Source organism: Nicotiana tabacum, chromosome 23 (genome assembly GCF_000715075.1).
Source record: "Nicotiana tabacum cultivar K326 chromosome 23, ASM71507v2, whole genome shotgun sequence".
Classification (NCBI taxonomy): domain Eukaryota; kingdom Viridiplantae; phylum Streptophyta; class Magnoliopsida; order Solanales; family Solanaceae; genus Nicotiana; species Nicotiana tabacum.
The window spans coordinates 133,176,063-133,248,151 of NC_134102.1; the positions used below are offsets into that span (position 1 = coordinate 133,176,063).

At 39.0% G+C, this 72,089-nt stretch overlaps 3 protein-coding genes and 1 long non-coding RNA gene across 25 annotated transcripts; 1 reads left to right on the forward strand and 3 right to left on the reverse strand.

Moving 5' to 3' along the window:
* Window positions 1–3,934: 3,934 nt before the first annotated feature.
* LOC142177394 (serine/threonine-protein phosphatase 7 long form homolog) lies at window positions 3,935–4,423 on the reverse strand. The gene has a single exon (XM_075245880.1). The coding sequence runs from the start codon at window positions 4,421–4,423 to the stop codon at window positions 3,935–3,937; it is 489 nt and encodes a 162-aa protein (XP_075101981.1).
* A 3,550-nt stretch (window positions 4,424–7,973) lies between these two features.
* LOC142177395 (uncharacterized) lies at window positions 7,974–8,342 on the reverse strand. The gene has a single exon (XM_075245881.1). The coding sequence runs from the start codon at window positions 8,340–8,342 to the stop codon at window positions 7,974–7,976; it is 369 nt and encodes a 122-aa protein (XP_075101982.1).
* Window positions 8,343–10,247: 1,905 nt separating this feature from the next.
* Window positions 10,248–23,468, reverse strand: LOC107772243 (uncharacterized). Of its 8 annotated transcripts, none has more exons than XR_012706181.1 (10): window positions 23,451–23,465; window positions 20,214–20,317; window positions 20,018–20,081; window positions 19,686–19,780; window positions 19,455–19,586; window positions 19,181–19,362; window positions 13,407–13,544; window positions 11,084–11,204; window positions 10,718–10,989; window positions 10,248–10,629 (listed from the first exon to the last, which is right to left on the reverse strand). It is a non-coding gene; the product is annotated as an uncharacterized LOC107772243 (long non-coding RNA). The 8 variants fall into 8 exon arrangements; XR_012706179.1 differs by lacking the exon at window positions 23,451–23,465 and adding an exon at window positions 22,644–23,430 and having other exon boundaries at window positions 19,954–20,081; XR_012706178.1 differs by lacking the exon at window positions 23,451–23,465 and adding an exon at window positions 22,644–23,429.
* Window positions 23,469–25,350: 1,882 nt separating this feature from the next.
* Window positions 25,351–30,354, forward strand: LOC107772241 (uncharacterized). Of its 15 annotated transcripts, none has more exons than XR_001645019.2 (6): window positions 25,351–27,877; window positions 27,992–28,084; window positions 28,166–28,267; window positions 28,375–28,464; window positions 28,855–28,939; window positions 30,107–30,354. XR_001645019.2 is itself a non-coding variant. In XM_075246653.1 (6 exons), exons 4-6 carry the CDS (start codon window positions 28,378–28,380, stop codon window positions 29,605–29,607), a joined length of 291 nt encoding a protein of 96 aa, XP_075102754.1. In that variant the 5' UTR covers window positions 25,351–27,877; window positions 27,992–28,084; window positions 28,166–28,267; window positions 28,375–28,377; the 3' UTR covers window positions 29,608–29,970. The 15 variants fall into 15 exon arrangements, 5 of the variants coding, with proteins under 5 accessions (XP_075102754.1, XP_075102756.1, XP_075102755.1 ...); XM_075246653.1 differs by lacking the exon at window positions 30,107–30,354 and adding an exon at window positions 29,489–29,970; XM_075246655.1 differs by lacking the exon at window positions 30,107–30,354 and adding an exon at window positions 29,489–29,970 and having other exon boundaries at window positions 25,351–25,629.
* Window positions 30,355–72,089: the final 41,735 nt, after the last annotated feature.

Consider the following 72,089-nt stretch of genomic DNA (forward strand, 5'->3'; position numbering starts at 1 on the left):
CCTGAGATGTGGCAGGAGCAAGTGGAATCAATCCAGGCTGAGCTAAGGTGTTGAACATGCTTAGAAACTGTGCTAGAGTCCCTTGGAGGGCTGGTGCAGCAACAGGTATCTCAGGTGTCTACCTTCCAGCTTGAGCTACTAGGGGCTCCTCTGTAGCAGCTCGTGCGGTTGCTCTGGCTGCACCACGTGGACGTCCTCGGCCTCTACCCCGGCCTCAGCCCTGGCCTCTTGCGGCTTTAGCAGGGGGTGCGGGTGCCTGTTCATCAGATCCGCTTGTACGTGTCCTTACCATCTGTGAGAGAATAGAATACAGAAACTTAGAATCTCTGAAGTCAACAATTTTCGCACGACAAGGAATCAAAGTAGTGAAATTTTTCCTAACAGTTCCATAGCCTCCCGAAGATAAGTACAGACGTCTCCGTACCGATCCACGAGACTTTAATAAACCGATTTGTGACTCACGACACCTACGAACCTAGATCTCTGATACCAACTTGTCATGACCCAATTTCCCCTCCGTGTGACGTGGTGACGGTACCTAGTCTCTACAACTAGGTAAGCCTAACATTTTGCGGAATATTAAAGTAAAAATATAAATTTAACCAATTATTCAAAAATACACAACAAATCCTAAAACCCGAAACATCGTGAATCACAAACTACAGAAGGAAAAATCTAGTGTCTCTATACATAAGAATCTAACAAGGAAGAATACAGAAGATAATGGACATGAGAAAGAGTAGAAAGGGGCTCCGAGGTCTGCGAACGCGGAAGATATACCTTGAAGTCTCCAAAGCTGTCCCGGCTCACTGATAGTGCGGCTAATAAGGTGCACCTAGATCTACACACGAAAAACATATGCAGAGAGTAGCATGAGTATACCACAATTGGTACACAGTAAGTGCCAAGCCTAACCTCGATCGAGTAGTGACGAGGTCGGGTCAGGTCCCTACTGGTAAATATATAATAAAATAATATAAAGTGTAATACCGCAATAAAATAAAGGCTGAAATTTAACAACAATGAAATCATAGAAGGTAACAGCTCAGCACACAAAAACACAACAGGGGATCTCCCGAGATACCGTCTCGTAGTCTCAAATATAAATGAGCAGGGGGATCTCCCGAAATACTATTCCGTAGTCCCAAAGTAAATGTGCAGGGGGATCTCCCGGAATACCATTCCGTAGTCCCAAAGTAAATGTGCAGGGGATCTCCCGGAATACCATTTTATAGTCCTAAAGTAAATGTGCAGTACATGGGTATCTCCCGGAATACCGTTCCGTAGTCCCAAAGTAAATATGCAGCGTGAATGATAGAAATACAACTACATCACGAAATTCTTACAGTTTAGACTAAGTACCAGTCAGGGAAGAAGCGGGAAATTCACTAAGCATGCTGCACATAATTCACATAAACAATTAAGACACGTAAACACGTTGTATTAGACTAAACATGATAGCTATACATATTGGAATAATTCAATTAAGAATGAAAATAGATTAGTACTCATTAAAATGGTATAACTCAAAGTAACAGGAAAACATGTTGTTGCTCGGTAAGAAAATCGGGTTTTACCAAAACTAGCTCGTGTACGTACTCGTCATTTCACGTACACGGCGCTCACATATCGCAATAGTTCCAAATCTTAAGGGGTTTTCCCCCACACAAAGTTAGGCAAGCCACTTACCTCGAGTCAAGCTTAATTAATCGGTCACAATGCCTTTCTCACGAATATCCGGCTCTGAATGGCCCAAATCTAGCCAAAAGAAATTACGTATCATAAATACAACAATAATAGACTCATCCAATTAACGAAATCAATATTTAACGATAATTCCGAAATTTAACTCAAAAATCACCCGTGGGGCCCACTTCTCGAAATCAGGTAAAATTCATAAAATATTAAAGCTCATTCACTCACGAGTCTAACCATATCAAATTTACTAAAATCCGACACCAAAAGCTCGGTCAAAACCCCAAAATTCGGCCTAAGAACTTTTCTCAATTTTCACCCCAAATCCGAATTTAAACGATGAATTCAAGCATAGATTAGTGGAATATAACCATAAGGGAGTTAAGAATCATTACCAAAAAACTTCCTCCAAAAATCTCTCCAAATTCCGCCTTCTACCAAGCTCTCAATCAAATTTGTGAAGTGAACTTCAAACCCTCGAATCTGCCCCTTTTCTGCCCAGTTATTCCGCATCTGCGGACCTTGGGTCGTACCTGCAACGCCGCACCTGCGGAATTTCCTTCGCAGGTGTGGAAACGACTTAAGAGGGCTGGGTCCGCTTCTGCGGAAAAAGGGCCGCACATGCGAGTGCGCGCCTGCAGACTATTGTCCGCTTCTGCAATCTCCTCCACGCCTGCGGGTCATTTAGCGCATCTGCGGGCATCGCAGATGCGGCATTTCCCTTCGCACCTGCGAACCTTGACCACACATCCCAAATACGCTTCTGCGCTTGCCTCTCCACACGTGAGATCATGCACCTGTGGTCTCTCCACCGCAGGTGCGAAAATGACAGATGCCTGAAGACTTCAGCAGTGACACAAATCCAACTTTTGATCCGTTAAGCACTCAAAACTCACCCGAGGCCCCCGGGACCTCAACCAAACCTACCAATCAATCCTATAACACTATACGAACTTAGTTGAGCCTTCAAACCACATCGAACAAAACCAAAAATCATGAATTAAGCACAGATTCAAACCTAAGAACTTAGAATTGTTTCAAATTCTACAAACGACGCCGAACCACGTCAAATCTAGTCCGAATTACCTCAAATTTTACACACAGGTCACAAATGATACTACGAACCTACAACCACTTTCAGAAATCTATTCTGAGCTCGATATCAAAATTTCCACTATCGACCGAAACCGCCAAAAAATTTGATTTTTCGCCAATTCAAGCCTAAATAAGCTACGGACCTCCAAAACACAATCCGAACACACCCCTAAATCCAAAATCACCTAACGGAGCTAACGGAACAGACGAAATTCCATTTCAGAACCGTCTTCACATAGTTACGACTACAATCCAAATTCTAAGACTTAAGCTCTCATTTAGGGACTAAGTGTCCCAAAATACTCCGAAACTCAAAACCAAATCATCCTGGCAATTCACAATAGCAGAAATAGATATGGGGAAAGCAGTTAATATGGGTTCGAGGCTCTAACTCTCAAAACGACCGGCCGGGTCGTTACAGTGAGTAAACGCAACATATATAAAGCCAGGCCAAGTAAACTTAAGTATACATGTACCTGTGTGCTTTCAAGCAAATCCAACAAATCCCTGTATAGGGGAGATGATGTCGAGCTTTGACCTCGCATCCGTAGCCTCGTATATCAACCCACCTCCTAGCTAAAGGGAGAAACGGTGGAGGTGCTACATCTGGAGCGATGGGTGTTAGAGGTGGTTGGAACTGCAAGAACCGCTCCCAGGCCCAAACCTAATATACATCGTGGACGTAAAATTTAAGTTATTATTTTACTATGTATGTTATAATCATGAAAAGAATTGACTATGTTTTCACATGCAACGGCGGCAAAAATCCGGCAACGTCTCTCTGGGTGCCCATACTCGCCCAGCACATCTGTCTATACAGGTAACCTAGAACAGCTGCACCCCAGTTGTAACTAGGTAAATCATCTAGCCGCTCAAGATGATGAAGAAATCTCAAGCTGACTAGGTTTCCCGAAGTGTTCGCGAACAATACACCACCAAACATCAGCAACATCAACAATCTCGTGTACCGGTCGATAACCTCTGCCAGTGAATCATCTGCAATGTCCACATCCATCGCCTCCATATGCCGCCGGATGGGCGTCAATTGCAAATGAGTGGCACCACTCAATGCAGTCTCCTCCGCCGGTGAATCATCCGTAATTTCCGCATCTATCGCCTCCAGATGCTGCCGGACGGTCGTCAACTACAAACGACTGGCCCCGTTCAATGCAGTCTCCTCCGCTTTTTGGAAACCGGTGATTCGCTGCAACATCTGCAGGTATTGCAATCCCGTATATTCTCTAAGAGCATGCAAGTATGCTACAGGTAGTCCATCAACTGGCAGACCAAAAAGAACCTCCACGTCCTCAAGCGTGATGGTAGCCTCGCCTATGGGTAGATGAAACGTGTGCGTCTCTGGTCGCCACCGCTCTATCATAGCCGTTATCAACGCCCAGTTGAACTGCAACCGACCGATCTCTATTATCCTGTAGAAACCAGTATCCTGAAAGCGTCTAACTATATAGGGATGGAGTGGGTGGGCCCTAATGAACTCCCACATATCGTCTATATGTCTAGCGCAGAATGTCTGGGACAAACACTGCCCATCCCATACGTATGAAGACCTATGCTCGGCCTGTAGCAACAGTAGCTCTAGCGATGCAGGTCCGGGATGCACATGCGGAACCTCCATGACGATGATTGTAAATTGAACAATATTAATTAAAGTACTTTTGTTTTTAATTGCTTAACATCTTTAAATATATTGCAATATCTTTAATATTAAAATTTATTCGATATTTTTAATATATTGTTAATTAGGTTGATACATTTTCTATATTATAATTTTATATGTTAATTCATTATTTTATATGTTGGTTTATCATTTTATATGTTAGTTTATTATTTTATATGTTACTTTATTATTTTATATGTTAGTTTAACTATTTTATATGTTTTTTTATATTTTATATGTTACTTTATTATTTTATATGTTAGTTTGACTATTTTATATGTTTGTTTATTATTTTATATGTTAGTTTCTTATTTTATATGTTTGTTTCTTATTTTATATGTTAGTTTGTTATTTTATATGTTTGTTTTCTTATTTTATATGTTGGTTTATCATTTTATATGTTATTTTATTATTTTATATGTTGGTTTATCATTTTATATATTAGTTTATTATTTTATATGTTAGTTTATTATTTTATATGTTAGTTAATTATTATTGTTATTTTTTAATGTTATTTTCTTACGTTTGTTGACTAGAATTCGAGAGAGTTTGTGTTTGAACTATTATCTTTTTTCAGATATTTTTGGGTTTAACAGATAATTAAATGATTAATTTCAATAACTACAAAGATACTACGCTAAAGGGCACTACATTTTACTACGCTAAAGGGCACTACATTGCAACGGGCACTACATTAAAATTACGGGCACAACATAACACTACAGGGAACTAAACAACATTAAAGTCACATATTAATATATGTACAACAATAACATTTAAATAAGATTAATTATTCCTAAAATAACAATTTATCTATTTTACTAATCTTTTAGCACATAACTAATCTAATCCGAATAAAAAATAATAAATTGATTTAATCACAAAACAATCACGAAAATACATATACCACAATAAAGAATAATTAATTATCATTTTGTATAACACAACTAAAAACATTAATTATTCATAAAATAACAATTCTCTATTTTACTCATTTGTTTAGCACACTAATAATATAATCTGGATAAAAAATAATAAATTAATTAAATAGCAAAACAATCACGAAATAACATAGAACACAGTAAAAAATAACTAATAGGCATTTTTTATACATGAGTTTTAACAAAAAATAAGTCGGAATACCTCGATTTTAATTTTTTGGAAAGTTGAAGATTTGATGATTTGGAGCCGAAACGAGCAACCCACTACGCGATAACGCCTTAGATATGATGTTAGCTTGCTACAATACTGAGAATCTACACTTTTTGTGGGATCGGTGGGCTCCAACTGAGTTTGTTTTCTTTAAAAATGGAGGGGTGGGGACCGCTGTAAAGGGGAAATTGGGGGGGGGGGGGGGGTTACTGGTTGGTGTGGTGGGGAAGAAGAAGGGCATGCTTTTTTATATAGGTATAGCGCTCATTTATATCACCCTATACTATAGCGCGGTATATACTATAGCGCGATTATTCACCGTGCTATACTTTAACGGACAAACGTGTTGTTAAGGTATAGCGCGGTGAATAACCGCGCTATATATATTATGGTGCCCAGTCTTTGTTTTTACCTATTTTGGTTGCTTGAGTCCAAAAATACCACACTTTTGTTCCGGGCTCTAGAGTATTCATCGGCTGTGATCATAAGAATGGTCAGGTTTTCGGATTTCCTCAACTGAGCTTTGCAGAAAGCTGTAAGGAGATTTGAACTGAAACTAGAAATGGTGGCTACATTTTGTTTGGTTATAGGGGCAGAAAAATAATCCGGATATAAAATTAGAGATTATTTTATCCAGCGTTTGAATAGGATTTTATTTTTGAAAACAGAACAAAGACCCATTTGTCCATAAAATTGTCCTTTTTTCCGTCTGATTTTAGGGAATTCATTGGATCGTGAAGTTGCTTCACACCTAGCCATATCGAGAGAATGAAAATGAACTTGTCCCTAAAAAAAGAGAAAAGATCTAGACTGGGAGAGGATGGTCATTTAGAAAGATGCCTTAACAAGTTGGTCATCTGTCAGGACGAGAATGTGAGTTCTTCTTATTATCAGTGAGTCGTTGCCCCTCATACTCTTCTTTCCGATTTTGGCTTGTTCTACTTATCTGCCGTAACCCCAATCTTCCTTCATACGAAGGCATTGTAACATATACATCAAATTAAGATCAAATAAAAGATTCTACTCATCTTCAAAATATTGTTTGGTTATACATTTAACTGAAATTTTGAAGATGAGTTTTAAATTTCAAAAAGTGGTATTTAGATGCAATCTGAAATGCTATCTTCTAAATTCATGATGATGTCTAAAGACCACCAGTTAGATGCATTGAAATAAGACAAATAAGTCATTTCCAGAATCATACAAAATCTAATTTCCTACATCATCAGAATCTACACATAAAAGCAAGGGGAACTCTAAGGAATCGTTTGGTTTGAAGACAAGTTATGCTACAGTTCGTTATACTGAGATTAATTATATTGAGATTAGTTATTCTTATATTATTTCTTATTGATTGTTTGGTATGTTGTATTCATCCTGAGATTATCAATTTTATTGTTTTATCCTGGAAGAACTTATCCTGAGATTATTATTCCACAATCTGACAGGTATAAATTATTCTGGTATTATTTTTAATCCTGGGATAACTTATCCCAGGATTAGTAACCAAACAAGAGATAAGGCAATACTAAATTTTTATCCTGAAATTTTGTTTATCCATCATACCAAACGACCCCTAAGGAGAATCAAAAGATAATTAAAGTCCTTGAAAACTTGAGGAGGATGTACAACATGCAATAACAGAACAAAGAAACAACCTGTTTGTTGCTAGAAAAAAAACGAAATTCCAAAACTCCAACTAACTGAAATCAAAAAGATTTATAGACTTGTTTCTTTGCTTTCAATGGTTATCATTGAGGTATCACCTTGTTCATCATCTCCTTCTGGTTCACTGGAGGAATCTCCCCATGCAGCAAAAGCTTGTTTCACAATATTGTTATTAATATCTTTTCTCTTGAATCTTCTGTCAGGAACCGGGTTTCTCTTGGCTGCTTTGTCTGTGTTATGCTTGTAATGATATTGCTTGTGCAAAGGACAACCTTTGATGAAATGTCCGAGCTTTCCACATTTATGACACAAGTCATAGCCTTTTGATCTGCTGGAGCTACCCCTTTTTGGAATGCCTCCATTTCTGCACACCATTTTCTGGAATCATTTTTGTTAGATAGGCCATGTCAGCATCTTCACCACTTGACTCATTATTGTCAGCCTTGAGGAACATGTTCTTATCCCTCTTAGGTTCTCTTCTTTCATGGTCCTTCTTTTTCTTCATTTCATACGTCTTCAGATTTCCAATGAGTTCATCAATGGTCAATTTTTGCAGATCCTTTGCCTTTGTGATAGTATTGACCTTGCTTTCCCAAGAACTAGGTAGTATACTAAGTATTTTCCTGACAAGTTTGTTCCTTGAAATGATTTCTCCCAAAGAGTGAAGCTCATTGATGATGGAGGTGAATCAAGTGTGCATATCCTGAATGGACTCATCATCCTTCATCCTGAAGAATTCATACTCAGTGGTGAGTATGTCAATCTTCGTCTGCTTGACTTGAGTTGTTCCTTCGTGCGCTATTTGGAGAGCTTCCCAGATCTCCTTGGCTGATTGACATGCAAAGATCATGTTGTATTCGTCTGGTCTAATACTACAGACAAGGATCTTTTTTGCTCGAAAGTTCTTCTCTATAGCTTTGCGGTCAGCATCATTATACTCCTTCCTTGTCTTGGGAGCTATCACTGCTGGTTCATCAATGCTCTTCATAGGGACGAAGGGTCCATTGTAGATAACATCCCAGAGCTCTAAATCTTCAGCCATGATAAAATCACGCATCCTTGTATTCCACTATTCGTAGTATTGTCCATTGAACTTTGGTGACCTATAGGTAGATTGACCTTCTTCAAAATTTGGTGGAGCAGTCATGAGGATCCTTTATACATGTTAGCCTGATAGAAAGAACCTGCTATGATACCAATTGATAGAAACCTAGGAGTCCACCAAACTGTATAGAGAACCTGATTCTCTATCAGTTCCCACACAACAGACACAAATAAAGATAAGTAAATGACACGTCAAAGCTTTACGTGGAAAACTCCCAGCTCACGGGATTAAAAACCACGACCTACACTTGTAGGATTTCAACTTCACTACTGAGCAAACTTCAGATACAAAATTTTGTAACCTAGGAATTAAACTCTTAATCCCCCACTCACTTGTAATAACTCTATTACAAAGCTCACAACTCGCCCAACTCTAGCCAAGACACAAACATAAGGTTTATGATTTTACAACAGATTTCCTACACAATGCTTCCAGCTAAGCTAAGTAGGAATTACAAGTGGATTGCTCTAACAAAGGTACAACACCACGAAGGACATATAGTAATGCAGTACCTGAAACTGGTCCTTGTTCTGTTGTTGTTCGTTCTTGAAAGCCGGAAGTCACTTGCAGATGGGAGCACACTGAGAGAGAAGCTTGATAATTTTCCTAAGTGTTCAAGTGACTTGTTTTCCCTTGCATCATGTTGATAATATACAAGTGATAAAACTTGGATGATGCAAGCAATTATCCGGTACAAGGTATTTCCCATAAAGTGACTGTTGCACTATTTGCACCGTTGCGTGTGTGCAGAGGAACAGTTGCAGCGACTTTACAACTTTGGGGAGTTGACTGGTATAGTCAGCAAGAGAATTGATGTCCATCTGTTCCCTCTGTCGTTTCTTTGACTCTGATTGTTGGAACTTGTGCCCGACTTGAGACTTGTTATTTTTGAGCACTTTGAGGATGTATAATAGGTTCCCCATCTAGTTCTTATTATTAAGTTTGTTAGATCATTAAAACATAACAGAGCACATAACCTATTAGAATTCAACATAGTGTAGTATCTTGTATTTAGTTTTCAATTTATTTTTCTTTATCTTTTCTAAGTTAATGAACAATAATTTAGTAATAGTACATAGAACTTAGAAGGGGGGATAAGATATTCCATTAGCAAGAAGTCAATCATCTTCTTTATCCTTATATCTAAGTTTATAAGCATTATCATTTTCTTGACATGCATAAAAATAAGTAATTCACCAAATATTTTCCCAAAATAGTAATAAAAAACTCTAAAAACCCTTCTGCTTACAAAGATCACTTCAGCAAAGTAGCAAACATCTATCGATTCAACGACAGTGATTGAGACTCTGCATGGATTGCTTAATAGACCTTTAATCTTGATCTTATTTGACTAAGTTTTTTATATTTTTGAACATCCTTTCGGTCTCTGACTCATATTCATGAAATTTTCGAGGAGTTAGCGCGCCAAATTTTGTCGTTATTAGCTGACATATCTGTGTTAAAGATAGCGGTGCCCCCATTGCGCTCAAATCCTGAGTCTGCCTTTGTACACCAGAACTATGATAACCACATAAATGACATGTTTAGAGCCACAAGTTTTTCCAGTCTTCATGTTTTTCTTACTCCATTCCGTTTTAAATTGTCACATAAATTGAAGCAAAGCGAGTAGCAGATTAACTAATCATAACAGCACAGGGAAAGCATGTCTTGATGTCTGTGGCATTGTAGTACGTGCCGCAGGGGGATTTACCAAAACGGACTCAGCGGATACCTTCACCGACTATTTTTTAGTTTGAGCGGTTGGATGAGCGGCTATTTGGGATAATTCTTCTAAGGAAAACTAAGAGAAACTACAGCAATACAAAGATAAAGTAGCATAAAAACAGACCCCAAGGCTGGAAGACGAAAGGCATTAAATGCAAATAAATTGAGTTTTTCGTCCATTCAAGCCAAAGCAAAACACATGAATGCTGCAAGAATACGAATCCTTAGAGCACAAAACAAAAAATTTAAATTCCAATGGTACCCTTGCAGTTGGTAAGCATGTTTATCATGAGGTGACTAGTTTTCATTTATAAGAAGGCAGAAGTAGAAATGTATAAATATAATAATGGAGAAATTTGTCAAAAAGTTATCCCTTTCCACTATACGCCATCTCTGTCATATAAAGATGGAAAATAGGTCATGAACAGGTTAATCCTTTAAGACATCACTAATACCACATTGGGTCCTCACATTTTCCGTCGTCAGAGATCTGAACCTCAATCATACACAACATCTGTCATATGAAGATGGAAAGTATGTTAAGAAAAGGTTAAGTCATATGAAGATGGAAAGTATGAAGATGAAAAGTATGTCAAAGTCACCTCAGCATAACGTCCTAGTGAAAACCAATATGTACCCAATATTGGAACAACCTCATATCGAATTTTAGTATTAGACAGTATTCAAGCTTTTCCAAACCCCTAGCCTCTTCGATCCGCTTAGTATAACCACCAGTGCCGCCATATTCCTCTTCAATACGCTTTCCAAACTTCAATATGCTTTCTACTCCTTTTAGACTGATGGTGCAAATTGCATGACCACAGAGAAGCCAAGATAATCACATAGAGGATCTATGCAGCAATCCACCAAGTCTCTAAAGCCAAAAGCACGAGGAAAAAAAACACCAGAGTTAGTAAAATAATCAGTATACAAGAGGGATGATTTACCGAGAAAAAGAGGTTACATACTTGGTGTACGCAATGTCACTGGTACCGTTAATAGCAATTGAAAGTGCAGCAGCAGCAATACCCATTTTTTTAGTTGTACCAGTGTGCGTAGAGGTTCTATTAATCCAACATCAAATACAGCCTGCTCAAACATTACAAACAACTATTTAGATAAATGGCTATGTAGAGAAGGTTTCATCAACTAAAAAGTCGATCACTAAAAGATTTTTTTTTTTTTTTACAACTCTATTTCCATTTCTATTTCTAACTATTAGACCAACTATTTCACTCTCATATTCACCTAATTGAGAGTTCTTTGGTTTTTACATCCCTAATGTATGCACTGCTTTTTACTCATACCCTTATCCTTTTATTTTTTATGAATTACCCCTTGATCAATTCATTTCTTTTAGGGAGGAATATCAGTTTTACTCCCTGTGTTAATTTGGGGTAGCACATTTAACCTTTAAGTAAACAAAATGAGTGCTTATATTCGTTTTTCTAACAGAGACTAACAGTCCAAACAAAATGTTTACTACTGCGAACAGCTTTTGGGTATTACAGCTAGAACACTTTTAAAAAGACCTAATTATACGAAGAGGAAACAATTAGAGCTCTTTCTATGGTTATCTTCCCTCACAACCATATACAAGCCCTCCTCTCTTCTTCCATTACGATCCGAGTTAATTCTGATCCATTGATGATTGTATCCTAACGCCATGCTTAACTCTACCAGTTCTTTCTTCTAGCTAAGCAGTATTCACTGTATCAGCTCAATGACATCCACTCGGCAGTTAAAAATGGAAAGGTTTTATGGCTAATAAGAGTTTCACTAGACAATGCCTTGACTTAATCCAAACTAGAGCAGAAAAAGAAAGAGTTCTAACAAAAAAAAAACAAATCTTTCAGCATAGAAATAATCAATCTTTATAACCAAAAAAATAGCAAAGCTTGGAAATGGACACTTTAAAAATGAAAACTTGTAGAACACTGACACGAACAGGCAATGAATTTCAGCAACAATTAAACAATCAGTTAGTGAAGATTCTAAGAAACAAATTACCCACATGTCAGATAAATATAACCCCAAAATTAAAGCAATTTAAAAACAATGAATAGCCCAAATTCAAGGACAACCAATTCAAAAACAAGCTTAACTTTCCTCTTGAGATTTCATCGGATTAGCTGCATTTGATTCGAAGAGAGATAAAGATAGATCTAGAGCGAGAGAGGGCACACTCTTCTAAGATTAGCAAAAGGAAAGTGGTGTTTTATTGTGAAATTAACGTGATCATCTTGCTTGCCACGTGAATCTGTACACTTTTAAAACAAAATAACTTGCTATGTACAACCAATCCGGAAAAGTAGCATCCTAAGCTAAAAGTAGTGTAGCTGTAATACCCAAACTGCCATTCTCAGTAGTAAACATTTTGTTTGGACTGTTAGTCTCCGTTAGCAAAAGGACTATACGCACTCATTTAGGCAATAACACGAACAAAACCTGCTACGTCCCCCTTCTTTTTAAAATCATGAAAGATCTTATTTTTCAAGAGCAAAACAGAAATTAAATAATTTTTATTTTAAAAAGGAGTTTTTTATGAAGATAGAATAGATTTTAGGGGTCGTTTGGCTCATAGGATAAGGTGGGATATCCATGTATATAAATTGGGATTAAATTTGTCCCATGTTTGATTGTAGGGATTAGCTAATCAGGGGATAAATTTTATGCTAAAAAGGTGGGATTAGCCAATCCCATCGGATATCCCACCATTGTACCAAACGACCCCGTAGAGTGAAACTTGAAGAAGGTAGGAAAACATCTCAAATGTTATTGCGATTATCCCTTGGAACATCTCAACAACAGTTGGTATTATAAAGATTAAGGATAAATTAAATTTGATTGAATAAGTGATCCATTACTTTATCACCGGTATCACGAAGTTCAGAAATTCTAACACCAACCACAAGGATTCATGATTTTAGTTTTAACACATTCATCCACAGTTCCAGTTTAAGGTTAAAATTTCAATTTCATTCCTCCGGGCAACTTCTTTCTTTCTCTACCTTTATTTTATAATTGACAAAAAAAAGTTCCTATTTTGCACCTTGAAAACTGAACTCGTTCACAATTTTGCAAATATATGAATGTATTAAGGGGTAAATCGTAAAATAAAAAAGGATTAGTAGTGAATCAAAAAGTAACTGATAGGTCAAGGATATAAAATGCAAAGAACTCCCTATTTGACCACCCAACATTTGTAAAATTTGCACCTTAGAAGACATGCAGACAATGTATGCAAGAGCTGAATATATTTAGTTATCCTTTTAAATCCAGACGACATACATTTGCCCGTTGCGTGCTCCCAATAGTAATGTATGCTATAGATGCGCAGACCATCTCCTCCTCTATTCCACTCTTTAGCAAGTCCAACAGGCAATCAAGGACGTTACGTTTAGCAATGCTCCGGGCTCCGATCAACATCTTACAAAATTCAGATCTACACTTGGTTAGTAGGAAAAAATACATGTCCCACACAGTCTAATTTGCAAATAAGAGGAATGCCCATTGAGAGCAAATGCTCTCTATGCGAAGAGCAACCGGAGGACACAAACCACCAATTTCTACATTGAAAAATTACTGCTCAATTGTGGGATATGTTTTTCATCATTTTGAGCTCAAAATGGACAATGCCTAGAGATATCTAGGAAAGTAAGGCCCCATTTTGAAGTTTACAAGCACAATTTTTGAGTGTTGAAGATGCTTTTCAACCTAAATCTAGACAACTCCAAGTTTTTCTTCTTTCTTTTCTTTCTTCTTTTAATCAAGAAAAAGTTTCTTATTACCAGCTTACATACATAGAAATTTTGTCCCAAGATCTAAAAAGGCCAAGTTAGTGAATATCAGTTATAAAAAACTAAAAAACAATGTAGGCAAAAAAATGAATGCAGCCTAGATGGCCAGCACTGGAGCTGGGAGGTGGACTTGCCCATGACTTGAAGATGACAAATAACCTATTTTTACACCTTCAGTCGAACAATCTTACTGTAAGAAGACTTTTTAAAAATATTGTGGTGGACATCTTTACCAAATGGGTGGGTTCTTCGGAGGCTATTAGAAATTAGGCGGTAAACAAATCAAATTTGACGTTGAATCAGGAACATGCTAAATTATAATCTCACTACATGTTGTTTAAGATGTTTCTACCTTTCAATCACTTTATTTATTTTAGTTTGTTCCTTTTTTCATTGGTTAGTTCATCAAAGTGTTTTGGTTCAACCACGAAAGTTCCTTATACCCACGTACCTCTCTCTGGTGCTCATCTCCCAGCTTGCTAATACGTATAACTGTACGGATGGCAGGGGGGATTACGGAACGTAAGTGTTCTCTAAAACATCAATTGACGTATATATCATATACAATCGTAAGTTAGATAGGAAAAGGTAGGTTAAATGAGGAAAATAAAAATATTCCAATCAATTGAAGAGATCAAGTAGCATCGGAAGAACATCAGCCTGAAAGAAGGCCTTAATCATATCACTACGGCTCACACCAGGATGAGGAATGAATTTTAATCTAGAGCAATATCCATTGGAGGTCATATCTACACCACCAGAAAGGTAATTAACGCTGGAATGACGCACAGCGATCTTTTCTCACTAATGCTCTGATACCATGTGAGAAGGCACGGGAGAAAATATGTTATTGATATTGGATGATAAATACAATACAAGAGGTCCCTATTTATAGCTATACACTACAAGGAGATATTACTCCTCTTCCAATGTGGGACAAGACTACACTATACATATCTATAAACTAACACTCCCCCTCAAGCCGGTGCATACACATCATATGTACCGAGCTTGTTACACATGTAACTAATACGAGAACCAGTAAGAGACTTAGTGAAAATATCTGCTAGTTGATCATTCGACTTTACAAACTTTGTAACAATATCTCCTGAAAGTATTTTTTCTCTGACAAAGTGGCAGTCGATCTCAATGTGTTTAGTCCTCTCATGAAACACCGGATTTGACGCAATATGAAGAGCAGCTTGGTTATCACACACTAGTTCCATCTTGCCGATTTCTACGAACTTCAACTCCTTGAGCAACTGCTTGACCCAAACTAACTCACACGTCGCCATAGCCATGGCCCGATATTCGGCTTCGGCGCTAGATCGAGCAACTACATTATGTTTCTTGCTCTTCCATGAGACCAAATTACCTCCTACTAAAACATAATATCCAGACGTAGAACGTCTATCAAAAGGTGATTCTGCCCAATCAGCATCTGTGTACCCAACAATCTGCTCGTGGCCTCGATCCTCGAATAGTAATCCTTTGCCTGGAGCTGACTTTATATATCGAAGAATGTGAACAACTACATCCCGGTGACTATCACAGGGAGAATCCATAAACTGACTTACAACACCCACCGGAAAAGAAATGCCAGGTCTAGTCACTGTGAGGTAATTCAATTTGCCAACCAACCTCCTATATCTCGTAGGGTCTCTAAGAGGCTCCCCCTGTCCAGGCAGAAGCTTAGCATTCAAATCTATAGGAGAGTCAATAGGTCTGCAACCCATCATTCCAGTTTCCTCAAGAATGTCTAAGGCATACTTCCGCTGTGAAATAACAATACCTGAGCTAGACTAAGCGACCTCAATACCTAGAAAATACTTCAATCTGCCCAGATCCTTAGTCTGGAAGTGCTGGAAGAGATGTTGCTTCAGATTAGTAATACCATCCTGATCATTACCATTAATAACAATATCATCAACATAAACCACTAGATAAATACACAGATTAGGAGCAGAATGCCGATAAAACACAAAGTGATCAGCCTCACTACGAGTCATGCCGAACTCCTAAATAATTGTGCTGAACTTACCAAACCAAGCTCGAGGGGACTGTTTCAAACCATATAGCGACCTACGCAATCTACACACACAACCATTAAACTCCACCTGAGCAACAAAATCAGGTGGTTGCTCCATATAAACTTCTTCCTCAAGATCACCGTGGAGAAAAGCATTCTTAATGTCTAACTGATAAAGAGGCCAATGACGTACAGTAACCATGGACAAAAATAGACGAACAGATGCTACTTTAGCCACGGGAGAGAAAGTATCACTATAATCAAGCCCAAAAATCTGAGTATATCCTTTTGCAACAAGACGAGCCTTAAGCCGATCAACTTGGCCATCCGGGCCGACTTTGACTGCATAAACCCAACGACAACCAACCGTAGACTTACTTGCAGGAAGAGTAACAAGCTCCCAAGTGCCACTTGCATGTAAAGCAGACATCTCGTAAATCATAGCATGTCGCCATCCTGGATGAGATAGTGCCTCACCTATAGACTTAGGGATAGAAACATTGAACAAAGAAGATATAAAAGCATAATGAGGTGACGATAAACGATGATAACTTAAACCGACATAGTAGGGATTAGGATTAAGTGTGGATCATACACCTTTGCGGAGTTCAATTGGTTGACTAAGAGGAGACAAGTCCGCAATAGGTGCAGAATCTGATGCGGGTCGTGAATCACCTGGGCCTGATGCTGGATGTACACGCAATGATAAGTCAAGAGTGGTGGAGCTGCAGAAGGTTGAACTGGATTATGTGAAGGAACTAGATCTATAGGTGGTGGAGCTACAACCAGAGTTGTAGGTGGTGGAACTAGAGCTATAGGTGGTGGAGCTGGATTGACTGAATCTCCAAAAGATGAAACTGGTAGTACCTTAGAAATATCTAAGTGATGACCTGAACCTGTGAAATATGATTGGGTTTCAAAGAAGGTAACATCAGCGGACATAAGGTACCGCTGGAGGTCAGGAGAGTAACATCGATACCCTTTTTTGTTCTCGAGAAATCCAAAAATATGCACTTAAGAGCACGAGGAGCTAACTTATCCGTTCCTGGAGTAAGGTTATGGACAAAACAAGTGCTTCCAAAGATACGGGGTGGAAGAGAGAACAAAGGTAAGTTGGGAAACATGAAAGAGAATAGAACTTGGTTCTGGATAGCTGAAGATGGCACACGATTAATAAGATAGCAAGATGTAAGAACTGCATCCCCCCAAAAATGCAACGGAGCATGAGATTGTATGAGTAAGGTACGAGCAGTTTCAATAAGATGTCTATTCTTTCTTTCAGCTACCCCATTTTGTTGAGATGTGTACGGACAGGATGTTTGATGAATAATCCCATGAGATTTCATAAACTGCTGAAATGGGAAAGATAAATACTCTCGGGCATTATCACTACGAAATGTGCGAATAGAAATCCCAAATTGATTTTGAATTTCAGCGTGGAAGGTCTGGAAAATAGAAAACAGCTCAGATTGATTTTTTATCAAAAATATCCAAGTGCACCTGGAATAATCATCAATGAAACTGACAAAGTAGCGGAATCCCAAGGTGGAACTGACCCGACTAGGACCCCAAACATCTGAATGGACTAAAGTAAAAGGTGACTCTGCTCGATTATCAGGATGCCGAGGGAAATGGGAGCGGGTATGCTTACCGAACTAACATGACTCACACTCTAGAGCTGACAAGTGAGATAAACCAGATTCCATTTTCTGAAGTTTTGACAAACTGGGATGTCCCAACCGTTTATGTAATAAATCTGGTGAATCAGTAACAGGACAAGTTGTAGAAGGAAGACAAGATGTGAGTCCATGTGATTTAGCAAGGATAATGTAATAAAGTCCGTTTGATTCATGCTAGGTACCAATAATCCGTCCCGTACTGCGTTCCTGTATAAAAACATAGTCATCAAGAAATAAAACAGCGCATTTAAGTGATTTGGCTAAGCGACTAACAACTATGAGATTAAAAGGACTATTGGGAACATAAAGGACTGAATCTAAAGGTAAGGAAAGAAGTGGGCTTGCTTGACCTATTGCAATTGCCATGGTTTGAGACCCATTGGGCATTGTGACTTTTGGAAGAGATTGAGAATACGAAATAGTAGTGAAAAAAGATTCGTTACCAGAAATATGATCTGATGCACCTGAATCAATGACCCAAGACTCAGAGGATGAAGAATGGGAGAAACAAGTCACGCTATAACCTGTTTGAACAACAGAAGCTATCTCAGAAGATATCTTCATACATGCTTTATACTGAAGGAACTCAATATACTCTGCTAAAGAAATCATCCGACTATTCAAAGCATCGGTTCCCATGTCGCTACAATTTGTAGTAGTAGGGTTAACTTCAAATAGTGAAAATAAGTAACTCTTGTGAGAAAACTGAGAAATAGCTTGAAAAACACTGTTTACAGTAGGAAAACTGAATATTGTTCTGTGCCGAAACCACTGTTCACGCCGGAAACACTGTAGCTCGCCGAAAAATTCCAAAGTTGTTGGAATTTGTTGTAACCAGGATGGATAGACTCGGAATTCCTTTGTGAGCAAGCTGTCCTGAAGAAATGTTTTCAAAAAATGGCAGGAAAGTTCACTGTTCACGGCGGAAAAATATAAAAATGGTCGGAATTTGATTTGAACTAGATGGGTAGGCTTAGAATTTTGAGGAGAGCACATTGTCCCGAAGAAGCTTCGTGAAAAAATGCCCGAAAAGTGGTCGGAACCCTCGCCGGAAAAGTTGTTGCCGGCGCGTTGAGGAGCGTGGCGGCTTTTCTATCGGATATAATTTTAGGGGTTGGTCATCGGAGGATGATCTACCTCGTGGTGGTGTTGGTTTTAGCACAACACCGATAAAAATGACTTTCACTTAGACAAGCCTTAGGTTACTGGAAAAAATGCACGAAGACTAAGTTCTTTCTTCCCGGTTAACGCTGGAATGACGCACAACGATTGTTTCTCACTAATGATCTGATACCATGTGAGAAGGCACGGGAGAAAATATGTTATTGATATTGGATGATAAATACAATACAAGATGTCCCTATTTATAGCTATACACTACAAGGAGATATTACTCCTCTTCCAATGTGGGACAAGACTACACTATACATATCTATAAACTAACAGTTACGACGAGTTGGGAATGCTGGTTTCACCTGACAATTGAATTGTAATCAGTAATGTTTAGCATCAAATAGTTGCAGATGCAAAAAAAAAAATCAACAATAATTAATCGACCTTCTCAAAAGGCGGTTTTGGCCTGCCTCCACAAAATTTTGATATAGTCCACGTGGTTTTTCTCAGCATTGAAATCTCGTTAATGTTGTTCAAAATTTCCATAAAATCATCCAAAGCCCCACACTCAATTAGAGCATAATCACGACCTACAACGGATTGAGCAACCTTTCCCAGTTTCTCCACTGCCCATATTTGGAAGGAAAAAATAATCAGTCTGCTAATAAACATAGCTTCAGTCTATACAGCATAGGGGTCTACCAATTTTAAAACATACCTGCTCACAAACATTACCATATGGAAAATGCAGAAGCTTTAGAAGAGCTTCCACCAGCTTATTCTCAATCACCAAATCAGTTAGCTCCAACAATTGAGGAATACTGTCTATGACAGCCTTAGCAGCTTTAGACTGTGACCACAAAACCATAAGAATAAAGCAAATGTGAAGCTACAACCACAAGACACTAAATAAGAGGCACAAAAAGGTGATCAACACATCACTATCTACCTTGAGCTCTGATGAATCCTCTCTCCCTAGAATTTCCTTAAGTAGAGGAACAAGTTCACCAGAGTCTCGAGCATCTTCTAGAGCAGTAATTATACCTGTGAAAAAAAATTTGAACGTAAGTGATATGCGTCATAGTCATAGTCATACCGTAATGGAACAATTTTTGGCGTTGTTTGATCGCCAACAACTTCATCGAATCAGAATCAAAATTCTTAAGAGCATAAATTATTGATCGAACATTTAACTGTAAAACCAACAAATCAGTTACCATTCAAAACCACATCCAGACTATCATTGGAATCAAAATACAATCAGCTTGCTAATCAACACACCTTCAGTCTATACAACATGAGGGGTCTAAAACACACCGGATCTGACCGCTTAGGGTCAATCTACCTGGTTTCAAAGAACACAAAAGACTAAAATACGGATCCAGTATTCTAAGTTTTACCCATCAAAAATCTAAATGGGCATGCACAATGTACTGATTAAATAAGAAGAAACATAACAATATACAAAAAAAACCACCCCATCGTAATCCGCCTCGGGATCTTTAGACAGTTTCCGAAGACGCTTCGCAGCACCACGTGTTACCATAGGCATCTTAGTAAAAATCCTTTAAAAAGTGAAAACTGCAAGAAGTAAAATAGGTAGTATTATTGGGAAGGGAAGGGAAGGGAAGGGAGGAAGATAATTGAATCAATGTAACCCTAAAACTGAAATATAGAAGCAAAGAGTTAACAGTAGTATCGGAAAATACCTAAAACGGAGAAAACAACTACAAACACAACACTAACACCAATGGCAGGGATAAACTGATTAAAATGTCAAAAACAACAACTATAAACACAACACTAAAACCAAAAGGGCTTGCAACGATGAATTATACAATTAAAATTCGACATTTGACGTTAACTTAGAGATTCGTCAAAGGAAAACTGGTAAGGCGTGGGTCCTCCGACTGTTAAGGCAGCGATTCAGAGCAGAAGAGCAGAGAAGAAAGGGAAGAAGAAGAAGATCATACCTGGAACTTAGCGTTGAAGAAGAAAGAAGATCTTCTGAAAAACCCTTTGAAAGCAGCGAAAGAAAAGAGTGCAAAGTAGCAGGCATTTGGATGATTTTTATTTTATTTAAAAAAAAATAGTTTTTGAGTTAAGTTGAAAAAAAGGTACTATGAAATTTGAAATTATGTTTTGACATATGTTTTACTTAACAAAAATATTACAATTTTATTAGTTTGAAAAAAGAATTTCTGAAAACTTATAAATTTTCATGACAAATACTTTTTTTTTAAAAAAACAATCCGGGAAAAAGGAAAAAGATTTCACCTTCCTCATTCCTATCCAAGTTAGTTTGAATAAATAGAGATCCTTTTCTTCTCTATGAATTAATGTAACCCTAAAACTGAAAGATAGAAGAAAAGAGTTAACAGTAGTACCGGAAAACACCTAAATAGAGCAAACAACTACAAACACAACACTAACACCACTGGCAAGGATGGGCTGATTAAAATGTCAAAAGCAACAACTATAAACACAACACTAAAACCAAAAGGACTTGCAACGATGAATTATACAATTAAAATTAGACGTTTGATGTTAACTCAGAGATTGGTCAAAGGAAATCAGTTAAGGCATGGGTCCTCCGACTGTTAAGGCAACGATTCAGAAATGCTATTTTTCTTCAACATAATCAAAAACCGGCACCGAGATTTATTAATTTAGTGAAGAACTATATTTTCCTCTCCATCAAAATATTCTTTTCCAATCAAAATAAAACTTACATTATAACTAGAATCAAAATAGAGTCTATATTATAATGCTCAAAACATTGACCTTATTTTGGAGGAAGTAGTTCCCGATAGAATAAATGCAAGCGTTGACAACGAATTGCTTCGACGAGTGAGTCCATCACTCTAACTAGAGTGCTATTGACTAAATAAATTCAGTGGATGAACTCAATGGAATGTTTTCATTAGAAAATTTGTTTGACATGGAAAATACTTTAACAAAGCTAATTTACATCACTGTTTCTTCTTCATCTAATTTTTTAAAATATTGATTAGACTTACCAAAGGTAATAAGTTGACTATATAATTTAAAGAACCCATAACAATCAGAGTAAAGAAACTGAACTAGAGCACCTAATAGTAAGAAAAAGAATTCAACCAACTCATCACCTCATACGAAAAACCACAAAGACATCCTACAAAATTTTCATGAACCTTCAAAAAAGTCTCCAGATGAATTGTATAATGCAAATCGCAAAGGATTAAACTATCGCATAGACGAAACTCTACAAGAAAAAATATATATACTGACATCGCTGTCTTTCTTGTGTGTGAGTGCGTGCTTTGTTTTTTCGGTATTGATGGAAAGTACATGAAGAGGCAGTGACGATGGTGTTTCTATATCTGGGCTAACCAATTCGGGCATTGAGCGATTAACCAACCTGTATCTTGGCGTGGCAAGCCGGTATGACCGGTGTTTGCAGCCTTTGCGTGGTTGGCTTCTCTTTGCCTTATCATTACTAAGATTTGAGCCCCATTTGCTTGAAAGAAAAAAAAAGCAGAATCTATTCCATGACTGAATGTTGGGATATGTTGAACCAAATTATAAATTATATTGCAGTCCTAATACGAGCAACAAATACCTATTTTTGGTGAAATTTCAGTTTTGGGGTGTCTCACATTCTCTGATGTCGGGATGATTTTACAAGCAACCAAACAACCCCTCTTTTGTATAAATTGCTCCTCCTTGACCTATGAGCCCCAATTTAAAACCCAATAATCTCACTTTTATCACTCACACCAGTATTCAAAACAACCAATTGCAGAAAACAACTAATGAAACAAAAAATTGTAGAACCCTTTTTTCAATTTCTGATTCAATCGGGGAAAAAAAGCACGAAGAAGAAAAAAGAAACAGAACAGATTAAAGAGAAAGAAATTAAACTTACTCTTGATTAGGCGGATAATCTAATGGTATACTTTGTGTGGAGTCGCTTGGAGAGAGATGAATTTTCGACACCAACCTTCTGAGTTCTTTGCAACCTTCTGAATTTTGATGAAGTTTAGCAGCGCCATGGCCTACTTTTTAGTTTCGCCTCTTAGGGATGAAGTTTAGGCATTTTGTGAAAGTATTTTGGAGGGATGTTAGGGTGAAAGTGAATTTGGAGGGATTACCGTGAAATTTGTTGGAGCATTTTTTTTTACTTTGGTTTTCATCAGTTTGGTGCTCCTATCCCGCTGAAATCAAGCACTATTAGAGACCAGATATTAACTTTTGTATAGACCAGAATAAGTGTGGTCATGTATTTAGAAGATTAAATTGCGTGTTAAAGACCAATAAAAATTCTCATCCCTGTAAGTACACTTTTAGGCTAAATGCTAGTCCCTAATAAGGTTTTTTCTTGTAGTGTAAAATGTCAAAAGCAACAACTATAAACACAACACTAAAACCAAAAGGACTAGCAACGGTGAATTATACAATTAAAATTCTTAAGTCAAATCGGTGTTTGACGTTAACTTAGAGATTCGTCAAAGGACACTGTTAAGGCATGAGTCCTTCGACTCTACACTAAAGTCCCCTTTGATTAAAGGATTCACCGATGGATCTAATGGATTGATTGCGAAATAAGGTGGATGTCGTTTCAAATTGTGGAGAGCAGAGAAAAGCAATTAGGGAAGAAGCAACAACAGAAAAAGAAGAAAGAAGAAAAAATGGCGATTCAGAGAGCAGAAAAGAAGAGTTTAGAAGATCATACCTGGAACTTAGCCTTGTGACTTGATCGCAGTCATGGGTTTATATTCTATTTGGAATTCACTTACTTCGATTATCCAGTTAGCCAACCGACCCGATAATTCATGCTTATGAAGGACATTCTTCAAAGAAAACGTTGTCACGATGGCAATGGGATGACATTGAAAATAAGGCCTAAGCTTTCGAGAACCGATCACGAGAGCTAGTCCAACTTTTCAAGGTGCGGATAACGTGTCTCCGCCTCCGATAAAATTTTACTAATATAATAAACAGAAAATTACGTACCTTCTTCCTCCCGGACCAGAACAACACTTACTGCTACTTCCGAGGCTGCTTGATAAATTAACAATTGCTCACCTTCCAACGTTTTTGACAGCAACGAAGCGCTAGAAATGTACCTTTTTAGGGTTTTCAATGCTTGCTGGCATTCCGGAGTCCACACAAAATTGTTCTTCTTTTTCAAAAGCAAAAATAAATGATGGTATTTCTCCGAAGACCTTGAGATGAACCTACTTAGAGGTGCCAACCTGCCGGTCAACCTTTGCTCTTCTTTCACACTTGTTAATTGATATGGTATATCCTTGATGGCTTTGATCTTATCGGGGTTTACTTAGATTCCTCTTTGAGAGACCAAAAACCCCAGGAACTTACTGGAACCAACTCCGAAAGCGCATTTCTCCGGGTTGAGTTTCATGTTGTATTTCCTTAAAATGTCAAATGTCTCTTGGAGATGATTCAAATGATCTCCTGCATTAAGAGGCTTAACCAACATATCGTTAATATAAACCTGCATTGTCTTACTAATTTGTTATTCAAACATTTTATTAGCGAGCCTCTGGTGAGTGGCTCCGGCATTCTTAAGCCCGAAAGGCATCACATTATAGCAGCATGTGCCAAATTTTGTGATAAATGAGTCTTTTCTTGATCTTCCGAGTGCATCCGAATTTGATTATACCTGGATTATGCATCAAGAAAACTCGTTAATTCATGCCCGACCGTAGCATCAATCATTTGATCAATATTTGACAACGGGAAAGAATCCCTGGGGCATGCCTTATTCAAATCTTTACAATCTATACACATTCTAAATTTATTATTCTTTTTAGGCACTAATACTACGCTTAGCTAACCAATCGAAGTAATTTACCTCCCAAATTGAACCTATATTTAGTAACGGGGTTATTTTTTCTTTGACAAACCTATTTCTGACCTCTGCTATCGGTCGCTTCTTCTACCTTACTGGCGGGAAGTTAAGATCCAAACTCAGCTTGTGGACATCCACTTCAAATGAATACCTGTCATGTTTGAATGTGACCATGAAAAACAATCGAGATTAGCTTTTATAAAATCAATAATTTTTAACCTGAGTTCGAGGCTCAATCCCATTCCTAAGTGGAATTTTCTTCCTAAAAACTTTGTGAACAAGGACACTTGTTCGAGTTCTTCAACAGTTGATTTGGTCGCATCCATTTTCTCCGTTACTTGAAAAGACCTCGGTACCTAATAAAAATTCGATGACCCCTCTTCTCCATTGTCTTCAATCGGGGTGGAAGAGGTCACCAAGTACTGTAGTTGCTATTTGCTTATTTCTTTCCCCTTGCTACTGTACACGGTATCTGCATTCATCTCTTTCGCAGTCGGCTGACTACTATAAAAAAGGCCTTTGGCGGCAATTATTTAGCATCAATAAGACAATCATCGCTAATGAATTATTTAGACGAAAATATTAGCGGCATATGATCATTAGCTAGTAAAAGATATCCTTTTACCGACAATAAAGAAAATTTGCAACAAAAAATCATTAATTAAAAATAATTTTTTATTATTTTAGCTTTCCCTCTGTACAAAAAAAGATAAAATCTTTCCCTCTAATTTTTTTGGACAAAATATTACATTCCCTCCAATTAGAAAATAATAAGAAAACATATTTTCTTTAATCAAAAGGGAACTGAACGACGGTCTCCAGAAAACACATTCCTAATTCCCTTAATCTTACATGCTTGCAATCGATTTTACAATTGATTTTGGGTTGATGTTGCTCGATAATGCTCAATCTTCGCTGTCAATCTTCTCCTTTTCATCCGTCTCCAACTTCTCTTTTCGTGTAGGTTTCAAGATTGTTGCAAAAATCATTCTTCTCCTTCACATTCTTGTCTTTATCGGCAAAATATTTTGCTTACCAGGTACCAATTTGTGATTTTTGATATCCAACTATGGCGTTTTTGGGATTTGTGAAAGTATAGGTTTTTATGTGCTTGCTAAGTCGTTTGTGATATCTGGCTGCTGTTAGATTGATAGTCGATTGATTGAATTGATTCCTCTGTTTCTCTATTATTTTTGAATTGGTTCCTCTGTATGTTTTCTAAGGCTACTACTATGTTTGTGATTGTTCAGAAATTTTCTAAGTGTCGTTGATGCATATTGATGTTTTAGTTGAATACCATTAGTCGAGATATGAATTCAACTATGTTCAAAAATTTTGCCCGAGTATGATATATATATATATATATACTGCTTTTTATTCTATTGTTCGTTGATGGTTTAGTGTGTTATTACTGGTTTTTACCTTATTACAAAGTAGAGTTTTAGCGGCTAAAAGGTTCGCAAAATATTTTACCTTATTAATGCATTGATAAAATAACCTGACAGGCGGCCATCGTTTTAAACTTTCCTTGCTCCTGCTTTGCATACTACTTGCTGATATAGTTAGACTTTGTTTAAAACCTCTTTAAGTTAGTGATAAAAATTCTTTGGCATGTTTTAATAAAAAAATTGATTTGGCATTTTTAACTAAATAAGCTACATGCAACTACACTTTTTTCTAAGGAAATGATCTTAAAAAAACAACAGAAACACGTCAATTATTAAGAGGGAATGCAAAAAATGAAATAAAATTTTTAAAGGGAAAAAGAAGAAAAAGTTAAAGAGAAAAGACCAAAGCTTGCATTTTCCCTAATAATTGTTGCATTCATTTCCTCTCATTAAGAACCATTTTACTTTTCCCACTTTCTCCGTATATATCACTTCTAATCTTCATTGCAACTAAAACTTGATAGAGAATGGAAGTTGCTGAGACACCAAAAGGTTCTCTCTTTTTGTCTCTCTTTAAGTGTAGGTGTTGTAAACTCTATTAATATCAACTTTATGTATGTTGTAGCTCTAGATTTGTTAATGTATGTAGGGGCGTTCTTTGAGTGGGGAGACTAATCATGTTTTCTTCTCTCATATTTTCACTACTTTGGCCAGTTTTTCTTGATTCTTATTGAGTTTTGATTACATGCATTTTTTGATACTGTAACTTACATACTGGGAAGTCAACTGACGAAAATTTCTTTTGCTCGTTAGCTTGATAATTTATGGGCAAGACAAAGGTTTGATTTAATAATTGATACTTTAGTTTCCTGTTATGCCTTCCTTTTGGGATCAAAACTTGACATCTGGTACGACTGATTTAGTCTATGGTGTGTTATGTTATGGATTGGGGCCAACTTCTTTTAGGAGGCCTAAGTGTTATACATTATTTTTACGGTTTGCGGCTTCTCAAGAAGGCTATCCATCATTTTCACTGTTTTCTGTATGAAAATCTTTGTAATTGATGTATTTCTTTGTGCTTACTATTATAATTTTTTACTTTTAATAGATAAACTAACTTATATTCCGTTTAGCTTTAGAACTAGTTAAACTGATGCTTAATGAACAAAAGAGTTATAAACAAATTTGTAAAAATGGCGTATATATCTGGAGAGTCAACAAATAGGAGTAGTAAGTTTTAAATTTTTTAAAATATATGATATATGGTTCTTCTATAAATTACAAGTTTAATAATTCTATTCTTAAAAAGTTTATGAACCAATATGTGAATACCATAGAAGAAGTATAATTTATATGTTTAATAATTCTATAAATAGATGATGACCATCTAGGTAATTCAGAGCCAAGAAAGGTTTGTGGTCCTACTTTACTAAAAGATATTTGAAAACTTCCTCCAGGGACGATAGTTGATGTGCCGTTTAATAATCGTAACCAAGCAGTCGGGGAAAAGGCCGAAAGCTAGCATCTAGGAATTATTGCGAGAACTTCAAAACTAACACCTCTACATGCAAATGATTGAAGAAAATTTGACAATGAGGAAAAGAAGAAATTGGTGGATTTTGTGAGGAATTATTATAGCAAGCTCAATCTTTTATACATGATGTTTTCTTCTAAATGTTCGCTTTATTTTATTAGAAGAAGTTCTCTATCCCAAAACGAGGAGAAGCTTATGTCTTAAAGTCACTAGGAAAGAAATGAAAAGATTACAAGTGCAATTTAAAAAGTGAGTATATGCGAAAATATAAGACTAGAGATGCTTTGCTGAAAAATAGACCAAGTCGCATACCGAGGGATCAATGGAGTAGTCTTGTCTCTTATTGGCTTTCGGATAAAGCTAAGGTATCAACAGATCTTTAAAATACCTCTAGTTGATTATTTTTAGTGTCTTAACTCTAGTTATGCTCAATTTGTATTTATAATTTATGAGACATCGTGTTAATATTTTAATGACAGAGGTGTACCCAAGCAAATAGAAACAATGGAGCCAATCAAATGATGTCTCACACAGGAGTATCCAAAAGTATTGCCACCTTGATGGATGAGTAGGTAAACCTGTAAAAATTACTAGCTATAATATTTTAAAATCCTTTTTTTCACGCATATCTGACATCAATTTTAATCTGTAAGGCTGTAAATGGGATAGAGCCTACACGAGCACAAATTTTCATATTAACTCATAAAAAACGTAAGAATGATAGACCACTGGATGATGATTCTGCCAAGGCAATCGTAAGATTTTTTTTATTTAATTTCTAAATTGTGAAATAGTTAGGGGAAAAAACTTAAAAGCGAATAGATGAATTCCAAATTGGATTTATTGTGTATTCTATGGTCAGGAAATGATAAATGAAAGGATGAGCAATAGTGAGAGCTCTACTGACCAACCTCCTCGCAGTGTCGCTTCGGAAGGTGATATGTATTCCCAGGTATTTGAAAATGACAAAAGTGGGTATGTTCATAGTTTAGGACTTGGTCCAACTCCTTCTGTTCTATGGGGTAGTAGATCTTTCTTAGAAAATATTGTTGCGGAGGATTCGTCTAATGAGGTTGTACAAAGGTTAGAACTAGAGATAACCGAGTTAAAGTATAAACACAATGAAGAAATGAATCCGATGAAACAAAATCAAGAGAAGATGCAATCAGAATTACTCCAAATGAGACAATTCATGCGCAAATATGCTTGTAATGAATCGACGCCTCAAAATATCAATGGCACCTCAAGTGAACAAATAACTCGATTTCATTAGTTTTAGACATTCTTAATGAAATTTTAATAATATAAAAGTATTTTTATCTAATGTGTTAATATTTATCAGGTCCTCGACGCCAACAACGGCCATGAACGAGTACCACAAACATCAAGGATACCTAGTGTTGCTGAAAATACTTCACTTTCTCACGGTACTACTCATCTTTATCCTTTAGCGCGCTACTGTTTGAGTTTTTTCACCGTAGATCATTAAGAAATCTTCTTTCATGATCTTAGTATATCTTCGCCCGAACGTTTTCTTCTTCCTTTAAAGATTTCATCTATTCATTTGTTAAATATTATTACATATCTTTCAAACTTCTTACATCTCTTTCCTTCGGAAGATTGCAACAGCTCAATCATATAACTTTGGTAATTCAGTATAAATAGAACATGACTAAAGTTTCTTGCTGCACACATAGGGTGCATTCCATTATGGTTGAACAGTGGTATCTAATAAAAAATCCAGTTGATTTTTTGTATGTGTCTAACAATAAGCAATACATAGTTTTCCATTACTTACTCCCTGATGTTATCTTTTGTATAAAGAATACAGTGTAGTCTTGTTGAAGAGCTCTAAAGCAGTGACTAGGTTCCCTGTGGTGGCATTGAGCTGTGTTTGCAGAGTCCATATATGGAATTTGTTGAGGATATTGACCTTGATATTGATTATTAGATACCATCATCATATTTTGCTGTAGGAATTGCTGTTGTTGCATCAGCTGTTGTTGTTGTTGCTTTTGCTGAGACATTATTGCCATTTGTACGTTCGTTGGAGGTGCTATGTTGTTTGACATGGCAAAGGGGTCATGTTGATTGAATGAGTTATGTGCAAGGATTTCATACCCGTATGCACTATAGCCAGCATTTTGCAGCTGTATTTGCCTCCTAGCTACATCATCTTCATATAAGCTGTCAAGTAATAACTTGTTGAATCCTCCAGCCAATTTTTTATCTAGTGTGACTTGGCTCGTATTATTGCTCGATGCAGTAACAAGAGCCAGTTCCCATCCTGTTGGATAGTTTGAGCAGGTTTTGAGATCAAAAATTGAACTGTTATTGTACATTAAAAAAAACTTTGGCTTGAGGCAGTGTTTATTGAGGTTTATAGAAGAACTGCAGCTTCTTTTGAAGTGAAATTCCGCCAAGTCTTGCATAAAGTTTATATGTTTTTTGCTGTTTACATTGGTGTGATCATCTCTGTCTTGTATTCCTCTTATATTTAGTGATGACTAGTAGAAGAAGAAGATTTGCTTGCTTATGCGTACATCTATAGTGCTCATATATTTCATCTATTGACAGTTATTTTATAATTTCAGGTCATACAGTCTGATGATCGATAATTTAGCGAGTCGAAGATTTCAATATGACGAAGAGTTTCAAAAATTATTTGAAGACTATTATTCATTGGGATTAGTCATATAATGACATTAGCTATTTACTTCAAACAATAAAAATTTATTTTTTAAGTTACCGTGATATTAATATTTTAGATTAGTACTTCCTTTTGTTTGTTAATTAATGAAATACATTATGTTTTTATGAATTAATATTAATATTTTTTGTATTTGGAACATTTTTTGAACGAATGTAGTAGCTATTATTAATGGTGGCTAAACTATTCCCGTTATAGCTTGTCAATTTTAGCGCCAATTTAACAGGATATACCGGTTATAAAAATGGATGACTTTAAGTGCGAATTTAAGATGTTTCCATGGGGGATATTATAGCCATTATAATTGCTGCTAAAGATGACTTTTAGCGGCAATTTAATTGAATTTACTAGCCGTTAAAATGGATGCTAAAAGGGCATACTAATACGTTTTCAGAAGGGATATTATAGCCATTCTAATCGCCACAAAACAATTACCGCTAAAGGTATGGACTTTTAGCGATAATTTGTTTTTTGAATTTAGCGGCTATAAAAATTGACACTAAAAGAGCATTAGTAGCCGTTTTATCTTGGATTTAGCAGCCATCATAATTGTCGCAAATAATTGCTGGTAAAGCAAATGATATTTAGCGGCAATAAGTCATACCTTTTACGAGCTTTTGTGATAAATGCCGCTAAATGCTTTACCGACCCCGACTTCAGCGGCTAAACAACAGCGGCCTGTAAATGATAAGCGACTATTGTTATTGTCGCTAATGCCCTTTTTAGTAATTGTCGCTATCAGCAATTGATGATAAGTTGAAGGAACAACCTTCATCTCATGCGTCCAAGTCCTTCCAAGGATCACGTTGTATCCCATGTAACCATCTACCACTTCGAACAGAGTGGTCTTTGTTACGCCTTGGACATGTGTAGACAGCAGAATCTCTCCCCGGGTTGTTACACTTGTTAAGTTGAACACAACCTTGCTTTGTTGCCGGAACTATATTTCCGGTTAACCATGCTTGCTCCAAAACTCTCCATTGTATGGTATTGGCTGAACTTTCTAGATCAACCAACACACATTTAATTTTAAAATCTAAAACATTAAGAGATATTACCAGAGCATCATTGTGCGGTAGAAGAAGTCCATCAACATCCTCTTCTGTGAAGGTGATGTCATCCTCCACAGCTTCTCGGATCCTCTTGCCATGAATTATCGATATCTTCGTCTTCTTTGCTGCTGAATACGTTACCCTATTTACTTTGTTACCACCAAAAATCATGTTAATCGTCAAGCGAGGTAACCCTGCAACCGATTTTTGTGGTTCAACATCATCTCTATTTTTTCCATAATTATTCTTTGCCCGATTACTTAGAAATTCTATGAGGTGACCATTCTTCAACAATGCTGCCACCTCTTCCAGAAGGTGTCAGCAATTCCCCGTCCTGTGACCATGAGTTCGATGAAACTCACACCATAGATTAGGACCCCTTTGGCTAGGATCTGATCGGATTAGTTTTGGAAACCTAGCCTCCTTAATATTCCTCATAGCCGACGCCAACTCTACTAAGTTGATGTTAAAATTGTAGTCGGGTAACCGGGGGTATGATGAATCTCCTGACCCCGTAGATTCCTTCTCCTGTAAAGCTCTATTATTCCTACCACGATCAGCTCTTCTATCAACAACAGACCTATCTGATGACTGAAATCCTTTATTTCAACACCCCTCAACCCTTTCATAAGGCTAGAAGCGACTCCTAGAAGACCTTTGATCTGCATCGAAATCAGTTTTGAATTTCTCCTGATTTCGATCATGAATACGTCCTTTGGAAGACATCGATGAATGCAGTCTATCATTTTCTATTCTAATCTTTGACGCATAGCGATTGTGGACATCTCCCCATGTGGTTGCCTGAAATTCTAACAAGCTTTCCTTCTATTTCTTAGAGGCATCAGAGCTTAATGGATTGAGACCCTTTGTAAACGCCTCCGCTGCCTACTTGTCCGGTATTGTCGGCAACAACATCCTTTCCTTCAGGAGACAGATTACGAATTCTTGCAATAGTTCAGATTCTCCTTGGGCTATTCTGAATATATCCGCCTTTCTTGCTTGGACCTTTCTTGCTCTAGCATGAGCTTTAATAAAAGAATCTATAAGCATTTCAATAGAATCAATGGAGTGCTCCAGCAAAAGATAATACCAAGTTAAAGCACCCTTCGTCAGGGTTTCGCTAAATTTCTTCAACAAGTCAAATTCGATATCGTGTTGGGCCAAGTCATTTCCTTTCACAATCGTAGTGTAGGTCGTGATATGCTCTTGTAGATCTGAAGTCCCATCATACTTCGAATATCCGGCATCTTAAACCTTTTCGGAATCAATTCTGGGCTTGCACTTGGTTAGAACGGTAACTGCGTATACTTCTTGGAATCCGTTCCCTTTAGCACCGGCGACGCTACCGGTATGTGATCCATACGAGCATGGAATTCTTTAGCATTTTGTTCCATTCGTTCATTCATCTCCCTCATGAATATCATGTGCTTGGTTTTGAAAGGATCGTTAGCATTGTTGACATTCCCGGATCCACTACCGGTACCTCATGTCTAGTTAAAATTGAACTCCTCCCTTGGAGCGTCATTACTGATTCTTTGAACTGTTTGATTTGCAGGGACGCTGGGAGGAATCCTAAATCCTCCATTAGAATTACTGGAAGCAACCGAAAGCGCCTGCTTCGATTCTGTCATCACTTGGTCTTGCCTTGAGAGGTGATTCATAATTTTCCTATGTTGCTCTCTTAAGATTTTGACCGTTTCCCCAACGTGTTCGTCATCCGCAACATCAGGAGTTGGCCTCCTCACATGTTGAGGATTTAGACCTTCGCGAACTGGAGTTGTTTCATCTCCTTCATTGCGGGTTTCTCTAGTTGAACCATCACGTTGGAACACATCCTCATGTTCGTTGTATGCTCCAACATCATAGGAATTGTTCACATCATTAGATGCTTTTGCTTAAGAAAGGAATAAAAATTTGTTAGTAATAGATGAATGGATCAAAGCAATTACACAATTGTCTATGCCCCATGGTGGGCGCAAAACTATTTACCCGTAAAACGGTGCAGTTGAATTTGTAACATAGTTTATAAATACGTGAACTAATTTGACCCAAAAATATGAAATAGATAAGGACATAAATAAGATTATAAAATAAAATAAAATGAAATACGAGCCTGGCTATAAATTTAGCTTCTCCTGTAGCAGAAACAAGAACAATATTAAGAACAAAGTAAAGAGCAATTTTATAGAATGAGTGCTGATTTTAGCTTTTGTGTACGTAATATTTCGTCCCCTACAATGGATACTAATTATCCTAATTATAGCTCTATTTAGGGAGACAAGATCCTCACATCAAGATCCTCTTGAATGAGAATAAAACCGTCATTGATGGTTGCATAACGATTGATCATAAATATAGAGATTCCTTGTAACGGCTGCTCATTGAATGCTGTCTTTTCCAACCATTGTTTTACTTTCATAATCTTTGTTCTCGGATTCGATTCCTTGGGGACTCTCTCAGCACCGATCACATGCTTGCATCCGGTGCTAGCAATTTGCTGACGCACATCTTACCTGTTTTTAGTTTCATGTGTCATCTCGTCATTTGTCCAACTGTCGCTAACCAATTTTACCCCATACAAATACTCGTGGCAGCTACATCTGTTGTTGCTTAGTATTGAATTTTTGTACATTAGACCTAGAGAAAAGTTGTTTTGCATAAATCGCAACTCTATCTATGAAGGAAAAAGGGAAAGAGATACATGAGGTTCCTCTTTTAAGAAAGTTCCCGAGAGGGCTCATGGTCCATGATTTATGTTCCATCTTTAGTTTGTTTAAGAAATCTTTTGTACCTTGCACAGTTAAAAGTTAAGAGAAGTCTTGCACAATAACAAATGAAGTCCTTTTATCTGTTTATTGTCTTCCTGTTATGGATGGGTAATATCTTTCACTTTATATCGAACCACAAGAAATTGTAAGTACAAAAACATGGCATTGTTATTCAGGTATAAGCTTCTATCTCCTCTAACAACTAATTTTCTCATTGCTAAATACAAGAGAAGAAACTGATTTCTTCTAAATCATGAGTCAAATTGTAAAATTAGTTCATTGGCAATCATTTTGAATGAAGATGAGCGACTTATTGATTAGGAACCAAGAACTGAGTGAGCAAATGCTGACATTTATTTTGATATATTAAGTAGCTAGCTCCATTCAACTTGAAAGGTTCGTATTGTAAACAAAATGATACAGATGTAGTATACAAAGATCATACGTATATTCAAAGTCTGTTGGTTGTTTCCCAGATGGTTGTACCATCACAAATGCAAAGTTTCTTGTAGTTCAGTTCTAGCAATCACTGCTGCTTTAACGCCTGGATCTGATTTATCTTCAGTTGCATATACCGCTATAGCTCGCCCAATCAGGTCAGCAACTCTCAACTTCTCTTCAGCACCAGAATAAAATGCCTCCCCTTTCTCATCAACATCCAGTGTTCTCAGGTCACCGAGTGGCTGAAAATGAAAGAACACATCAAATTAAATTGCAGCAAACTGACTGTTTGGTGCAACATTTTATGTTATGATATTACTGTGGGAACAATCCTTCTTTTAAAAGAAGACTAAAGGACGAAAGAAGAAGCTCTTACATTGGATAAAGCCTAATTCCACTGTCCTTTGAAGATTGGAAGATAGTGAAGGCCGACTTCCTTTTTAAAGATCACTCAACGATGTGGCAAATCCCCCTTTTTAAGTCTATGAATTGGAAGTAGGAAAGACTCTTCTTGAAAGCAATCTGTTGGAAACTTTAATACCGCAATATTTTAAATGAGGATATATGGGATAATTAGTAAATAATTTAAGTTTTAAAAAAAGAACCAACTCAATAAACAAAACAAAACAAAAAAAGGGAAAAATGATAACGAATTAAAACAAAAGGGCCGAAGCCCATTACAAACATATCTGCCAAAAGTTTAAAAGGGATAGGGGAAGGGGAACGAAGCAAAAGCTTCACGAGAGATGAAAAAAAAACAAACCAGCAGGGAAAGAAAGAAGGAAAAGAGAAAAGAAGTTGATGCAGTGCGCTGGAGCCATAGCTATAACTGTTGAGGAATCTTAAGTACTAATTGAGTCTTACGGGTAATCCTTGAGCTTCTTCTTCTGGTATATTTTAATTTCGATTCGTATGATCGAAAGATTATATAGAGTAATAGAAATTACACTAATTCATTCACGTAATTGAGAATTTTCTTCCTAAAGAATCAATAGAACTTTATGAAATAGGATTAATAAATTATATGAATAGGTTGGAGTTTATAGGTTAGTAATTACTCATATGTGGGTAAATATAATTAGGCGAATTAAGAGTCAAGTATGAAACCTCGAGGGTTGGGTATTCTAAATTAGCTATGAATTATCCTAAATAAGGAAATTAACATGAGATCGATATTATGTAATTATAGATTTATTGGAGGAAGTTGTACGAATTGCTTGAGGTAAAGAATTTGGTATTTCGGCACGAGTACTGTGAGTAGTAATCTTACCGCAATTTGTGTTTTCATAACTCGCATGATCTATACATGATTTTTAATATGAATACGTTACCGATTATTTTGAGTTGGATGTGGGACAAGTCATTTACTCGATATGATACCGAAATAGTTATTTGAGATGATTACCATTGTTTTAAAATATCTTGTTGTCACTAGATATGTTTTACCGTTACTTGAATTTACGGTTATCGAAATGAAATTATATGATTTGATAAGAACCGAAATGCCCTATATTGTTTTAAAATATTTTTCTACGGGTATATACGGATTACAGAGACAAATATAAATTGGAGTAGACATTGAAGGATCCCGTAGCTAACGGCGGATTCGTTAGACCTGGTGCACCTTGTAATTACCGATTACCGTTACAACTCTCGCTAGTGGGAAGGTAGAACTAGCATACCGTTACTGATTTTCCTCGAGTAGGGACTGCCGTTATAATTGGCTTCTTGCGAAGAGTCCACAGTTATACCGATTACATGATCCGTTCATTGAAACCTCCCAAACATGAATATTGATATTACATAGTATTTACCGAGCTTATTACCGAATTTTTAATTGATTTATATTACATGAAAAATATGATGAGACTGATTATTGTTTATTGTTTCTGAAAGGGCATTCTTATGATATTTTCTGTTTAATATGTATACTAGCATGTTTTCTGACTTGTCCCCAATAAAACAATTATGGTTAAGTATTATTACTCACTGAGCTAGCGACTCATTCCCCACTAATTTATTTTTACAGAGACATCAGTTGACGCGAGCGAGGATTTCATTAATTAGAGCGCACAAGTTGATAGTTCTTGGTGAGCCTCGCACTTGTTCGCGTGGGCGGAGATTTTATTTATTGTTATGGTCTTTTCTTTGAACTCTTAGAGTCACTCCATAGTCATTCTTTTAGTGTCATGAGTATTATTTTGTTATTATAGACTTATGTTGAGTATCGCTCATTCTTATCAAAGTTGAAGATAAATTAATATTTCTAGCTGTTAGTGGGTGGACTATTAATGGTAGATATTTATTTTGGTTAATTGATAAAGTTATTGTTGTTTCAATTGATATTAGGATGTTGGTTGTTGATTTGAGATAGAGAAATTTTTGGGATAGTCCAAAAATAAGGAAAACTCTGTCCGATTTTCTGTAAAATACCGATGAGGCTTACTGGAGGCACTTGCTCCTAAGTGTCAGTCATGATCCTAAATTGGGTCGTGATAGAAACATGTCAGGCTAATAGAAGGAAAAATATTTGAAATAGAAAAGCAATAAATTGCACAAGACAAGACAAGATTTACGTGGTTCGGCAATTTTGCCTACTCCACGGCCACACAAAGAATAACTATTTATTAATTGAAGAGAGAAAGAATACCCTGCCGAGGTAAGCGCTTACATCATAGGAATGCCGATGTAAGCGCATACATCATAAGAATGCCGATGTAAGCACTTACATCATAAGTTCATCTCTTTTTGATTTTATTTCTTTTGTTTTGTCTACTTTTCTTTCTTTCACATAGAACAACATGTTTGCTACTATCAATCTCCCCCTCAAACCTATGTTACATCAAGAAAGAAATTAAAATAAAGATTTATTATTCTCTGGAGGTACTTTCACCCTATCGTCTTCAAGGCTAACTGAGGCAGTGCACAACCTCGATTTGTCCACACCAACAACTTTGGTCAGCATATCTGACGGGTTCTTTGATCCTGGTATCTTCTGTAGGGAAAAGGTTTCTTCACTTATCAACTCTCGGATATGATGATACCTCAACTGGATATGCTTCGATCTTGCATGAAACACTGGATTCTTGTCAAGATGAATTGCACTATGGCTATTGCTGAAAAGCTCACAATTGTCTTGCTCTTTACCTAACTCTTTAAGAAAATTCTTGAGCCAAATCATCTCTTTTCTAACTTCTGAGATTGCCATGTACTCTACTTCAGTGGTAGATAGAGCAACACTTTTCTGAAGTCTAGACATCCAGCTAACAGTAGTACCACCCAAGGTGAATACGTAGCCTGTGGTACTTTTTTGACTATCCAGATCGCCGCCTAAATTTGCATCAGCAAAATCTTGTAAGATAATATTGCTCCTTTTAAAACAAAGTGCCATACCTAAGGTGCCTTTGAGATATCGCAATATCCATTTTACACCTTCCCAATACTCCTTTCCTGGATTTGACATGTATCTACTAACAACTCCAACTGCATGGGCTATGTCAGGTCTAGTGCAAACCATATCATACATCACACTTCCTACTGCTGAAGCATATGGAACTTTGGACATGTACTTCCTTTCTTCTTATGTCTTAGGTGATTGGTCCTTCGACATATTAAGATGGATTCCGAGTGGAGTGCTTATGGTCTTTGCATCATGAAGACTGAACCTGCTTAGTACCTTCTGTATGTACTTTTCTTGAGACAATTTTAAGGTTCCTTCAGACATGTTTCTGCTAATCCTCATCCCAAGCATTTGCTTAGTTGGTCCTAAGTCTTTCATTTCAAACTCCTCCGCCAGTTGTTGCTTAACCCTGTTGATCTCATTTATGCTAGATCCTGCAATTAGCATGTCATCAACGTACAATAGTAAGATGATATAGGATTTATCAAGATTTTTGATATAATAGCAATGGTCCATCTCACATCGTGTCAAACCATTATTATGCATGAATCCATCAAATTTCTTGTACCATTGTCGGGGTGCTTGTTTCATACCATACAAACTCTTCTGCAACTTACACACAAGGTTTTCTTTACCAGAAACTTGAAAACCTTCAGGTTGCTTCATGCAGATGTCTTCTTCAAGGTCACCATGCAAGAAAGCAGTTTTAACATCTAACTGCTCCAAATGCAATTTTTTTGCAACTACAATTCTTAACACCAACCTGATAGTAGTTAATTTGACTAAAGGAGAGAAGATCTCGGTGTAGTCAATCCCTTCCTCTGCTAAAAGCCTTTTACTACTAATCGTGCTTTGTATCTTTTCTTACCATCATGCTCTTCCTTGACCCTGTACACCCACTTGTTTTGCAATGCCTTATTTCCTTTTGGTAACTCTATAAGTATCCATGTTTTATTCTTTTGAAGAGAATTCATCTCTTATTTCATGGCTAGCTTCCACTTATCAGAGCTTATCACCTGCATTGCTTCAACAAAATGCTCTTGTTCTCCAGCATCGGTCAAAAGTAAATAGTGGAGAGAGAGAGAGAGAGTTAACCTATCTGGAGCATTCGTGACTCTTTTAGATCTCCTTAATGTAGGTTCAGGATTAACTGATCCCGAATTTGATTCAAGTCCCGACTCCAGATCTAGTTCTCCATCTAATTCTATCTCTGGTTCTGGTTCTGATTCTGATCCAGATTCGGCTTCTGGTTTGACATCTTCAATTTTAGATCTAGTTGTAGGCTCTCTAGCCACTTCATTTTATGAGATTTCTTCTAACTCAACTATTTCAGATGTCTGTCTACTGGTGCTGGTTGGTTCTACTTCAAGCTTGTCTTTGTACATCACATTTTCATTAAATGTGACATTCATATGTCTTAGGATCTTTTTATTCTAATCATCCCAAAATCGATAACCAAAATTATCATCACCATAGCCAATAAAGAAACATTTCTTGGCCTTAGGATGAATCTTATCTCTATCATTATAGTTTACATGCACATAAGCAACACAACCACAAATTTTCAGATGTGAGAGAGTTACCTCTTTTCCTGTCCATACCTCCTCAGGAATTTCAAAATCCAGCTGTACAGAGGGTCCCCTGTTTATGAGGTAAGCTGCCGTGTTAACAGCTTCAGCTCAAAAACATTTCGGCAATCCAAAATGTATTCTCATACTTCTGGCTCGTTCATTCAGGGTTCTGTTCATCCTCTCAGCAACACCATTTTGTTCCGGTGTTGCAGGAACTGTCATGATCATTCTGATCCCATTCTCAGAGCAGAATGCTTTAAACTATTGACTATCATACTCTCTTCCATTGTCAGACTTCAGACATTTTAACTTTAGACTTGTCTAATTTTCAACTTTTGCTTTCCATCTTTTAAAGGTAACAAACACATCAAATTTATTTTTCAGAAAATAAACCCATACCTTTCTTGTGGAATCATCAATGAAGGTGACATAATAGCATGAGCCTCCCAGAGAAGTTACAGGTGCTGGTCCTCCACACATCTATATGCACTAGTTCCAACTTCTCTTTCTTTGGCGTCCTTCCCACCTTTGAGAAACCTACTCTCTTTTGTTTATCGTAAATGCAATCTCCGCACAAACCTAATTCAACATGCTTTAGGTTTGGCAACTTTTCTTTGGATGCCAACAACTTCATTCCCTTCTCACTCATATGCCCGAGCCTCCGATGCCACAATGTTGTATCACGACCATGATCAACCGTTGCTATAGTATCTCGCTGTATTGCAGTTGCATACAGTGTTCCCTTCTTGAAGCCTCATGCCACAACCAAATTTCCTTTGGTTATCTTCCACGATCCGTTACCGAATGTTGTTGTATATCCTTCACTGTCAATCTGACCCATAAATATCAGATTTTTCTTGAGGCCAGGAACATGTCGGACATTTTGCAATTTCCATAGCGTGCCTTGTGAAGTCTTTATATAAACTTCACCTTTCCCTACAATGTCCATAGGTTCGCCGTCTGCTAGATAATATTTCCCAAATTTTAAAGCAATATAATTATGCAATAATTATTTGCATGATGTAGAGTGAAAGGATGCACCTGAGTCGAGAATCCAAGATTCGACTGGACTATATGCACAACAAATTAGTGCATCACCGACTTGTTCAGCAATTGCATTTGCTGAATTATCATCCTTGTATTGATCGTTCTTCTTCTTCTTTGGCTCTCTACACTGACTAATGTAGTGGCCTTTTTTATCGCAATTCCAACACATAATGTCTTTGCGATTTTTGAATTGCCCTCTTCTCCTTAACTTTGATCTGCCACGACCATGACTTTGCCCTCTTTGGCTGTTTCTCCCCTGCTTTCGGTATTCAAAGCAGATCCTGGGGAATCACTTGATTCTCTCCGGCGAGCATCTTCGCTTAGAACCAAGTCTCTAATATTATCCAATTTGAGTTTGGTACTTCCCGATGAACTGCTAACTGCAGTTACTGTTGCAGACCAACTCTCCGGTAGAGATGGTAGTAGAATCAATGTCCTGACTTCGTCATCGAATGTTATATTGACAGAACTCAACTGAGTTAATATTACATTAAACACATTGATATGTTATGTGATAGATCCACCTTCTGTCATCTTTAAGTTGAACAATCGACACATCAAATAGACTTTATTTGAAACAGATGGCTTCTCGTACATATTTGATAATGCCTTCATCAGGCCTGCAGTGGTCTTCTCGTTAATGATGTTGAATGCCACATTTTGTGTTAGCGTCAAACGAATCACACCAAGAGCTTGGAGATCTAATAGATCCCAATCCTCTTTGGCCATAGTCTCTGATTTTACCTCGGTCAGAGGTAAGTGTAATTTTTTCTGGTACAAATAATCCTCTATTTGCATTTTTCAGAATTCAAAATCTTTGCCATTGAACTTGTCAATCTTAACTTTCCCTTCTTCCGATGCCATTTTTCACAAAAACAAATTTATGTGAATAGTTCCTCTAAATAGTAACGATGATCAATAGTGTCACACTATTCTTGTGAATAGTACCTGCACCAGTACCATACTTTTCTACCAGAATTACACTGTTTGTGCTCTGATACCAGTAGTTGGGAAACGTGTCAGGCTAATAGAAGGAAAAATATTTGAAAGAGAAGTAATAAATTGCACAAGACAAGACAAGATAAGATTTAGGTGGTTCGATAATTTTGCCTACTCCACGGCCACACAAAGAATAGCTCTTTATTAATTGAAGAGAGAAAGAAGAAGTTGAGGGATGATTTGCAAATGAAAATGCATACCCCTTTTATAGGCATTTGAATGCCCTTCCGAGGTAAGCGCTTACATCATAGGAATGCCGATGTAAGCGCTTACATCATACGAATGCCGATGTAATCGCATACATTATAAGAATGTCGATGTAAGCGCTTACATCATAAGTTCATCTCTTTTTGATTTTCTTTCTTTTGTTTTGTCTACTTTTCTTTCTTTCACATACAACAACAAGTTTGCTACTATCACAATCATCTTATTTTAGTTTCCCAACTACCAAATATTTTCAATATAGAAGTCGGCATGAAGAAAGAAATAATCGAGCATGCATCTCTGCGTGGGAAATGTCTGACCCTTCGAGAACCGAGGATCAGGGCACTCACCATTTTTATCATTTATAACCTTACACCAGATTCTTTCTCATTATGTCAGAGTTAAAGCAAGGAGGACTACAAGTCAAAATACCTAACCTTGATAAATGCATGTTGTTTACATAGTAAGTAAATTCCCATCTCCCACTACCCAAAAAGAAAGGATCGGGAGGGGGGAAGTGGTTGGGTCGTTTTACCTTCTAGAATCCCGTTCACCTAAATAAGATTATCCATATGTTCTTTTACGGTTTTACGACTTGCGGGGTGGTTAGTTCGGGATTTGGAAGGGTTCGAGTTAAAATAGTAACACTTGGTTCCTTAGTTGGCTTTAAAAAGGTTAAGTTTGACTTCGGTCAATATTTTGATAAAATGTCCCCGACATCAGGATTTAACGGTTCCAATAGGTTCGCTTGATGATTTTGGACTTGGGCGTATGTTCGAATCAGGTTTTGGACAACCCAGGAGCGTTTCAGCGCTTAATAGTAAAAGTTATCTATTTGAAGGTTTTAAGGTTCTTTAAATTTGGTTTGAAGTAGGCTTTGGAGTAATTGAGGTCCGTTTGGAATTTCGAGCCTTAGAGTAGTTCCGTATAGTGATTTATGATTTGCACGCAAAATTTGGTATCATTTCGAGTAGTCTAAGTATGTTTCGGCGCGTTGGGAGTAAGTTTAAAGAATTTAAAATTTCTAAGTTGAATCAATTTGGTTTGAGGTATGATTCTTAGCTTTGATGTTGTTTTATGCATTCTGAGGGTTCGAGCGAGTCCGTTTTATGATTTCCAACTTGTTGGTATGTTCGGGCGGGGCCCCGGGGGCCTCGGGTGTTAACCGGACGAGGCTCGGACCAAGTTTCGACTTAGGAGTAGTAGTTGAAGCTTCCAGCTTCTGCTGCAATCGCACCTGCACTTGGCCAGCCATAGGTGCGAGCTTGCATAGGCGAGCCACAAGCCGTAGAAGCGGCCTAGAGGGGGCCTTCCCAGTGACCACAGAAGCGGAGAAATTGACCGCACCTGCGAAGGCGCAGATGCGAAGAAGGGCATCGCAGGAGCAGACGAGGTCACAGGTGCGACACATGCACTGCAGGAGCGGTCTCGCAGAAGCGGATGAGCCGGCTAAGGGGGAGGACCGCATCTATGAGGTCCTTTCCGTAGATGCGTAGCCGTAGATGCGGTTGACGAGCCGCTGAAGCGAAACATTGCTTGGCAGAATGTCTTAAAAATGGGGCTCAACCATTTTTGAGCCCATTTTCTTCATTCTTGGGCGATTTTGGAGTTTCTTGAGAGGGGTATTCACCTAGAAACTTGGAGGTAAGTTAATTCTACCTATTGTGAATTAAATACATAGACTATGGGTAGATTATGACATGTAAATTGTGAAAATCAAGGGTTTAGATGAAAACCTAGGTTTTGATAAAAATGAGATTTTAACCACGAAAATGGTTATAGAATGGGATGCAAATTGTATATTTGAGTTCTTAAGGTTATGGGTGACGATTTCCTCCAAAAATATCCGGAATCCAGGCTAGTGGGCCCGGGGTGAATTTTAGGAATTTTACCAATTTAGGTTGGTTAATTAATCCAATAATTTAATTTCGAGTTATGGAGCATGTATTGATTAAATTCTATAACATTTGTCTAGTTTCAGATTTTTCGTCACCAAATTGAGGCTTTAATGCGAAATTGTGATCGGGAAGTGAGCTTTGAGACGAGGTAAGTCTCTTGTCTAACCTTGTAAGAGGGAATTTACCCCATAGGTGTTGTAAATAAATATTTATTTCTAATTGTGGGGGCTATGTACGTACGAGGTGACGAGAGTCCGTGCGTAGCTACTATTATGCTATTGTTCGGGTAGTTTTAGGACCCAATTCATGAACTATTTGGAATTTTAAACTATACTTGTTAAATTAAAATGCCTAAATTATATTAGAACTTGTTAAGGAAATTTTGAAAGGTAGTTAATGAAATTTATATTACCTTGGATATAAATCATTAATAATTGTTTAAGTCAAATGCTTACAAAATATCCTTCTCTTCTTGTGGAGCAGGCCGAACACCTCGGCAGTAGATAGATGCATCTATGGATCATGCCGCACGTCCCTCGGCAGTGTACATGTCACTATGGATCAGGACGTACGACCTCAGCATAAATCGTGCTTAATAATAACAATTACACGATTCTTTGACATTTTATTGCAGCTTGTGAAGATAAATGATAGAAAATAGGTCCTGCACTGAAAAGCAAAATAATAAGACACAACATTGCACTAGCTATCTTAGACAAAAACCCTACCTGGCTAGTCCCACAATGGTACGAAGTAAGGCAAGACTTAACTATCTCCTAACCTACAACCCTAATACTCGACCTCCACATCTTCCTATCAAGTTTTATGTCCTCGAAAATCTGGAGCCACACCATATCCTGCCTGATCACCTCTCCCCAATAAATCTTAGGTCGCCCTCTACCTCTTCTCGTTCCCTCCACAACCAGCCGCTCACACTTCATACCGGAGCATCTGGATTTCTCCTCTGAACATGTCTGAACCATCTAAGTCTCACTTCCCGCATCCTTTCATCAATGGGAGCCACGTGCACCTTCTCCCGAATAACATCATTCCTAATCTTATCTATCCTAGTGTGCCCGCACATCCACCTCAACATCCTCATTTATGCTACTTTCATCTTCTGGATATGTGAGTTCTTAACGGGCCAACACTCAGCCCCATACATCATGGACAGTCTAACCACTGCTTTATAGAACTTACCTTTGAGTATCGGTGGCACTCTCTTGTCATACAAGACTCCAGATGCTAACCTCCACTTCATCCATCCTACCCCAATATGGTGTGTGACATCCTCGGTGATCTCCCCTCCCCCCTGAATAACCGAACCAAGGTACTTGAAGCTGTCTCTACTCGTGATGACCTGTGATTCAAGCCTCACACCCATGCCCACTTCCCCCGGCTCAGCGCTGAACTTACACTCCAGGTATTTCGTCTTCGTCCTGCTCAGCTTGAAACCCTTAGACTCAAGAGCCTATCTCCAAACCTCCAGCCTCTCGTTAACACCGGCTCGCGACTCATCAATCAGAACTATGTCATCGGTGAATAGCATGCACCATGGCACCTTCCCTTGAATATGGTGTGTTAACGCATCCATCACCAGGGCGAATAAGAACGGACTGAGCGCAGAACCTTTGTGTAACCCCATTACAACCGGAAAATGCTCAGAGTCGCCTCCTACTATCCTAACCCGAGTCTTAGCTCCATCATACATGTCCTTAATCGCCATAATGTAGGGAACCGACACACCTTTTACCTCCAGGCATCTCCAGAGAACTTCTCTAGGAACCTTGTCATACGCTTTCTCTAGGTCAATAAACACCATGTGAAGATCCCTCTTCCTCTCTCTGTACAGTTCCACTAACCTCCTAACAAGGTGTATAGCTTCTGTAGTCGAACGACCCGGCATGAACCCGAACTGGTTGTCGGATACAGACACTGTCATCCTCACCCTCGCTTCAACCACCCTCTCCCACACTTTCATGGTATGACTCAGTAATTTGATACCCCTATAATTGTTACAACTCTGGATATCACCTTTGTTCTTATACAATGGAGCCACCGTACTCCACCTCTACTCATCCGGCATCCTCAAATAACATTAAAAAACCTAGTCAACCACTCCAAACCTACTCCCCACACACTTCCAAAATTCCACCGAAATCTCTTCTCGCCCGGTCGCTCTGCGCCTACTCATATTACGCATAGCTCCCACGACCTCCTCAACCTCAATATGCCTGCAGTACCCAAAGTCACGGTGACTCTCGGAATGCTCCAATTCGCCTAGCACAATATCCCGATCCCCTTCTTCATTCAGAAGTTTATGAAAGTAAGTCCGCCATCTCCTCTTAATCTGGGCATCTTCCATCTCTAATCTACCATCTTCGTCTTTGATGTATTTCACTTGGTCCAAATCCCGAGCCTTCCTCTCTCTCAACTTGGCCAGCCAGAATAACTTCTTATCCCCGCTTTTTTCCCCAGTTCCTCGTACATACGACCATAAGCTGCAGTCTTAGCCTCTGTGACCGCTAGCTTAGCCTCCTTCCTAGATACCTTATACCTCTCCATACACGCTCGCCTCTCCTTCTCACCTATGCTCCCCACTAACTTTAGGCACGCCGCCTTCTTTGCTTCCACTTTACCTTGGACCACTTCATTCCACCGCCAGTCTCCTTTGTGCCTACCAGAGACGCTCGTCGAGACCCCTAACACCTCCCTCGCAGCCTCCCTAATACAGTCTGCTGTTGCTGACCACATAGTGCTCGCGTCACCACTGCTCCTCCAAGCTCCCATAGCCGACAACCGCCTCTCCAACTCTTGGGATTTATCCTTAGTTAAGGCTCCCCACCTGATTCTCGGTCTTCCTCGAGTAGACCTTTTCTTCCTCTTTAACATAATACCAACGTCCATCATCATGAGCCTATGCTGCGTCGCGAGTAACTCACCCAGAATCACCTTGCAATACTTGTACAACCCTATGTCACACCTCCTGAGGATGCGATAGTCAATCTGAGTCTTCGTCACCAGATTTTGAAAAGTAACCAAATGCCCCTCCCTCTTCGAAAAGCTAGAGTTCGCAATCACCAACCCAAAAGCCTTAGCGATGTCCAATAGCGATGTACCTCCTCTGTTCCTCTCCCAAAAACCGAAGCCCCCATGCACCTCACCATAACCGCCTGTGGTCGACCCAATATGCCCATTGAAATCCCCTCCTATGAATAGCTTCTCAGCAAGAGGAACCTGGCACACAATCTCATCTAACCTTTCCCAGAATCGCCGTTTAACCTCCTCATCTAGGCCCGCATGCGGCGCATAGGCGCTAATAATGTTTAGGGTGAACTCTCCAACCACCAATTTAATAATCATCAATCTATCATTCACTCATCTAACCTCAACCACAGACTCTCTAAGTTCCTTATCCATCAAGATGCCCACTCCATTCTTACCTTTCTGGACTCCTGAGTACCAAAGTTTATACTTGTCTGCGTCCTTCACCCTCGACCCTACCCACATTGTCTCCTGGACACACGCTATATTGACCCTCATCTTCTGGAGGATCTTCGCCAACTCTATATACTTTCCCGTCAATGTACCTACGTTCCATGACCTAATTCTCAACCTACATACACCATTGTTCCCTTTACCGCCCTTGCCTCCCGCCCCACTCCCTAACCCCTGCCCTACCTCCCGCCTAACCCCCCATTCCCCCCGAGGACATGACCTCACTCGACCATCCCAGACCACAGCCACTATACTTACGGCAGAGTATGGGGAATCACTATGACACACAAGGCAACATACCAAACCAGAAGAAGACAAGTTGTAACTACATGCATACTAATACGGTGAATAAACTAATATGAACTAAGATAGTAGCAATTTAACTAACACAACAAAGGAAAACTGGAAAATGGGAGGTACCAAATACCGCAAGTAGAACCTTAGAATTTTCTTGGTATATACGATGGTGTTGCGTCCACCTAGCATGTTCACGTCCAACATCCGTTTTGTTAAGAAAATACAAAACGAATAAGCCCAGAAGATGTACAATGAATGAACCCTAATATTCTAATTTGGATGAAATTTATCTTAAGCCCTAAGCTATATCTATAGTTACTCTTTGTATGTTAAAAAACAATTAAAATTAAAACGATGAAATCGTCATATTTAGTAAAGTTATAAAACCGAAAATGCTCAACATTTTACAGATTTATGCAGAGAAAAGCGTAAAAAATTGAAATGAATATACAAACACCTGCGTTCGACTCGCCTCGAGAGTAGTGATGGAGAGTAGAGGAGAACGAGGAGTAGATGGTGATAAGGAGAGGCAAAAATGTCGGAGCTACAAGTGTGATAAATAGTGCTGCCTCCCACGTACCTGTCCCGAAAAAGAACAAGATCTAGAGGGAGAAAAGAGGGGTCGGAGGACCTGCGTTTACCTGTTGAGATGCGGTTGTTGATGCTGTCGGAAATCCGGTTGTCACCGGTACTGTTCTTTGCCGGCAACTGTGGGTGTCGATAATTGGGGGGGGGGGGGGAGATAGATAAGAGAGAGGAGAGAGGGGGAGGAGATAATGGGGAGGAGAGGGGGAGGGAGCTACCTGCTGTTGCCGTTGGGTATCGACGGCGGACGGTTTGTACAGGCAGTGACCGTTGGGGCCATTCCAATAATTCTGGCAAAAGAAGTAGAGAGGAAGAGGAGGAGGAGGAGAGGACTAAAGAAATCTTTTAGATCTCACTTGAACAAAAAACAAGAATCAAGAAAATTAACCTGTGAGAGAAAAAGGCCACTGAAAAGCTCTTCCAGCACTTCTCAAATGTATATGATATACATGGAAGATATACACATGCATGTATATAGGGTATATACACAATTATATATACACCTCGCTTCAGCTCATCTTTTTCGAGTTTGTCCAGCTCGAAATTCCGTCTAGCAGCTCTTTAAATCAACCCATAAGTGTTTTCAAATCAATCCACTCTTCGAATGAGCTTTAGTTTTAGTATAAGCTTCACACAAGTGTTATCAATAAAATACTTGAACATAAACTTCAAATTATAAGATCTTAAAGCTTCAAGCTTGATCAATAGTTAAGGGTTTCAAAATCTTCTCCAAATTCAGTGAATTCAATGAATTTCTGATGGTGTTTTAGTGAATGAAGGTGGCTGAAGTGTTAAAAATGGCATTGATGAGGTGGTACTATTACGTGGTAAAGGAATGCTGAGGAAGAAGATGAACTATTTTGAACTTTGCTAATTGTTTTACTAAAATAATCGAATTGGGCTAAAACATGCCAATAATGATAAGTTAGGATATTTCATGCCATATGTTTGTCCCGTTGGCCATAGAGTGCCAAATTTCCTTTTATTTAGAGTTGCTTAAGTTACACATATAACACGTTGTAATTTTCTTAATTACACTTAGAGCAATTTTACAAGTTATCATATCAAAGTAATTATGATTTGTGTTAGAGGTTAACTTAACTTGATATGTAACAACTTCTGACATAATTAGAGGGCAAAATATAAACTCTTCATTTTATACGAGGATGTCCTTGAAATAAGCTTTATTTCGTATATTTATATTATTAATAAAAAGAGTGTGTTATAAATTTGAATGAAGAATTATCTTAATTATAAGCTTGGTCCGAACTTAACGATGACTTCTTCAAACATGGGCTTGGGTATAGTAGAGTGGAATAACATATGGGCTGGCCTGTTTATATATGGCTTCTAACATTTTGACCACTTGTGAATCCTACAGAGCACAAGTATTTAATGGTAAGTAGGTAATGCCAACAACACTGAAGTCCAATTTATAGAAAATAGGATCATATTTCAATCAAAAGGTCATTTGAACAAAGTGATCTAGTAATTACAGATTGCTATTTTAAATTAGAGATGCACATTAACACAAATACAATCATACTTGGATGGAGAAATATTAGTCATCGTATACAAGACATGATTAAAGCATTTAAAACTAATAAAGTTTCAAGCATCATTAACTAAATCAAAGAAGGGAATGAATGAAAAGTAACAAAATAACATAAACTGAAAAGATATTTGCAGCATTCGACAAAATAAATACTTTATGCACTTATTCTGCATTTAAGATTGAAAGCATTAGTAGGAGTCCACTGTTCATGGCCCAGAAAAAAATAAGGGGAGGGGGGGGGGTGAAGAGAAGCGAACTGCCAATCTCGTAGTTTCACAAAACCAACACAACTGCAATTGGACCTAATTCTCACACAGATACCAATTTTTTCTTCTCCACTTGTACAACTTTACATGGGCGTGCCAACCTCAACTTTATCGGCATATGGTCCGAAATGTCTCTTCCTAGAATCGTTGGTGTTACACGCTCAAATAAAGTGTAAAATTTCGAAGTGCACATTATCCTATCAAGCTTGGATAATCTTTGTGGTGATTTGGTATCTCCATATGTAAAAGGGGCTGAAATCTAAATCTAACATACTAGGGCTAGCCGTAAAATTGATGAAGTTACTCATATGCTCTTTTGTATTTGGAGATCTAATGCTTCTCTCTGATGGGCGGGTTAGATTAGCATCCCCCAATCATAGGTCATGATGTATCATATAACTTATTACGTGACTCAGGATGTGGTGTCAATTTTATTGGTTATAAATCTAGAGCAAATGTTAGATCTCCATAAATTCCATGAAATTTGAACTTAACCGATAGATATTTAACCAACTGAATATTTGCCGATATATATTTGTCAACCCCTATGACGTTTTCTTTATGATATCTAAAAGATATATCACAGTTGATGCGTTCTTTGTCCCATAGTAACACCAAGTTTTCATGTTTAGTGCTAGTTTTCCATTTGATGTGCGTTTCGCACTCTTGCAATATTACCAAGTGAGGTTTGTGCATCCGTAGATACGCTTATATAGCCTCATTTCTAAATGTATTTTTCTCATAACAGTGACTGACATTCCATGAAACAATTTTTAAAATATATTACGGACCTACTCGAGGCCTCAAATCACATATAACAACATCGAAACGATGAATCGTACCATAATTCAAACTTAATTTTTTTTAACCCTTTCGATTTCCAAAACTCCTACCGAACCATATCAATTCAACTCGGAATGAACTCAAATTTTGCGTAATGAAGCTACTGAGATTTTCGGAACCACAAAAAGAACCCGATATCATCAAAGTCAACTTCCGGTCAAACTTATGAACATTCCAAACCATCAAGTTTCCAACTTTCGCCAATTGGTGTCGAAACCTTCTAGAAATATCCAAATAAAATTCCGGGCATACGTTCAAGTCCAAAATCACCATCCGGAACTAACAGAATTATCAAAACTCCGATCCGAGGTCGAATACTAAAAAGTTAAACTTGGTCAACTCTTTCAACTTAAAGCTTCAAACATGAAATTTATTCTTCCGAACTGATTCTGAAACACCTGAAAACCAAAACTGATGATTCACATGTTATAATACATTATACGAAGCTATTCAAGACTTCAAATAGTTAAAAGGAGTGTAAATATTCAAAACGACAAGTCGGGTCATTACAGCCTAGGCCAAGAGCGGATAATATGACTAGCGGGCTGGTCTGCTACAAATGGTATCAGAGCCACTCTTGTGTCAGCCATGTTGATGGTGGGTCAAAGTTTAACTAAGTTTAGGAAAATCACAGTTAGGCAGGGCAAACCTCAGTGCTGAGTCTAGGCGAATCCCATGCGGTGGGGAAAACCTTAGCGAGAACGCTGAGACCATAAGAGGGGGTGTATGTAACACCCCAGACATTAGATAGAGTCTCACATCGGAAAAATACAAGAGGGATGCTGGGTATATAAGTTAACAAGACGTAGACCTTAGTGACACATTTTAAACCCGTGAGAGCCTAGGCCCAGAGCGGATAATATCACTAGCGAGCTGGTCTGTTACAAATGGTATCAGAGCCACTCTTGTGTCAGCCTTGCCGATGTTGGGTCAGAGTTCAACCGAGTTTAGGTAAATTTCGGTTAGGCGGGGCAAACCTCAGTGCTGAGTGTAGGAGAATCCCATGCGGTGGGGAAAACCTCAACGAGGACGCTGAGTCCATAAGAGGGGGTGCATGTAAAACTTGACTTGAGCCCTCGCTATGACACATCCATTCTATATTTCTTCACAAGGCTAAAGATAAATCATAGTTGGTGAAGCCAAACTTTTACATCTTTTTTCATAAACGTATTCAGTAAATGCATTTCCTATGGTTCTTATGATTGTACTAATATAATGTCTCTTTTCGTCTTTTTGAGCTGATGGTCTTTCGAAAACAGGCTCCCTATACTCTTCGGAGTAAAGATAAGGTTTGCATACACTCTACTCTCCCCAAACCCTACCTGTGAGAACTCAGTGGGTTGTTTTTGTTGTTGTATTCAGTAAATGCATCATGCTAACACGTGATTCTTTCTAATATGGGAACAAAATAAATTCCATTTCAAATACAGCTTTGAAATCTTTCTTTGTTTCTTTCTTCTATTCTCAGGTACAATATTAAGAGAGTAAGTATTTGGTAGAATACATCTTTAAGAAATCTACTTTATCAAAAAAGTTATCTCTAAAAACAAATAACTTCCTTCACTTATGAATTGAAAAATTAATTTCTTTTTTGAATAATTTGAATTCTCGCTTTATTTTGTTTGTCTCAATTCTCAATTCTGAATAATGTTAGTATTCTAATTTTCTTTTCTAACGTATAATATAATTTTTATGGATGAGACAAATTCCAAAACTTAAAACTTTCAGGCTCAACGTCACATTTTCATGTTCACTCATGTGTGCTTTATTTTTATATGCTTTAATTTCTATTGTACAACCTAAACAAATATTTTTATAAATAAGCAGGCAATTGTCAATATATTATTCTTCATATAAATTTGTAATAGTTATTATTTTATTTTTTATTGAGTTAGCTAAATAAATTTAACTCATCATTTTCAGCATTTTATATACACATTTGGCTTTAACTTTTATTTTGTAACTCCCACTCATTTTTCATCCTTCCAGTTTTAAAAGTGCAAGTACTCTGATATTTGAAGCATTAATCATCTCTGCTCTCCAGGGTAGGGGTAAGGTCTGCGTACAGATTACCCTTCCCAGACTCCATCTGTGGGATCCCATTGGGTTGTTGTTGTAATCCTCCCAGAAGTGCATACTGACACGAGCTCCTTTCTCAAATAGGAACAAATACAAATTTCTTATATTATGAAGTACATTTTCCAATTCGAGCTTTAATTTATTTGATTCGTTCTACTTTCTAGTACTAATACTTTAATGCTACAGGTTTGAGATCTTTGTTTTTTTTTCATTTTTCTTTGTTTGTGTTTTCTTTGTCTTCTCAGGTATAAGTGTTTACCCGAAAAACGGATAGAGTTGAATTTGTACATAGTTCTAACGATATGTGGTATAGCTTAATACAAATTGTAAGGATAAATAGAAATCTTAAATACAGATACCAAATAAACAAGGTTGGAAAGAAGATAATTTTTAGGACTAATCAAGATGAATCAATGTATGAAGCTTAAAGGAATTACTCTGAAATATAGGAGTGTATGGTGCTTTTGTTACAATGTAAACAAAGAAAAAACTGCCTTCTACAGAAATGTAGCCATCCTCTTTATAGTGGAGGATCCTACTTTAGATATAATTAAAAATATATAGTGGAGAACCCATGATAAATCAACTTTTCCCTAATTTCCGCCGAGATTCTTTCCCTTAGTATGTTTGCAACTGCTCTTGTCTGTGAGCTCGAGCACGACTGGCCTCGGCGTTGGTCGGTATTGCTTCTAGAGCTCAATGTGTACTCGGGATCAGGTGATGATTCGGGCTCGGTATCGGTTGGCCTCTACCCCTTAAGCTCGAAATCATCTAATCATAGTTCGATTCGTATCCGAGCTCGATAATGACTTCGAACTCAGTGTTTGACCTATACCTAAAATCTGAAGCTCGTTCGTACCATCTTCGGAGCCCATCTCGATATTACGAAGTCTTTCTTCGATCCATTATATTTTGACCCCGATCAATCGTACGAAGGATGAAATCTATTTCGATCGTATACAGATAGTTCCCTCATTTCTCTGTAAGGATGTGGTGAGAAACGATATGATTTCTCAATTGCTCGATTGGACATGCACTGACATTTGCATCGAGCCCGACCATGATGTACGTGAAAGATGTCCCGTCAGTTTAGCTTACCAAATCTTTTAATGTGTGTCAGACGGTGGTCGGCCACCGCTGATATTGAACCGTCATTACTTCAATCTATAAATAGCCCTTCCTTCCACCATTTATCACTTTTTACGTCTTCAATCTTCCAAATTTCTTAAGTTCCTTTTCGTCTCTTCTGAGTTCATTCGCTGATCTGTGACTTTTTCTGCAAAATTCTTCTTCTAAACCACCAAATCTTTGTCACCTTCTTTAAATCCAAAAATGGTGAAGACATCAAAAACCGTCCCCCCAAAAGAAAAAGCTTCTTCTGTCCAATCTGCCACCGACAAAACATCGGTTGATCCACGGTATGAGGATTGCGTTCCGGCGGCGTGTGTTCTTACCTTTGATTTCAAACTCGATAAAGGTTCCCCGGTTCCCGGCCGATGTGAGCCCGCATCGAGATATATTTATTCGATAACCGAGGGTATATCGAGCAGATAAAAAAAGATTGTAACTGGGGGAACAAAGAAGTGGTAATGCCATCTCCCGAAGAGAATATTACTACTCACGTGAAAGGGTTTTTAAGTGTGTGCACTTACCCTTTCACGTTAGGTCCCCTCGACCCTGTTATCATAGATATTTGTCATAAATATCTAATAAACCTAGGGCAGATCCATCCTTTTTTCTAGCGGATCGTTATTTTGATCCGATACTTTATGAACAAAATTGAGGGGATTCCATTCACCCTCGATCATCTAATCCATTTGTACCGTCCTTGCCTTTTTCGAGGAGGGTTAATAATACTTCAACATCGAGCTACCAAGGCTCTGTTCTCGAGCATAGACGAGGACAGGGATCGATGCTGGATGGGCAGGTTTGTTCGAGTAAGGACTTCAGACCTGATTCCGACTGAAAATATGCCTTTTCCCGAGGAGTGGAATATGAAGCGTAAGTGTAATTCTGCTATTATCTCCTACTATTTTGTCCTTTTATTTCTTTTCTCACTGATATCCTCTTTTTTGTGATGCAGCGATTCCCTGGATGCCCGACGCAGTTCCCGATCTCAAGAACTGGGTACGAGATCTAGTTTTGACCTCCACATACGCCAAGCGCTCATTGCGTGACTTGTCAGAGGGTCGATGGGAGGCCAAAAATCATAGTAAGCCCCTTTCTCGTATTTTTTTTGTAGTTCGAACAAGATGTTTTCCATATACTTTAATAAAATTTTCCATATGTAGGTGTGGGCAAATATGCGGTTTTGAGGCCCTCGTCTGTCGAGGAAGAGGCTTCGGCCTCTATCCCAAAGCCGGTGAAAGATAATAAGAGGAAAAGGGCCTCCGTTCCCAATGATCCAAAACCATAGAAGAGGACAGCTCGTAAGCTGAACAAGAATACCATTCCTTAACCGTAGAATCAGTTCTGCATATAAGGGATGAAGACGATGAAGAAGAAGGAAATGATGGGTCTGAGCTGGTGGCCCGAACGAAGAAGACCACCGACGTTCCATAGGAAATTGGATCAATGGTGGTTTATAAGGCTCCGCCTCGAACTGAGGATATATCGGAGAAAGATTTGGGCAGAGTCCCTGAGTTGTTGAAGATCGAAGATGCTTCCCATAGAAGCCAACAGATGGGGGATATGTCTGAAGGGGCTCTCTTTGAATCTCTTCGAACCAAAGAGAATGCTCCAAGTGATTCACTTGGGGCAGTAGCAATCGAAGACTCACCCACCTTCCCTTCTTTTTCCATTGGGGAAATTCGGGAAGCCCAAGCTTTGGGGGCCATCGAACTAGATAGGCCTCATAATGGAGAGGATCCTTTTCGTGACCTGTTTACCGGTGTCGAGGACGTTGCCGATACTAGTGATGCATCAGATCTTTTTCACAGAGTGCAGCAGGATTTGAATCAGGTAAGCCTTAAATTATTTTGTTGGCATTACCTTTATGTTTGCTTTTCTTTTCTAACTTCATTTCTTCTTTCTTTGTAGGCCACGACAGTTCATCGAGAAGCATGTTCTCGGTCCATAACCGAGCTACATCGATACGAGGCTGACCTTCAATGAGTTACGGAGGAGAGGAACTCCCTTAAACTCCTCTTAGGGCAAAGGGGAGAGGAAATAAAAGACCTCCGAGCTAAGTTGGCCAAGGCTCACCAAGATCAGACCGATCTATCCGAGCAGGTAATGATACTTTTAAAATCATATGGGCTCGATACCGGAGCGATGGCTAATTTTTCTATCTCACAGCTGCAACAGAAAATTGAGATGATCAGGAAACTCCGTGAGGAGGTCGATGTGATAAAAGCGGAGTCTTTGAAGCGGAAAGAAGGTGTGGATCACTTTGCTGTAGAGAAAGAAGCTGTTCGAGCCCAATTATTATTGGCTAAAAACCAACTCCAACGTATAAAGGAGAAAATTTGGTTCAAGCAAGAAGAATAGAGGAGCTCGAGGCTCGGTTGGCCTTTGAACTTGCCAACGCCGAATCTTACAGGCAAAGGCCGATGCGAATGCGCTCGTGGCCGTCTATCAGGCCGATGCTGAAGCTGCCTAGGTCTAAGCAAGAGAGGCAGTCGAGACCGCCGATACTCGAGTACATTGGATTGCTAAACTTGCTAAGTGCCGATCTCGGAGGGACACCCTCGAGGAGATCCATGCTCGAGGTTTCGATCTCGCTGAAGAGATAAAAAAGGCTAAAGAACTCGAAGCCGATGCTGAAGCCTTGGCTTCCGATGATGAAGATGATAATAATGATGATAATGATGGGATTAAGAGCGGTTCCGAGAACGAGGGGGAGCCCAGTGGAGAATAGACCGCTCCCGGAGATAACCAAGAAACTTAGCCCTTTGTGTGTGTGTGTGTGTGTGTGTGTGTGTGTGTGTGTATATATATATATATATATATATATATATATATATATATATATATATATATATATATATATATATATATATATAAATATCTTTTTCTTTTACCGACTTGTTTCTGTTTTGTTTCTTGCCGTGTGAAGATTTTATTCATGCCTTATGAATGTTTTCATAAGGATTTAGGCAATTTGATCAAATTTAGACTTCATATTCTTTATAACCGAGTGAGCACTTACTCAAACTTGAAATATGGTAGCCCGTAGGCTTTGTAGTAGAGTGAATGATTCGAACTCGAAGTAATATAGCCTGTAGGCGTAAGGGTCAAGTGAGTGATTGCTTGAACTCAAAATAAGAGTAGCCCGTAGGTTTAGTAGTCGAGTGAATGATTCGAACTCGAAGTGATGTAGCCCGTAGGCATAATGGTCGAGTGAGTGCTTGATCGAACTCGAAATAAAAGTAGCCCGTAGGCTTAGTAGTCACTCAAACTTGAAACAAAGTAGCCCATAGGCTTAGTAGTCAAGTTGAGTGATTGTTTGAACTTGAAGTAATATATCCCGTAGGCTTATTAGTCGAGTGAATGATTCGAACTCGATGAAATATAGCGCTTAAGCGTAATAGTCTCTTGAGTGCTTGCTTGAACTCGAAATAAGAGTAGCCCGTAGGCTTAATAGTCGAGTTAATGATTCGAACTCTAAGTAATGTAGCCTGTAGGCGTAATGATCGAGTGAGTGCTTGCTCGAACTCAAAATAAAAGTAGCTCGTAGGATTAGTAGTCGAGTGAATGATTCGAACTCGAAGTAAAATAGCCTGTAAGCATAAGGGTCGAGTGAGTGCTTGCTCGAACTCGGAATAAGAGTAGCCTGTAGGTTTATTAGTCGAGTGAATGTTTCGAACTCGAAGTAATGTATCCGGTAGGTGTAATGGTCGAGTTAGTGCTTGCTTGAACTCGAAATAAAAGTAGCCCATAGGCTTAGTAGTCGAGTGAATGATTCGAACTCAATGTAATATAGCCCTTAGGCATAATGGTCGAGTGAGTGCTTGCTCGAACTCGAAATAAAAGTAGCCCGTAGGCTTAGTAGTCGAGTGAATGATTGGAACTCGATGTAATGTACCCCATATGCATAATGGTCGAGTGAGTGCTTGCTCGAACTCAAAATAAAAGTAGCCCGTAGGCTTAGTAGTCGAGTGAATGATTCGAACTCGAAGTAATATAGCCCGTAGGCGTAAGGGTCGAGTGAGTGCTTGCTCGAACTCGAAATAAGAGTAGTCCGTAGGCTTATTGGTTGAGTGAATATTTCGAACTTGAAGTAATGTAGCCCATAGGCATAATGGTCGAGTGAGTGCTTGCTCGAACTCGAAAATTAGGTAGCCCATAGGCTTAGCAGTCGAGTGAATGATTCTAACTCGATGTAATATAGCCTGTAGGCATAATGGTCGAGTGAGTACTTGCTCGAACGCGAAATAAAAGTATCCCGTAGGCTTAGTAGTCGAGTGAATGATTCAAACTCGATGTAGTGTAGCCCGTAGGTGTAATAGTCGAGTGAGTGCTTGCTCGAACTCGAAATAAAAGTAGCCCGTAGGCTTAGTAGTCGAGTGAATGATTCGAACTCGATGTAAAGTAGTCCGTAGGCGTAATAGTCGAGTGAGTGCTTGCTCGAACTTGGAGATTTATCTCAATCCTGTTTTCATAATAAATCTCAAAATAAAGGAATTTTTTTTGGATATAAGATATCGGTAAAGAAGAAAACTTTCTTTTCAAGTCATTATACATGTGTTCATATTTTGTGTCAGGGCTCGGGCTAACTACATGAGCATGGTTCATTTTGACCATTTGTCTCTTACAACCTTTTCTATTGGAACCCTATTGTTACGAAGTAACTTTCTTGTATCAGAACTTGATATATTTGAGGGCTAATTCCCCCAAGTATTCGAGGTCGATTGTAAAGAGGCCTCAAATACTGTAGAATTGTTGCTAAGTTTAGCACGATCAATGGTTGCCTCATTAAAAACCTTGCCGAAAAACCCATTTGGGATAAAACTTGTCGAAGGGAAAAAGAGTGCAATGCGTGCTTTCAGACCTAGGGCTTTGTGTTGAATGATCCATCCTTGTTCCTGATCGAACTCCTGCAAGGGTTAGTTTTTGAAATATAAACGAACATGGGAGGGTCGTACCTTAGCAGTAGTATCGTTTTAGGTGCGAAACATTCCAATTTCTTGACTGTTGTTTGACGTTTATAATGCCGAGCTTGTATGATCCTTTTCCGACGTTTTCGAGAACCTGATACGGTCCTTCCCAATTCGGTCCTAGTTTTCCTTCGTTTGGATTTCAGGTACTGAGGGTTACTTTCCTTAACACTAAGTCCCCAAGTTTAAAGTGGCGAAACTTGGTTCTTCGATTATATATCTTTCGATTCGCTGCTTTTGGGTGGCCAATTGGATGAGAGCAGCTTCTCGTTTTTCATCCGATAATTTGAGGCTAGTGTTAATAGCCTCGTTATTTGACTTTTTTGTTGTATATCAAACCTGGCACTGGGTTCTCCGACTTCGACTGGAATCAAGGCTTCGGATCCATATACTAAGGAGAATGGGGTCGTCCCCGTACTAGATTTTGATGTAGTTCGATATGCCCAAAGAACTTCGGGTAAGATTTCTCTCCATTTTCCCTTAGCGTTGTTCAACCTCTTCTTTAAGTTTTGAATGATAGTTCTGTTTGTTCATTTGTCTTGTCCATTCCCACTGGGGTGATACGGTGTTGATAATATCCTTTTTATTTTGTGGTCTTCGAGGAATTTCGTCACTTTGCTACCGACAAACTGTTTCCCATTGTCACACACTATTTCGGTGGGTATCCCAAATCGACATACGATATGATCCTAGATAAAGTCTATAACCTCTTTCTCTCTTACTTTCACGAATGCCTGTGCTTCAACCCATTTAGAGAAATAGTTAGTCATAAATAAAATGAACTTAATTTTACCTGGGCTCGATGGCAGAGGGCCGATGATATACATTCCCCATTTCAGTAATGGCCATGGGGATAGGACCGATGAAGTTGCTCTCCAGGATGATGGATCATTGGTGCAAACCTTTGACATTTGTCACATTTTCGAACAAACTCCTTTGCATCTTTGTCCATATCGATCCAATAATAACCTGCCCTGATTACTTTTCGGACTAATGAATCGGCACCGGAGTGATTTCCACAAGTGCCCTCGTGCACCTCACGTACGACGTAGTCGGTGTCTCCTGGACCTAAGCATACTGCTAATGGTCCATCGAATGTCATTCGGTATAACGTTCCATCTGCAGTTAATGTGAATCGAGCGGATTTTGTTCGTAGGGCCCTAATTTTTAGGGTCCGATGGGAGCTTTCCATTTTTTAAGTATTCAATATACTTATTCCTCCAATCCCAGGTTAAGCTTGTAGAATTTATCTCGGCATGACCTTCTTCGATCACGAATCTTGAGAGCTAAACGACAGTCCCTGAGCTTATCTCGCCTTCCTCGACCGATGATCCCAAATTTGCAAGTGCATCGGCCTCGTTGTTTTGCTCTTGGAACATGCTGTAATGTCCATTTTTTGAAATGGCGCAAAGTGACCTACAGTTTGTCCAAATACCTTTGCATTCTATCTTCTCGAACTTCAAAGGTTTTGTTTACTTGATTTACCACCAGCAAAGAGTCACACTTGGCTTCAATGACTTCTGCTCCCAAGCTTTTAGCTAGCTCGAGACCTGCAATCATAGCCTCATACTCGGCCTCGTTGTTAGTCAACCTGGTAGTTTTGATAGATTTCCTAATAGTGTTACCCGTGGGTGGCTTTAAAATGATGCCTAGCCCGGACCCCTTCACATTTGAAGCCCCGTCCGTAAAAAGGATCCATACCCCCGATAACGTACCTGATTTCAATAAGAGTTCTTTTTCAACTTCGGGTAGGAGGGTCGGCATGAAATTGGCCACGAAGTCCGCTAAAATTTGAGACTTGATGGTTGTACGGGGTTGATATTCGATATCGTACCCGCTGAGTTCGACGACCCATTTGGCCAATCGGCCAGATAGTTCACGCTTGTGCAAAATATTACGGAGTGGGTAAGTGGTCAATACGCATATTGGGTGACATTGAAAGTACGGTCTTAACTTTCTAGAGGCGCTTATCAGTGCAAGTGCCAATTTTTCTAAGTGTGGATATCTAGTTTCTGCTTCTCCTAAGGTTTGACTTACATAATAGACGGGAAATTGCGTACCTTACTCTTCTCGAACTACTACAAGCAAAGTTTTTTGTCTGTTTTTGGAGTATGAAGCAGTGGTGGGCTCAATAGATATCGTTTTAATTCTTCTAATGCATGTTGGCATTCCGAGGTCCAAGCGGAATCGTTCTTCTTTTTGAGTAGAGAGAAAAATTTGTGACTTCAATATGATGACCTTGAAATGAATTGGCCCAAGGCTGTAATCTGTCCCGTTAGCCTTTGTATGGCTTTTACGCTGTCCACGATGGTGATGTCTTCGATGGCCTTGATTTTATCGGGGTTAATCTCGATCCCCCGATTTGACACCATGAAGCTGAGGAACTTGCCCGACCCAACCCCGAAAGCACATTTCTCGGGGTTGAGCTTCATGTTGTATTTCCTTAAAATCTAGAATGTTTCCTGCAAATGGAACTTGACCGACCCGACCTTGAAAGCACGTTCCTCAAACATTTTTTTTACTAGGCGTTGGTAAGTAGCTCCTGCATTTTTTAGCCTGAAGGGCATCACATTATAACAATATGTTCCATATTTGGTTACAAATGAAGTCTTTTCCTGGTCTTCCGGGTTCATTTGGATTTGATTATACCCGGAATAGGCATCGAGAAAAGTAAGGATCTCGTGGCCGGTCGTGGCCTCGATCATGCGATCGATGTTAGGCAGTGGAAAGGAATCTTTGGGACATGCCCTATTTAAATCCTTTTAATCTACACATATTCTAAGTTTGTTCCCTTTTTTAGGCACTACAACTACATTGGCTAACCATTCAAGATATTTTACCTCTCGAATGGACCATATTTTGAAAAGTTTAGTTACCTTGTCCTTTATGAATGTGTTTTACCTCGGACTGGGGTCTTCTCTTTTGCTTCTCCGGTCTGAACCTAGGGTCCAAGCTTAGCCGATGCGTCGTTATATCCGGTGGGATCCCTGTTATATCTAAATGGGACCAAGCAAAATAATCTACGTTGTCGATAAGAGATTGAATAAGTTTTTTCCTCAGTTCGGGGGTTAACCCCGTTCCCAGGTATACCTTTCGTTCGGTCTAGTGCTCGATTAGTATGACTTGCTCCAATTCTTCAATCACTGATTGGGTAGCATCAGAATCATTGGGAACCACGAAGGATTGAGGGATCCTTTGATCATCATCTTCATCGATCTTCTGGTTGGGTTAAAGATGATGTCTGTGATTGCTATTTGGCATCTCGTTCCCCTTTTAAGCCCTGTCCCTTTTTTGGCAATGGCGAGGATATCAGATTTGGTTCCTTGATGGAAAACATTTCTCTTGCAGCTGGCTTTTCTCCGTACACTATTTTGACTCCACCCGATGTTGGGAATTTAAGAACATGGTGTAGGGTCGAAGGTACAACTCTTATGTTGTGGATCCATGTCCTTCCAAAAAGGGTGTTGTACCTCATGTCGCCTTCGATTACGTGGAACTTCATTTCCTGAATGGTCCCTGCCATGTTTATCGGCAGAATTATCTCGCCTTTGGTGGTTTCACATGCCATATTGAATCCGTTTAAAATCAGGGTTGCGGGTACGACCTGGTCCTGTAGATCGAGCTGTTCTACAACCTTCAATCTAATGATATTGGCCGAGCTACCTGTATCAATTAACACACGCTTAACTTTAGTTGTATTCATAAGTATGGATATTACCAGTGCATTGTTATGAGGTTGTATGACTCCTTCTGCATCTTCATCATTGAAGGACAAAGTTTCTATGGGTGCGTAGTCATGCGTTCGAGATCGCTTTTCCCTCACAATCGATGTCTTAGTGCGTTTAAGCACTGGCCCTTGAGGGGTATCAATGCTGCCGATTATCATGTGGATGATGTGTTGTGGTTCTTCTTGTACGTTTTGTTTGCCGAAATCCCTGTTTTTAAAATGTTTCTTCGCCCTGTTGCTTAAAAATTCTCGAAGGTGCCCTTTATTGAATAACCGGGCTACCTCCTCTCTTAGTTGCCTGCAATCTTCCGTTCTATGGCCATGGGTGCCATGATATACGCACATTTGATTGAGATTCCTCTGGGCAGGATCGGTCTTCATGGGTCGAGGCCATTTAGTGTCTTTAATGCGACCGATAGCCGACACGATGGCAGATGCATCAATGCTGAAGTTATACTCTGATAACCGTGGTGCTCCCTTAGATCCGGTAGGCCTGTCGAACCCACTTCTGTCTGTCAGCCCCTAAAACCCTTGACCTCGATCACTTCTTCTATTGCTTTGTCCGGGGTTACGTCTCGATTCATTGATTCTATGGTTTCCACTATACGGTCGGTATCAGTCCCTGATCGGACCTTGTTCTCGATTGGTATCCCTTTGAGCAGCGGGTTCAGCCCCCAACTGATCAACTTCGACTCTAATTTTTGATTGGTACCAATTGTGCACGTCGGCCCAAGTGATCGCTGGGTACTCGATCAGGTTGTGCTTTAACCGCTGTGATGCCATCGAACTTCGTTCGTTCAAACCTCGAGTGAAAGCCTGAACAGCCAAATCGTCTGTGACTGGTGGCATATCCATTCGTTCCATTTGAAAACGAGATACGAACTCCCTTAGCATCTCATTATCCTTTTGTCTTACCTTGAAAAGGTCTGATTTTCTCGTTGCGACCTTTATGGACCCGTCATGTGCCTTTACAAAAGAATTTGCTAACATGGCAAATGAGTCAATCGAATTCGGTGGTAGGTTGTGATACCAAATCATTGCTCCCTTCGAGAGGGTCTCTCCGAATTTTTTTAACAACACAGATTCTATTTCATCGTCCTCTAAATCATTGCCCTTGATGGCACACGTGTCAGAGGTGACGTGTTCGTTGGGATCGATTGTTCTGTTATATTTGGGAATTTCGGGCATACAAAATTTTTTGGTGATTGGTTTTGGGGTTGCGCTTGATGGAAAAGGCTTTTGCACGAAGTTTTTGGAATACAACCCTTTTATCATTGGTGGAGCCCCCGGGACCTGATCGACCATGGAGTTATATGTTTCTACTTTTTTATCGTTGACTTCGACTCGCTTTGTGAGCTCCTCGAGTATTTTAGCAATTTCAGGAGTAGTCCCCGATTCTTGCTCATTTGACCTTACTATGGCTGGCTCCGTTCTGTTGTCAACTTCTCGAGGTGGACTAGGCTCCGGCCTGCTCGGTAGCTGGGTTTGGCTCTGCAACTGAGCTATCGCTACCTGTTGGGCTTGCAACATTTTAAAAATCATACGCAAGCTGACGCCATTTTCCTCAATGTTATGGGTGTCTCGGCCAGCAGATCGAGCACCACCATGAATGATGTGTTCAGGTTCAGAACATTGGTTTGCCTCAAGGGCCATATGCAAATTAACGTCTAGTGGTACTTCGAGTCAAGCTTCAACGAATCGACAAGCGGCCTTCCGGCCCTGGGTGTCAAGTTGTTAGTTTCATCTTGAAGGTCGGCTTCATTGTCGATAGGTAAAGCCATTAATTGGGGGGTGTCCTTGCTAATCCAAAGCCAAACATACTCTCGTAAGACACGCATAAAACAGTGTGTTTTGCAGGTTTGTATCAAATAACCACTGTTATCCTTAGCCCCACGGTGGGCGCCAAACTGTTTACCCAAATAACGGATAGAGTTGAATTTGTATGTAGTTCTAAGGATATGTGGTATAGCTTAATACAAATTGTAAGGATAAATAGAAATCTTAGATACGGATACCAAATAAACAAGGTGGGAAAGAAGATGATTTTTAGGACTAATCAAGATGAATCAATGTATGAAGCTTAAAGGAATAACTCTTCAATATAGGAGTGTATGGTGCTTTAATTATAATGTAAACAAAGCAAAAACTGCCCTCTACAGAAATGTGAGCCATCCTTTTTATAGTGGAGGATCCTACTTTAGATATAATGAAAAATACATAGTGGAGAACCCATGATAAATCATCTTTTCTCTAATTTCCGTCGAGATTCTCTCCCTTAGTGTGTTTGCAACGGCTCTTGTCTGTGAGCTCGAGCACGATCGGCCTCGGCGTTGGTCGGTATTGCTTCTAGAGCTCCATGTGGACTCGGGATCAGGTGATGATTCAGGCTCGGTATCGGTTGGCCTCTGCCCCTTAAGCTCAAAATCATCTCATCATAGTTTGATTCAGACCGGAGCTCGATAATGACTTCGAACTCGGTGTTTGACATATACCTGAAATCTGAAGCTCGTTCATACTATCTTCAGAACCCATTTCGATATTACGAAGTCTTTCTTCGATCCATTATGTTTCGACCCCGATCAATCGTACGAATGCCGAAATCTATTTCGACCGTATATAATAAGTATTACGAGGGTAAAATTTTATCCACAATCAGTGTTTATGTAAATTAATGCATTACATGTATTTTCATAGAGATTCTCTCACTTATCCATGAAGCTCTCAGCATTTTCCCCGATAAACCCCAATTATTTAATTTTTCATCTCCCCCAAATTTGCCTACACCTTGAACTTGTTCGAAAAAAGTAGGATTCTGAGTTAAACAATTTTGCTATTGTCACGACCCAATTTCCCATGTAGGTCGTGATGACGCCCAACGTTACCGCTAGGCAAGCCAACTAGTGAATTAGACAAATTATTCCTCTTTTAATAAGTTTTTGAGTAATTGAATTTTTCCTTAATTAAAAGATTTAAGAAATAACAAGGTTAAATAAATAAAACGAAAGCAGCTGAGTGCAATCATAACAATAGTAATACTCCAAAACCACAAATCTACTAGTGTGTGCCAAGACATGGTGTCACAAGTGTATGAGCATCTAGTAGATTATACAAAAATCTAACCAATGTATGAATATAAAGTAGACATAATATAAATAGAAAAGAGAGACTCTAGGGACTGCAGAACGACTCAGGAAGCAGCTCACCACTAAACCTCGAGATATCTAGGATGCGCGCTGGTTGGACCGCCTGATGCACCTGCCTCAGATCCTGCACTGTCGGTGCAGAAGTGTAGAGTGAGTACATAAATAACATGTACCCAGTAAATATCAAGTCTAACCTCGAAAAAGTAGTGACAGGGGGGTCAACTACGACACTTACTAAGGGATAATAATAATAAGATAGAAATTTTAAATAAACATGGGTTATGTAAATAATACAGAAATTCATTAACAAGCAGAAGCAAATAATTCTTTTACAATTTTATAATTCCAAATAAGTCACTTTCCTTACAAGATGCAACCTTACAAGCCACCACAAAATATCAAGGCACCAAGTATTATTATTAAGCACGTTTATGTAGAGGTCGTACGGCCCGATCTAGAATAATATGTACACTGTCGAGGGTCGAGAGGCACGAATCATAGATGTATCTATCTACTGCCAAGGCGTTCGGCCCACTCCACAAAAAGAGAGGATACTTTATAAGCTTTGACTTAATCATTATTAAGGCTAATACACATTGCAATACAATTTCCATTAACGGTCTTTCACCCTTTTATTTAACAAGGTCTAATATAATTTAGGCATTTTAAATTAACAAGTATGGTGCACACATTTCAAGTAGTTCATAATCTGGGTCCTAAAACTAACAGGACACAAGCATAACTAGTAGCTACGTATGGACTCTCGTCACTTCATACGTACGTAGCCCCCCACAATTAGAAGCAACATTAATTTGAATCACCTATGGGGAAAATTCCCTCTAACAAGGTTAGACAAGAGACTTACCTCGTCTCAAAACTGACTTCCCGGTTACAATTTCGGCCTAAAGCCTCAATTCGGTGCCGAAAATTCCGAAACTAGTCAAACATTATATAATTTAATTAATACATGCTCATAATTTCATAAGTTAACTATTAGAATAATTACCCAACCCAAATTTGGAAGATTTCTAAAATTTACCTCGGGCCCAGGTGCTCGGATTCCAAAAATATTTGAAGAAAATCGTTACCCATAACCTTTAGAACTCAAGTATACAATTTTCATCTCATTCCATAACCATTTTCGTGGTTGAAATCTCATTTTTATCAAAACTTAGGTTTTTCATCTAAACCCATGATTTTTTACAATTTACATGTTACAATCTACCCATAATTTATGTATTTATCTCACAATAGGTTGAATTTACTGACCTCCAAGTTGATGGGTGAATACCCCTCTCAAGAAGCTCCAAAATCGCCCAAAAATGCAGTAAATGGGTTAAAAACTGGCCGAGTCCCGTTTGAAAACATTCTGCCCAACACAGTTGCCCCCCTTCTTCGCGAATGCGGTAAGGGCCTCGTGTTCGTGAAGGCAAAGTATGTCCAGACACTCAAGTTCCTCTTCATGAACGCGATAGGGTCCTCACTATCGCGAAGGCTAGGCCAGCCCAAACATCGCGAACACGAAGAGTAATGACCCTCAGACCCTTGGCCCAAAATCCTTCAACGTGAACGCGGGAGGGCCTTCAGGAACTCATAGTACTGGGATATCAAAGCTTCGCGAACACAACTCCCTACCCGCGAACGCGAAGTACAATCACCCAGCTTCTCAAATCCATCATCACGAACACGAGGGTCCTTCCACGTTCGCGAAGAAGGAAACTAGAACTGGAAATTCTGGGTTTTCCAACTCAGCTCCGGGTGGTCCAAAATACACCCGAGCCACTCAGGACCCTGTCCAAATGCACCAACAAGTCCATAAACATAATACAGACCTACTCAAATTCTCAAAACACATAAAATAACAATGAAACTAAGAATCACATCCCATAACCAAATTGAACCAATTTATGAATTTCAAGTTTCCAATTAGCGCCAAACGCGCCGATTCATGCCTAAACCACTCAGAATGATACCAAATTTTGCGTGCAAGTCTTAAATTACTCTACGGAACTATTTCTAGACTCGGAATCCCAAACGGACCCCGATAACACAAAAACCTACTCCAAACCAGATTTAAAGAACTCTAAAACCTTCAATAAGGCAATTTTCACTATTAAGCATCGAAACGCTCCCGGGTCATCCAAAACCCCATTTGAACATACGCCCAAGTCCTAAATCATCATATGAATCAATTGGAACCGTTGAATCCCGGTTCCGAGGTCGTTTAATTAAAATGTTAACCAAGGTCAAACTTAACCTTTTTAGCCAACCTTAAGGAAGCAAGTGTTACGATTTCAACCTGAAACCTTCCAAATCCCAAACTAACCATCCCTACAAGTCATAAAACAGTAAAATCACATTTGGGGAGTCTTATTTAGGGAGACGAGGATCTAAAAGAAAAACGGCCAATTGGGTCGTTACATTCTCCACCTTTTAAACCAACGTTCGTCCTCGAACGGGTCTAGAATAATACTTGGAGTGTTGAATGAGTGTGGATATCTGCTGTGCATGTCCTCCTCGACCTCCCAAGTCAATTCTTTGACTAGTGGACCTCTCCACTAAAATTGTGCCGCAGAAATATTCTTGGACCTCAACTAGCGAACATGCCTATCAACAATGGCAACTGGCTCTTCCTCATAACCCAAGCTCTCATCTAGCTGAACCGTACTGAAGTCTAACACATGCGACCTGTCGACATGATACCTTTGGGGAATAGACACGTGGAAAACCAGATGAACTCCGATACATTAGGAGGCAAGGCAAGCTCATAAGCAACCTCCCCAACTTGCCTCAACACCTCAAAGAGACCTATAAACCTTGGGCTTAACTTGCCCTTCTTCCCGAACCTCATGATTCCCTTCATCGGCGAGACCTTCAAGAGAACTTTCTCGCCACCATAAATGATAAGTCGGACGCCTTCTGATCCGCATAACTCTTCTGTTTGGAATGTGCCGTGTGAAGTCATTCTTGAATCAACTTTACCTTTTCCAAGGCATCCTTTACCAAATCAGTGCCATATAATTTAGCCTCGCCGAGCTCAAATCATCTGATGGGTGAACAACATCATCGACCATATAAAGCATCAAATAAAGCAATCTCGATATTGTACTGATAACTCTTGTTGTAAGCAAACTCGATCAAAGGTGATAATCGAACCCACTGCCCTCCAAAGTCAATCACACAAGCCCTGAACATATCTTCCAAAATCTGGACTGTCCTCTCAGACTGCCTGTCAGTTTGCGGATGAATGTCTGTGCTGAGTTCTACATGGGTCCCCAACTCACTCTGTACTGCTCTCCAAAAATGCAAAGTAAACTGGGGGCCTCTATCTGATATAATGGAAATAAGTACACCATACAACCGAACAATCGCTTGAATATAAATCTGGGCCAACCTCTCTGAGGTGTATGTGGTCACAACCGGAATGAAATATGCCGACTTGGTCAACCTGTCGACAATGACCTAAACTGCATCAAACTTCCACAAGGTCCGCGGCAACCCAACTACGAAGTCCATAGTAATGCGTTCCTATTTCCACTCAAGTATAGTCATCTGCTGAAGTAGACCACCTGGCCTTTGATGCTCACACTTAACCTGCTGACAATTTAGACACCTTGCAACATACTGAACTATGTCCTTCTTCATCCAACGCCACCAATAATGCTGCCTCAGGTCGCGATACATCTTCGTAGCACTTGGATGAATAGAATACTGAGAATTATATGCCACCACTAGTATCTTCTCCCTCAAGCCGTCAACATTAGGGACACATAGTAACAACAAGTGGGGATCATCAAACTGTCTCAAAACATCATCCTCACCGATAGTAACATCCTTGGCACCACCATGCAGTACCGTCTCTCTAAGAACCAACAAGTGGGGATCATCAAACTGTCGAGCCTTGATCTGCTCAAATAGTGAAGACTGGGCAATGACGCATGCAAGAACTCAGTTGGGCTCTGAAATATCAAAACTCACCAGTCTGTTAGCCAAGGATTGGATGTCCAAAGCTAGTGGCCTCTCCTCTGCTGAAATATATGCCAAACTACCCATGCTCTCCGCCTTTCTGCTCAAGGCATCTACCACTACATTTGCCTTGCCCGGACGATAAAGGATGGTAATATCATAATCTTTTGGTAACTCAAGCCACTTGCGCTGTCTCAAATTGAGATCCCATTGCTTGAACAAATGCTGCAAGCTGCGATGATCGGTTTAAATCTCAAAGGACACTTCATAAAGATAATGCCTCCAGATCTTAAGAGCATGAACAATCGCGGCCAACTCGAGGCCGTGTACAGGGTAATTCTTCTCGTGGGGCTTCAGCTGACGTGAAGCATGAGCAATAAATTTCCCCTCCTGCATCAAAACACAACCCAAACTAACGCGTGAAGCGTCGCAATACCCAATATGCATCCCCTAACCGAAAGGCAACACTAACACTGGTGCTGAAGTCAATGCGTCCTTGAGCTTCTGAAAGCTCACCTCACCATCATCGGACCATCAGAACGGAACACCTTTCTAGGTCAATCTATTCAAAGGTGTTGCAATATATGAAAATCCCTCCACAAACCGACAATAATAACCTACTAACCCCAGGAAGCTCCTAATCTTAGTCGCTGTGGTAGGACGATGCCAACTCTAAACTGCCTTGATCTTCTTGGGATCAACCTTAATACCCTCGCCTTATACAATATGTCCCAATAATGCTACAAAATCTAGCCAAAACTCACACTTGGAGAACTTAGCAAATAGCTTATGTTCCTACAAGGTCTGAAGCACCACTCTCAAATGCTGCTCGTGCTCCTCCATGCTACGTGAGTAGATCAAAATGTCATCAATGAAGACAATGGCAAACGAATCAATATGTGGCCTAAACACCATGTTCATCAAATCCATAAATGTTGCTGGGCATTAGTCAAATAGAAGGACATTACTAGAAACTCGTAATTGCCATATCTAGTCCAGAAGGCAGTTGTCGGAACATTCAAATCCTGAATCTTCAACTGATGGTACCCCGATCTCAAGTCGATCTTAGAGAACACTCTGACACCCTGCAACTGGTCAAACAAATCATCAATACGCGGCAACTGGTACTTGTTCTTTATGGTAACTTTGTTCAGCTAGCGGTAATCAATACATATTCGTAGAGTCCCATCTTTTTTCTTCACAAATAACACCGGTACGCCCCAAGGCGACACACTCGGTCTGACGAACCCCTTCACTAGCAACTCCTCAAGCTGCTCTTTCAACTCCTTCAACTCTTTCGGAGCCATACGGTACGGTAGGATAGATATAGGCTAGGTACCTGGAGCCAAATCAATACAAAATTAATATCACGAACTGGTGGCATGCCTAGAAGATTAGAAGGAAACACATCGGTGAACTCCCGGACTACGGGCACTAAATCAATCGCCGGAGCGTCTACAGTAGTGTCCCGAACATAGGCCAGATAACCCAAACAACCCTTCTCAACATGTGTCGAGCCTTCAGAAAGGAAATAACCTGACTAGATGCACTGACAGACGAAACCTTCCACTCTAATCTAGGCAGTTGTGGCATCACCAAGGTAACAGTCTTGGCATGGCAATCAAGGATGGCATGATATGGAGATAGCCAGTCCATGTCGAGGATGACCTAAAAGTTGGTCATATCAAGAAACAGAAGATCCGCTCTAGTCTCAAAACCACAGAAAGTAAAAATGCAAGATCGATAGATCATATTCACAACAACGGAGTTGCCCACAGGAGTGGATACATAAATAGGAGTACCCAGGGACTCATGAGAATCACTCAGGAAATGAGCAAACAGAGATGAAACATATGAATACGTAGACCCTGGATCAAATAGTACTGAGTCATCTCTACCGCAGACAAAAATAATACCTGTGATCACGGCATCTGAGGCCACTACATATGGTCTAGCTGAAAAAGCATAGAACCTAGCTACAACACCACCTAACTGGCCTCTACCTCTAGGACGACCCCTACCCAATTGACCCCCACCTCTGGGCAGCCGGACGACTGTTGCTGGAAACATAGACTGCTGAACCTGCTGCACTATTTTGCCCCGAAGCCTGGGGCATAATCTCTGCACATGACTAATTTTCCTATAGGTCGTGATGGCACCCAACGTTACCGCTAGGCAAACCAACTAGTGAATTAGACAGATTATTCCTCTTTTAACAAGTTTTCGAGTAATTGAATTTTTCCTTAATTAAAAGATTTAAGAAATAACAGGTTTAAATAAATAAAACGAAAGCAGCTGAGTGCAATCATAACCATAGTAATACTCTAAAACCCTAAATCTACTGGTATGTGCCAAGACCTGGTGTCACAAGTGTATGAACATCTAGTAGATTATACAAAAATCTAACCACTGTCTGAATATAAAGTAGAC

Excerpts from the sequence above, each read along its gene's own strand:
- LOC142177395 (XM_075245881.1), bottom strand. The coding sequence starts at position 8,342 with ATGCGTGATTTTATCATGGCTGAAGATTTAGAGCTCTGGGATGTTATC.
- LOC107772241 (XM_016591735.2), top strand. The coding sequence starts at position 25,443 with ATGCTTGCAATCGATTTTACAATTGATTTTGGGTTGATGTTGCTCGAT. Across the intron at positions 25,551-28,854 it reads TCTCCAACTTCTCTTTTCGT|GTCCTCGACGCCAACAACGG; the intron begins GTAGGTTTCAAG and ends AATATTTATCAG. Across the intron at positions 28,940-29,488 it reads AAATACTTCACTTTCTCACG|GAATTGCTGTTGTTGCATCA; the intron begins GTACTACTCATC and ends ATTTTGCTGTAG.
- LOC142177394 (XM_075245880.1), bottom strand. The coding sequence starts at position 4,423 with ATGGAGGTTCCGCATGTGCATCCCGGACCTGCATCGCTAGAGCTACTG.